This window comes from Bombina bombina, chromosome 7, assembly GCF_027579735.1.
Source record: "Bombina bombina isolate aBomBom1 chromosome 7, aBomBom1.pri, whole genome shotgun sequence".
NCBI lineage: Eukaryota > Metazoa > Chordata > Amphibia > Anura > Bombinatoridae > Bombina > Bombina bombina.
In genome coordinates, this window is record NC_069505.1 from 444,382,915 (window position 1) to 444,455,003 (window position 72,089).

The following is a 72,089-nucleotide window of genomic DNA, read 5'->3' on the forward strand; positions in this document are numbered from 1 at the left end:
AGTATCAAATTTGTAAAATTTGGAAAAAAAGTGTGAAGGGACAACCAAGTCGCAGCCTTACAAATCTGTTCAACAGATGCATCGTTTTTAAAGGCCCATGTGGAAGCCACAGCCCTAGTAGAATGAGCCGTAATTCTTTCAGGAGGCTGCTGTCCAGCAGTCTCATATGCCAGGCGGATGATACTCCTCAGCCAAAAACAAAGAGAGGTAGCCGTAGCTTTCTGACCCCTACGCTTTCCAGAATAAACAATGAATAATGAAGAAGATTGACGGAAGTCCTTAGTTGCCCGTAAGTAAAACTGTAGGGCACGGACCACATCCAAATTATGCAAAATACGCGCCTTCTTAGAAGAAGGGTTAGGACATAAGGAAGGAACAACAATTTCCTGATTAATATTCTTATTTGAAACAACCTTAGGAAGAAATCCAGGTTTGGTACGCAACACCACCTTATCAGAATGAAAAATGATGCAAGGCGAATCACACTGTAAAGCTGAAAGCTCAGAAACTCTTCGAGCAGAAGAAATAGCAACCAAAAACAGAACTTTCCAAGATAATAATTTAATATCTATGGAATGCATGGGTTCAAATGGAACCCCTTGAAGAACACAAAGAACTAAATTCAAACTCCAGGGAGGAGTAATTGGTCTGAAGACAGGCTTAATTCTGGTTAGAGCCTGACAAAATGACTGAACATCTGGTACATCTGCCAAACGTTTGTGAAACAATTGACAACGCAGAAATTTGTCCCTTTAAAGGAACTCGCTGATAAGACTTTCTCCAATCCTTCTTGGAGAAAAGACAGAATCCTAACCTTACTCCATGAGTAACCTTTGGATTCACACCAATAAAGATATTTACGCCATACCTGAAGATAGATTTTTCTAGTGACAGGCTTTTTGGCCTGTATTAAAGTACTGATAACCGAATCAGAAAATCCTTGCTTCGATAAAATCAAGCATTCAATCTCCACGCAGTCAGCTGCAGAGAAATTAGATTTGGATGTTGGAAAGGACCTTGAATGAGAAGGTCCTGTCTCAAAGGAAAGTTTCCACGGTAGCAGAGAGGACATGTCCACTAGATCCGCATACCAAGTTCTGCGTGACCATGCAGGCGCTATCAGGATTACTGAAGCTCTCTCCTGTTTGATTCGAGCAATCACGCGTGGAAGAAGAGGAAACTGTGGAAACACATAAGCTAGGCTGGACAACCAAGGCACTGCCAAGGCATATATTAGTTCGGCCTGTGGATACCTCAACCTGGATCCGTATCTTGGAAGCTTGGCGTTCTGTCGAGATGCCATCAGATCCAATTCCGGTCTGCCCCATCGGAGAATCAATGAGGCAAATCCCTCCGGGTGAAGTTCCCACTCCCCCGGATAAAAAGTCTGTCGACTTAGAAAATCCGCTTCCCAGTTCTCTACTCCTGGGATGTAGATTGCTGACAGATGACAAAAGTGGGCCTCCGCCCAACGGATTATCTTGGATACTTCTCTCATCGCTAAGGAGCTCCTTGTTCCCCCTTGATGATGGATATAAGCCACAGTCGTGATGTTGTCCGACTGGAATCTGATGAATCTGGCCGAAGCCAACTGAGGCCACGCTTGAAGCGCATTGAATATTGCCCTCAGTTCCAGAATACAGTCCAAACACCCTGAGCCTTCAGGGAATTCCAGACCGCACCCCAGAAGGCTGGCGTCAGTTGTCACCATTACCCACATGGGTCTGCGGAAACAAGTCCCCTGGGACAGATGTTCCGGCAACAACCACCAAAGAAGAGAGTCTCTGGTCTCTTTATGCAAATTTGTCTCCTCAGATAAATCTGGATCGTCCCCATTCCACTGTCCGAGCATGCACAGCTGCAGTGGCCTGAGATGAAAGCGAGCAAACGGAATGATGTCCATTGCCACAACCATTAATCCAATTACTTCCATACACTGAGCCACTGATGGCCGAGGAATGGACTGAAGTGCTCGGCAAGTATTTAGAATCTTTGATTTTCTGACCTCCGTCAGAAAAATTTTCATGGTTACAGAGTCTATCAGAGTTCCCAAGAAAGGAACCCTTGTCTGTGGAACAAGTGAACTTTTCTCTAGGTTCACCTTCCAACCGTGAGTTCTCAGGAAAGACAACACTGTGTCCGTGTAAGACTTTGTCAGTTGAAATGTTGACGCCTGGATCAGAATATCATCCAGATAAGGCGCCACTGCTATGCCTCACGGTCTGAGAGCCGCCAAAAGAGACCCTAGAACTTTTGTGAAGATTCTGGGTGCTGTGGCCAACCGGAAGGGAAGAGCCACAAACTGATAATATTTGTCCAAGAAGGAAAACCTTAGAAACCGATGATGATCCTTGTGGATAGGAATATGAAGGTAAGCATCCTTTAAGTCCACGGTAGTCATATATTGACCCTCCTGGATCATTGGTAAAATTGTTCGTATAGTCTCCATCTTGAATGATGGGACTCTGAGAAACTTGTTTAGACCCTTGAGGTCTAAGATGGGTCGGAAAGTTCCCTCTTTTTTGGGAACCACGAATAGATTTGAGTAGAACCCCTGTCCCTGTTCCAATTCTGGAACGGGACAAATTACTCCCATGGTAAAAAGGTCTTTTAAACAGCGTAAGAACGCCTCTCTTTTTATCTGGTTTGCAGATAATTTTGAAAGATGAAATCTCCCTCTTGGAAGAAAGTCCTTGAATTCCAATTGATAACCGTGGGTCACTATTTCTAGTGCCCAGGGGTCCTGAACATCTCTTGCCCAAGCCTGAGCAAAGAACAAGAGTCTGCCCCCTACTAGATCCGGTCCCGGATCGGGGGCTGCCCCTTCATGCTGTCTTAGTAGCAGCAGCAGGCTTTTTAGATTGTTTACCTTTATTCCAGTTCTGGTTAGGGAGGAAGAAAGAAGAAAGAACCTCCTTTAAAGTTCCGAAAGGAACAAAAATTAATTTTGTTTACCCCTCATGTTAACAGACTTATCCTGAGGTAGGGCATGGCCTTTACCCCCTGTAATGTCAGAAATGATTTCCTTCAATTCAGGCCCAAAAAGGGTCTTACCTTTAAAAGGAATAGCTAAAAGTTTAGTTTTTGATGACACATCAGCAGACCAAGATTTGAGCCACAACGCTCTACGTGCTAAAATAGCAAATCCTGCATTTTTCGCCGCTAATTTAGCAATTTGAAAAGCGCATCAGTAATAACAGAATTAGCTAGCTTAAGAGCCTTAATTCTATCCAAAATGTCATCTAACGGGGTCTCAACCTTAAGAGACTCTTCTAGAGCCTCAAACCAAAAAGCTGCTGCAGTAGTTACTGGAACAATGCAAGCCGTAGGTTGTAAAAAAGAAAACCCTGATTAATAAATAATTTCTTTAGAAGACCCTCTAATTTTTTTATCCATAGGGTCTTTGAAAGCACAACTGTCCTCAATGGGTATAGTTGTACGCTTAGCCAGGGTAGATATTGCTCCCTCTACCTTAAGGACCGATTGCCACGAGTCCCGAATGGCATCTGATATGGGAAACATTTTCTTAAAGTTAGGAGGGGGAGAAAACGGTATACCTGGTCTATCCCATTCCTTTTTTATAATTTCCGAAATTCTCTTAGGAACCGGAAAAACATCAGTGTAAGTAGGTACTTCTAAATATTTATCCATCTTACACAATTTCTCTGGTGGTATTACAATAGGGTCACAATCATCCAGAGTCGCTAAAACCTCCCGAAGTAACAGGCGGAGGTGTTCAAGCTTAAAAATTTAAAGGACATAGTGTCTGAATCCATCTGTGGTAATACATTTCCCGAGTCTGAAATTTCTCCCTCAGACAGCAATTCCCTGACCCCCAACTCAGAACACTGTGAGGGTACATCGGAAATAGCTAATAAAGCATCAGAGGATTCAGTATTTACATTAATACCTGACCTACTGCGTTTACCCTGCAACACTGGTAATTTAGATAATACCTCTGTAAGGGTAGTTGACATAACTGCAGCCATTTCCTGCAGAGGGAAGGAATTAGACGCACTAGATGTACTTGGCGTCGCTTGTGTGGGTGTTAAAGGTTGTGACACTTGGGGAGAATTGGATGGCATATCCTGATTTTCTTCAAACTGAGAATCATCCTTAGACACACTATCTTTACTTAGAATATGCTCTTTACAGTGTAAGGCCCTTTCAGTACAAGAGGTACACAATGTAAGAGGGGGTTCCACAATGGCATCTAAACACATAGAACACAGATTCCTCAATGTCAGACATGCTGAACAGCCCAATAAAAACCAACAGTCGTTTAAACACTTTAATAAATGCTTTAAACCGTTTTCAAAAAACATGTACTGTGCCTTTAAAAAATTAAAAAGTGAACAATTTTTTCAAAAGTGCGTAAAAACGTTAATTTGTCTTCAAAATTAACACAATCCTAAATAAGGCTTCCAAAAAGTATTGCCCCCTAAGTATTAGGGAAAGATTAACTGCTAAACAGTATTTATAGCCATATATAATAAGTCGGCACAAAAATACCCTCTGCACCCAGGGTACTTCTAGAAGATTCGACAACAATCCAGAGAGGAAAGAACTCTGTTCAAGCTCCACCGGAGCTAAAGCCTGCTGCCTCCTAGACAGAAAACTGAGCGCGTGAAAATAAGCCCCGCCCATCAGGACCGATGACCGAGTAGGCCCAAACAACCACATGGAGGAGCAGTTAAGCAAACTAGCCATGTGGAATGATTACCCCAAATAACATGCAACGGTCATAATGTAAAACACCACCGTAAATATATAAATCCCCAGTGTCTTATAATGAAAATTGCAGCACATAGCCCTCATTATAAACCTTGCCCAAAATGTCAACAGAAAAAAAATAAAAAATATGAACAGGTTTCAGTAACACCCCCTTGCAAATAGGTCCACTGCTTACCCCTTTCCCTAAAAGGGAATACATTTTCAGCCATTTTCTGACATACCAAGTCTCTTCAGAATAAAAAGGCTGCACATACCTCAAATGCTGCAGACAGCATGAAACGGTCTCCACACTGAAGATGTCTCCTGTAACCTTCAGATCTGTGGTAACCAACATGGATCTTAGTTACAGCTGCTAAGATCATCAACCTCAGGGCAGAATTCTTCTTCCAAACCCCCCTGAGGAAAATAGTACTCACCGGTACCATTAAAAATAAAAAACTTCTTGATTGAAGAAACACTAACACCTCACTTTACCTCTTCCTAGTATAACACAGGCAAAGAGAATGACTGGAGGTGGAGGGGAAGGGAGGAGCTATATATACAGCTCTGCTGTGGTGCTCTTTGCCACTTCCTGTTAGCAGGAGGAGAATATCCCACAAGGATGAAATCCGTGGACTTGTATCTTGTAGAAGAAATAAAAGGATTCTCACTGTTCTGACCTCCGTCAGGTAGATTTTCATTGAAAGGAAATAGTAAACTACACTTGCAGTTGGAACAAGGTAGCTCTATTCCAGCTCCACTTCCATTCGTGGAACGAAGAAGACAACAAGAACTCCGAATGAGATCTTTCTTGTAGAAAAATGTCGTCTGAATCATAAGGACACCCAGGAGGTACGCCACTGCAATTCCCGGAACCGAATTGTGGTCCAGAAAAAAAATAAATAAAAAAAAACTCTGGGAGCTGTGGCAAAGCCATTGTTTAACCACAAACAGAAAAAGCTTGGCCGAAAAGGCAAAACTCAGATTCTGAGAAGATCCCCTTGAAAGGGAACCTGAAGAAACACATCCTTTAGGTCTAAGGATGATAAAACCTGCCCCTCTTATAGTCTCCATCTTGAAGGACGGTATAAATATAGTCTGCTTAAGTATGCAAGCTATCACCACAAGCACATTCCGGATGAGAAAACAGCAGCTTGCCTGGGTTCCAATCCACAACAACTGCTTCAGAAGCAGAGTAGCTAACCACTATGCCCTTGGGAAAAAAAAAAAAAACCCTGTTCCTAAACTAGAACAATCACTCCCCGAGAGGGAGATCCTGAACAAATTTCTAGAACACCTCCCCAGGCTACAGCTAATCCTGAGAGGTGGAACCTGCTCCTGGGAGGAAGGGTTTGAATATCAACCAGAAACCCTGGAAACTAAATCTATGGCCCCTTAGGAATCTAGTGCATCCCGTATCCAGGGATGAGAAAAATTGAGATATACTACTTTCCACAGGATTCAATCCTGGCACAGAAGTAAACCCTACCTGCTGAATGAGAATTAGCTGCGGGTTTCTTTAATTACTTCCCCCTGATCCAGACTAAGTAGGTATCCAAGAAGACTTGAACTGCTCCTGTTTGGTTGACAAAGGGGAAGAGCCACAGAATAAAAAGGATTGGCCTGACAGCCTTTCTGACCTGAATCTCCACATGGAGTCCTCCAGATCGGATCAAACAAGGCGGCACACCAAACGAATGTTGCCTTTGCTCATAAGAACTTCAACCTTAAAAGAGCATCCATCCTTTTATGAATCAAATATCTCTTAACCAGAATAGCAATCTTAATAAAAACCACATCAGACTATGTGTGTGAAAGCTGAGCAAAAGCTCTGTACTGGATTAGAACCTGTGTCTCCTTGTTCTAAGATTAGTAACCTTTAAGCACCGTGCGCCATAATATTTAAACAAAACAGCTTCTGACAGACAGGAGATGGGGACAAAGGACTCCTTGCCCATACCTGAGAAAAGTCCCCTAGCACGATACGAGAACAGGAAAAATTTTCACAGACGAATCCTAGTTTATAAAAAAGTAACTAGATTCTTGAAGACTGACAATGACAGGGAGTCTGTGTCTACCAGGTGGCTACCCCACCCAAATAATACTCAAAAGATATTCAGGCTTGAATCTGAAGGTAACTACTTCAGCATAAAAAGGAATTAAACTGTCCGAATCGGAGATTTAACCCTCGGATACTACCGACTATCCCCCTTATCAAACTATAAGGAGGGCAATAAGTGTAGCAAGCAGATCAGAAACCTGATTCATCAGCTGTCCTCTTGCGATTTCCCTTTAAGATAGGAAAAGCAGATAATGCCACAGATACCAGAAGACACCCGGGCAGACCAATCTGCAAGCAATTAACTCCTCCAGGAGATTGAAAGGAACCGCAGGGCACTGCATGAGACGCCATAAAAAGGCTTGGGACGTTTGAGGAGAAAACTGTGGCGAAGCCCAAACAGCATCATCCAGGGAGACATGAGGCTAAAAATAACTTTTATATATAAAATGACACTCGCTTTAAGAGTAAAGAGAATGTGTGTGTGTGTGTGTGTGGAGATCTCTGTTCCATTTTTTAACAAAAGAAATTGGACTTATGGAAATATTTCCTTTAGTGAAGAAAATTCAACCTAAACCAAGGTCTAAGAATGTGCAACTTCTGAAACAAGCTAAATTCTGCCCAATCCCACTGCAAGTATAAGTATTTCGACATTGGGATGTTTATATACACGGGTTGGAATAAAAAGTATAAATTTTCCCCAAGCTCTGATAAACATAAGTCTAACAAGCCCCACAGAGGATTATGAGAAAACTCTCTATATAATCCTTGCCGATCGAAAAACTACAGAGGTAGAGACTGATTAAGAGAACTACAATATTTGCTAGACTCTGTCTCACAGAACTAGCTTTCTAAGTCCTCAGAGCCATACAGGATAGTAACGCCACTCTGTACTCAGTCGGAGAACGAGGCGGGGTTATCACAACTGCATTAAGAATTAAAGATGGCACTTCTCCGTACTCGAGAAAAGTAGGCGGGGACACGAAAACATGGAGATGAAGTGCGCAAACATCGCACTTCATCCTACCGCACCATCTTAAACACTAACTACAGCCTAAAAGTCAATAAGCAGTACATAGAGCCTTTCCGCTCCTAATAAGACCCTAAAAACTAAGAGTAAAATGTGCCTCTCGTATCCTCAACGAGAAAAAACATAAGTGCACGGTCCCTGTTAAGACCCTATCACAGCTATGCAGTCCAAAAGAAATGGCGCAGTACTTGTTACTCCCCTGACCTAGTCAATTTAGACCATTCGGACATTAAAAAGGGGGGGCTGTCTAAATAAAGAACTAAAATGTAGATCTGAGCCTCAATTAGGTTAACCCCTTCCTCTGCTATGAAGGGGATTAACCCCCAAGTCCCCACGTCTCCTGTGCCTGCATACTGCTCTAAGCATCCATAAGGATTTGTCCCACTAAAAGCAGAGGGTCCATAACCCCTTCAGTGCCAGCCTCCTAGCCCGAGAAGACAGAAGGCACTTACCTGCATTCTAGCCGGCCGGCAGTCAGACGACTCGCAAAGTATGAGAGGATGCCGCTCCTCAGAGGCCTGTGTAAAAGAGAAAGACAGTAAACTTACTCAGGCTTTCGATACCAGGGCAGCAACATGTTAGGAAAAACGCAGCAAAGCCCACTTTACAAGTTCCTAACTGCTCTAAAGCTACCACAGCCCTGCTGAAGAGACTAACGTAGAGTACAGCTAGACCCAAATTGTGATTAATGGCCAGAGCAATCTTACCCAGACTTCAAAATAAAAAAAATCTTGATTGAAGAAATTCATCAGGATACCTAATAACTTCACCTCTTCCTTGCACTAGAGGCAAAGAGAATGACTGGGGGTTGTGGGAAGGGAAGTGATACTTAACAGCTTTGCTGTGGTGCTCTTTGCCTCCTCCTGCTGGCCAACAGTGATATTCCCAACAGTAATTGATGATGATCCGTGGACTCACCGTGTCATTAGAAAGAAAAACAAAAATTTATGCTTATCTGAATGTATTTTTTTCTGGATATGGCGAGTCCACGGATCATCGTAATTACTGTTGGGAATGTCCCTCCTGGCCAGCAGAAGGAGGCAAAGAGCACCACAGCAAAGCTGTTAAAATATCACTTCCCTACCCACATACCCCAGTCATTCGACCAAAGGGAAAGGAAGGAACATAAAGTTGCAGAGGTGCCTGAGGTCTGTAGAAAAATACAGGGCCGGCCGTGGACTCACCGTGTCAAGAAAGAAATTCATCAGGTAAGCATAAATTTTGTTTTCTTTCTAATGACACGGTGAGTCCACGGATCATCTATTTACTATTGGGAATCAATACCCAAGCTAGAGTACACAGATAAGGGAGGGACAAGACAGGGAACCTAAACAGAAGGCACCACTGCTTGAAGAAAATGTCTCCCAAAAGAAGCCTCAGCCAAGGCAAAAGTATTGAACTTGTAAAATTTAGAAAAAGTATGTAGAGAGGACCAAGTCCATGAACCAACAAAGACATATAATCCAGCTCCATCCACAGTATGAGAGTGAATATATGTATAAAGCAATGGGTGAAAGCAATCAAAAGCGTCAAACAAGAAGCAGCAGCAGAAGTCAACCTCCTAGTGTATCGTGACAGCCCAGCCCATTTCATAAAGGCATTCCAGAAGCTGCTTTGAATACAAAAGAACTTGCATTAGTACATCGTCTCTTTTAACAAGCTCAGCTCCCCAGGTCTCCTAGCACTAGTGACACTTTTGTATCGAAACCTTTACTCTGATCTTAGCCAAACCACAGTGAGAACCGAATAACAAAATGTATGATTACCTGATAAATTATTTTTTTTCCTGGCACGGAGAGTCCATGAATCCCATTCCAATTACTAGTGGGGAAATTTAACTCCTGGCAACACCCTAGCAAAGGTTATAGAGGTGCCTGAAGTTTAGAAAAAATTACAAACAAAAATAGTAAGCCGTCTAGAATTTAGATAGGGGCGGGTTGTGGACTCTCCATGCCAGGAAAGAAAATAATTTATCATCAGGTAAGAATAAATTTTGTTTTCTTTCCAATGGCATGGAGAGTCCACAATATTTTTTAAACATTGGAAATAAAAAAAATAAAGTTATATTCACTTTAAAGGGACAGTCTACACCAGAATTTTTATTGTTTTAAAAGATAGATAATCCCTTTATTACCCATTTCCCAGTTTTGCATAACCAACACAGTTATAATAATATACTTTTAACCTCTGTGTTTATCTTGTATCTAAGCCTCTGCAAACTGCCCCTTTTTCCAGTTCTTTTGACAGACTTGCAGTCTAGCCAATCAGTGCCTGCTCCCAGATAACTTCTCGTGCACGAGCACAGTGTTATCTATATGAAATATGTGAACTATCACCCTCTAGTGGTGAAAAACTGTTAAAATGAAATCTGAAAGAGGTGGGCTTCAAGGTCTAAGAAATTAGCATATGAACCTCCTAGGTTAAGCTTTCAACTAAGAATACCAAGAGAACAAAGCAAAATTGGTGATAAAAGTAAATTGGAAAATTGTTTAAAATTACATGCTCTATCTGAATCATTAAAGTTTATTTTGGCCTAGACTGTCCCTTTAATTTAAAAAATAATATATATTTTTTTTAAAAGAAATCCTTGGAAGATATGTGAATTACATATCTACAATTTTTTTTAATGTAATTACTCGATAATTTTTTTTGGAAATAGAGTTCTTTGTTTCTCTAAAAGTTCTTTTTTAGGTGGTCTTGGTGTTGATGCTATATTGGGAGGCATAGTAGGATTTTTGGAAACCCAATCATGGCCAATTGTACCTTCAACAAGATCAAGTACATAGGTATTCATTTCAGAAATATGACTCATGTCCATCTCCTCATACACTGGTCTTAGAAGCCACTCCTTCTTACTTTTAGGGTAATAAAAATTAAACCTCAATTGTCCAAAACAACCACTTTTTTCATTGGGATATTTGATTCTAGCTTGTACTCTGGATGAGTTCTTGTTATGAGCTATTGCAGCCAATTTTGTTCGTGCATCCATGGCATCCATTTTAAAATGCACTCTTTTGGGTCTATATTTTATAACAAAGCTATGGAACGCTTCCAAAGATCCGGTGTGGCAAAAAAAAAACGTTGAGTAGATGGTAGCAGCACTTCTAACATGGACTTGAGTGAAAAAAAAACAAAAAACACAGGTAGCGAAACTCGTCAACGCCGATTGCCTATGGAGCTGTTAATGAGTCTGGATGGTTTCGCAGAAAGACTCTCCCTGCATCTCCAGACTCTAACTTTCATCAATGCTCACACTGAGAGGCTGACAAGACTACTTAAAACTCCAGTCCCACATCGAAGGGCAGATACCCTTCCTAAGGAACTACGCCGAAATCTTCTGACACTACTCTGTCCTCCTCCTGTGACGAAAGGCAAAGAATAACTGGGGGATGGGGGAAGTGGGGGGGGAGGTATTTAAGACTTTGGCTGGGGTGTCTTTACCTCCTCCTGGTGGCCAGGTGTTGTATTTCCCACAAGTAATGAATGCAGCTGTGGACTGTAGCTGTGTATTAAGAAGGAAATGTTGATAGGGCACCAGGAGAACATTCCTAATCAAACCCTGGACACAGGGCCCCTTCCCACGACCAACAAGATTTCTCCCCTATTACTGGTGCACAAAAGCAAATCAGAAGATAATGAAACTTGTTGCTTTATTTCAGGATTTATAAAAATAACAGTTTAAGTGCTAAATGTCACAGCTCCACCTCCAATTAAGGCCTCAGGACTTCTGCAGACCCATAATTCTGAAAGTAAAGGAAGACATCTTCTCGTAAACCAGGAACATGAGAGCAGCAGTGAGGATAGTCTGCAGCAGCTTCGCCTCGAGGCCTTTGTACAAGCCCAGGAACCCCAGGCGCCTGCAGAGAGAGAGGAGAGGCCTTAGTGACACTATCCAGCGAGCAGGGCCCCAGCACCCACTCTTGTACACTGACCTTACTCTCTGCTGCAGGAGGTACACAACGTTACGCACACTGGCAAATCGCTTCTTCTCCACGCTCACATTTACTTTACTAAACTGTGAGAACAAAATGACAGCAAGAGGTTAATTCAGGATTCCTGAAAGTAACCCGATCCCCATGTGCTCAACCCAACACACGCACGCTCAGCCCTATATGCATTCCCACATGCTCAACCCCACACACGCACGCTCAGCCCCTATATGCATTCCCACGTGCTCAACCCCACACGCACGCTCAGCCCCTATATGCATTCCCACGTGCTCAACCCCACATGCACGCTCAGCCCCTATATGCATTCCCACGTGCTCAACCCCACACACACGCTCAGCCCCTATATGCATTCCCACATGCTCAACCCCACACACACACGCTCAGCCCCTATATGCATTCCCACGTGCTCAACCCCATACACAAGCTCAGCCCCTATATGCATTCCCACGTGCTCAACCCAACACACGCACACTCAGCCCCTATATGCATTCCCACGTGCTCAACCCAACACACGCACACTCAGCCCCTATATGCATTCCCACGTGCTCAACCCCACACAAAACGTTCAGCCCCTATATGCATTCCCACATGCTCAACCCCACACACACACACTCTCAGCCCCTATATGCATTCCCACGTGCTCAACCCCATACACAAGCTCAGCCCCTAAATGCATACGCTTGTGCTTAACACATGCACGCTCAGCCCCTATATGCATACCAACATGCTTAACCTGACACATGCACACCAAGCCCCTTTATGCATACCCACGTGCTCAAACCAACACACACATGCTCAGCATGATTGGTGAAACTATGTGCTGTTACGCAGCACAAAAAACCTGGCAAATTATAAAGATGTATAAAATGAATATAACAGAATCTGCTGTGAGTTATTATAGCCTGCTATGCAAGAGACAGTGTGTATGGGTAAGTAAACAAAAGGACGACATTAAGCCACACCCCCACGGGATCAGTGGTACCCACCACACCAACCCTCGTCTACATACGTAACCATGATACGATTGGGCAATCTCACAACTGCAACACAAGTTGTAGTTCCCCTCACTATTTAATGTAAACACTTCTAGAGCCAACAAATAGGAATTCCTAAGGGCTAAATAGTGTCACAACGTACACACACACACACACACACACACACAGTGTGCAAAAACCTTTTGTATTGCAGCCCTAATTACTGATATATACTGTGCATATAACATTTGTGTGTGCAGACCTTACGTAATGCAGCATTAATTACTGATATATACTGTGCATATATAAACATTTATTGTGTGCGCAGACCTAAAGTAATGTAGCACTTAATTACTGATATATACTGTGCATATATAAAACATGTACTGTGTGTGCAGACCTTATGTAATGCAGCATTAATTACCAATATATACTGTGCATATATAAACATTTATTGTGTGTACAGACCTTATGTAATGCGACATATAATTACTGATATATATATATATATATATCTAACATGTACTGTATGTGCAGACCAGCATTAATTACTGATATATACTGTGCATATATAAACATTTGTGTGCGCATACCTTATGTAATACAGCATTAATTACTGATATATACTGTACACACACATAAACAAACAAACATTTGTGTGTACAGACCTTATGGAATGCGGGACTTAATTACCGATATATACTGTGCAGATGTTTTGAAATGCCGTGCTCATGTCTTATTTCCAGGTCAGATTAACTATTTCCAAGATGGGGCTGTTCAGTAGTTCAGTCACCCAGTAAACTCTGGCACCACATCCCTGTCACTGCTATAAAAGTTGTCTATTGGTGCAGAATATTGTGCAAAACCTCTAGGAACAAGTAGCGATCTCAGATACTGCAGAATACACAGCTCTAATCAAATTTAAATAGGGAGGGCACATGGAGACGGCAAAAAGCCAGGGTTATTATACTGCAGATCTAAGTAACCAACATCTACTTACCACAAGATTAGATACCTAGCAAAGGCAAGTAGGGCCCACACACTATACACAGACACCCACACTATACACACAGCTATAAGCTGCAGCACTCACCCTTAGTATGGACTGAACCGTCTGTAGTGGATACGTTAAGGTTGTGGCAATAGCTTTGGCAATAGCACCGATCACAAAGATCTCCAGGGCAGAGAGCTAATGGGACAAAAAGAGACAGATGATAGGTTGGTAGTGACAAGCCCTGCCCAATAAAAGGAACAGAACACAAGCCCAGCTGCTGGTCATTTTCCCAGGCCATTCACCAGAAGACAGCTCCTCAATTTTATTGCAAGCCAGGAGGCGAGAATTTTGCTTTACATCTCTAGCAGTAAAGATACATAACATTTAAACAAAGTAAAAAGCCCTCAGCCAATAGGGGCACAGCAACCATAATACAGTATAAGTCAATCACTTCCTCTTTCTTTACTGCTCTCCGGCAGAGAAGGTGATAGGAATAAAAGCACTAGATAATTTGCTATAGAGATAAAAGTTTGACAAATAAATCACTCCCCACTCATTCACTGAGAGTGGATTTCTTTTTCCTTTCTATTTTTTCTAACAACTTATTTGCCGATTTATCAAATTTCTTTATAACATATAGCTCAGATACGGTTTTTCTACCGTTTTCTCTTATCACTTCTCTTACCTTTGTAATACTGCTGTCTAATACTAATACCTGTAATTTAATATACGCTGCAAACACATGGGCCGGCATTTATTTTGTCCTGCTTTGCACGAGGGGCCATCTTTCTTGTGGCTTCTTCTCCTAACCCGGCCGCCATCATGGATCACGCAACGTCTTTTGCGCCGTGCCACGTGACCACGGCCATTTTGTTTTCTCCATTTTCTGAGATTACACCTGTTTTGCAATCCGATGTAATCCTCTCTTTTATTGCCTAATTTATTTCATTTTCCGATCTTTATATACTTAACACAAGTGTATCATTGGATATTTTGCAAGTATTTACTGCTTTACTATATTTTTTTTAAATCAAAGTTTTTTTATTGAGGCAATATCAAAAATACAAAACGTCAAACAGTATACAATCAGCAGCTTGTTATAGAACATAACATATGTTATTAATAAGACATTGGCTGTAAATGCGAAGTACAACTTTTACATTCTGAATTTACCTCTTTTCTATTTCGTTTCCTATGTCATAACAAAGATAATAATGAAAGAATGAAAGAATTTAAACAACCCTGGTAAATTATACTTCCTATAGGGTGATACGTTTATTATGATAGAGGTGTATTTATTTTTGAAGGATTGACAAATTATAGGGAATCAAAACAAGTTGCTCCTATTAAATACATGTGAACAGGGGGCAGAAAGCCTCATCTTCATGGGAAACAAAAGACTAAGAGCAACTTATGACAAAATAATGTTTGTAGCGGATTAATACCGCTTATTTATCCACCTAATATAAGAGTGGATTATAGCTATGAGAGCGGGGGGGACGGAGTTATAGATTCAATTAGAGTTTACAAACTTTCCAAGCTGTCATCATTATAGCTGAACTCTATATATACTCTTACGTAGAGACCTTTTCAAATATCCTGGGTTTTTGTGTATAATACGGGTCAGATTACATTCTGGAACAATTATTCTCATAGCAAAGTATCAGGATGTATGTAACATGAAATATGAGGTAGATAATATGAAACATAGTATAAAACGAGATATAAAGGGCTTCTAGAGGGGCTCCTCTCCTGGGGAGGTGCCATCTACCGGCACCAGGGGAAAAGGGAGTAGGGGTATGACCCGTAGGCAACAAGTACCGACGGGAAAGGGAGGAGAGGAGTCTCTTCTGTATTAGTTACGTATAATGCCAATTCCACTGGTCCGGCCGCAACCAGCAGAACAAGCCTAGATTGGTATACCAAACCCTTCTAAGTAAACATACATTATCCATGTATACTGCTACATCCTGACTCACAATTAGGGTGTCTAAAGCAAACTTACCAACTTAGAATGTTTAGAAAGTATAACCTTGACAAATGTCAATGATATACTAAGGTTACCTATCTGGAGCAAGCTTATGTTATGGAATAGTAGCCCTATTGAAGTGCATTTAAATGTAATCTTTAAATTAGGCTTATTGGGCATATTATGCTGACTCCCTGCGTAGGTTCTACATGACTTTAGTAAGCTGCAACTCTGCTAGTTAAAGTATGCAAGGTGTGCATCAGAGTCTAGTACATAACCCTTATTCCACTGTTAGAAGAGAGACTCATATAGGGGTGAAGTAAGAACGTAAAGCAATTGTTTACCATATGGATTTGTGCGTATATACAGAGTATCTATTCTGCCATTAAGATAAGCATGTGAGACACATATAACATGCATATGGCTCAAATGCATGAAAATTGCACCTATCTTTCAATTCTGACTATACAATGCAGATAAATTTACCTCAGCTTATCTATGTGCTAATGTAATATCTGTAAACGTTAAACCTGATCTATAAGGGATAGAAACTCCTGATATTACAATAATAAAATAAATGAATCTCAACCTTAGTTCATGAGACTGAAACATATCAAAAGAACAAACTATTTTCAATAAATCTTTAAATGGGGCTTATTAGGCATACTATGCTGACTCCCTGCGTAGGTGCTACATGACTTTAGTGAGCTGCAACTCTGCTAGTTAAAGTATGCAAGGTGTGCATCAGAGTCTAGTACATAACCCTTACTCAAGAGAGAATACTGTGCTGTATACACATACCAATAAAACATTGTAAACATAAAGATAGAAATAGCATGGTATATGATACAGTAGACAGTATAGAAAAGCATTCCCCACTTAGCTAACAAACCAGTGTGTTTAGGGCAAGGGGTATATCTGTCGTGAATCTCAACCAGCATAAACATACTTGTCAGTAAGACACTCTTAAAATAGGTGGAAACATTAGGTTAGAAACATATTAAAAGTTCAATCAGAAGCAAAGGGATTACTAATCCAGAAGTGACACAACCATACCAGTAATTCAAATATGGGTAACATGGATAACAGGATATATGTATAAAAACATATGTACCAACTCGCTCATGTAGCTAGTTTGTAGGGAAAATTATAATTATTTACAGCCCACATCACAATAAACAGTATATATGTTTGAATATGACCCCTCCCATACTTTACTTAGCTTGGAAACTATGTTAGATCTGTATTTTGTGAAAAGGGATATATATAGTATCAACAATAAGAACAGTGCAAATTTATGTATCATAAACCTTCTGACAGTAGTTAGAAAAATTGCAAATATATAGCAAATATAGTTAAACTTCCTAAGCGAATAAACCCTAGAATAGTACCACTAGTTTCTTCCTTGTAATATCTGATATTCTAAACTGTGAGGTACTGCTTGTAAGGTGTGTAATAGGGGGAGATACTAAACAGGGACTAGAAATGCAGAGGGAAAACCATAAAAAAAAAAAAATTATAGAATCATGCAAGTTCAAAGTTCAGTATTACTCCTAACTAGGGGAGAGAGCCAAAAATAGAATAATTTGAAGGTAGGTAGACCCTTAATCTCAGGCCCTTAAGCCATCATTTGGGAGATCTATCGTGTGTGAGTCAGAGTCTGAGCATGGTGCCGATATCTCCAAGACATTAGAACCAGGTTAACCCACACCAGATCTAGCTGTAAGTGTAGAAAATTGAGGGAAAATATCTCTCAGAGACCATGGGAATAGCGGTGGGATTGTATAGGGCTTCAGGCCTCCAAAATTAGCAACAGCGACCATCAATGTTAAATAAGCATCCGGCTGCTGTATTGTCCCAAATGTGCAAGCTGCTTCTGCTCTCACTAGCGCCTCTGTAATGCCGGTAGTAGAAGAGGTCTCTTCAAGCCCTTCCAGCTTCGTTTTGTGGGCTACGCTAGGCTCAGGCTCCCTCCACTGTGTGTACTGAGAGTTCAAAATGCCAGCAGTCTGGGAACAACAACGGGGCTCTACCACAGCTCCCCGGGCAGCAAAGGCATCAGTACTGGGATCGAGCACAGGAGGAAAAGGTGAGTCAGTTCTGTCATGTAGAGCATCGATGCAAGCCGCGTGATGCCAGTCCAGCCGAGCAGACAGTTCCTCTAATAGCAAAGTGATGTACTCCATCTGCGTTACAGTCCTAAAAGTAATCTATTGCGCTAAAGTAGGCCGCCGTTTCCTCTAAATATTGTGACGTCTTCTGCAGTAATCGGGGTTTTTGCGCTATCACCCGGTCATTAATCCTGAGCCAGCACCGCTCAGGAAATATGTCACTCCTGTTGAGTAATGATTTGCAGGTCTGCGATATCCTTAGAGCATATGGGGGTCCAAATAAAACTGTGGTAATCGTTATCCGCCCTCCGCCATCTTAGATTTGCTTTCCCTGTAGGACACGGTCTAGCAATAGAAGGGTGGCAGGAGGGACGAAGCTATTAGAATTCTTGCTAATCATAATTCTATTGATGTCCCGGTTGCATCTTTAAGACAATCTGCGCCCTTAATTACAGGCTTATAGTTTCTAAATTCTATTATTTGCGGGAGCTCTGTAGAGATGCGTCCATTCTCTCTGCTAGTTAGCTCCGCCCCCCCGCTTTACTATATTTTAATGCAGGTGGTATGTATGTAAGTAAAACAAGGAAAGTAGAACCGTTGCTGTATTAGGTTCCCAGGTTTTGGAAGAGACCTTGACGTGGAACCTGGGCTTGTCCCATTTGGCCAAATGCGGTAACGGACTCTTACAGTTTCTTTCAAACTTAGCTGAGAGCTTGTGAGCAAGTGCTAGACTTTTTTGTATGGAATGAATGAATGCACACACACACACCTTTCTGGAATTGCTTATACAAGTGAAAACCACTTCTGAACAATGTATCCTATAATGTGAAAAGCTAATAAAGATATTGATTAATGATATTGTCATACATTGCGGTACTCTGGCGAGCTCTGCTGCAGGCTATTATTGATACGATATTTATTATTATTACAATCCTTAAACAATCAGATTTATTATGTCTGATTCAGAACAACTAGGACATACAGTCCATGATTTCAGCGTCAGTGGGGGGAAACATGTCAGCCCTGGTTAACAACCTCCTACAAGAGTCTTTAGACTGACCACTTTAAAAAGAAAACTAAAAAGGATGCAAAATCTAGAGAGCAATCCCACCTCCAGTGATACCTCTGCTGAGGGACCATCAAAAAATGTACCCGCTCCCTTAGATACGGAGTATTACCCAGACGACTATTTGTCCGATGAAACTGATCATGATCCATCTAATGAGCCTATAGTCACTCCTGAAGACCCAGATATTTTAGAAAATACCATTATGAATCCACTAGGTCAGCCCATGTTTGATCCAGATAATTTGAGACATCCCAGATCCTCTGAATGGTCTTCCCGCCCCAAATATATCCAAATTCTTACAACATTGGTTGCGTAAACCCCTGACTAACTCAGCCAGGAATAAATTACGGGCAGAATATCCTCACCCCATCCTCTCCAACAAAGAAGCCCATAACCCAGAATTTGACCCTACAATTGTCACTTTCCTGACTCTAAGTGGTCGGGACCCCAGAAGGGGAATTAACAAATGATTAAAATCTACTCAAGATAAACTTCTGGACTTGGTAGGCCCGCTGACCCAGATCCTTCAATTAGCAGACAATGCTATAATGTCTCTCATTAGACCCCCTCCGGATCAGAGTGGACGCAAAGAACAATATATGTCTTCTGGGAAATACAAACGTATCTTTGTCTATAGAGCGCCGCAGAGCGGACCTTTCTTGCCTAGACTCTAAATTAGTAGAAATGGCCTGCTCGGAAGGTGGTTCCACAGCAAAAGGATTATTTGATGAATCATTCATCAGGAAACTCAGCGGATATGTGTCAACTCTCACGACTCTTGATAGAGCCCAATCTAATGTACGGAGGGTCCTGTATGCCCAAAGGTTTTCTTTTGCCAGGGCTGGCAGGTTCAGGGGGCACCTGCCCAGCCGTGCTAAACTTCAGAGGCTCCTTCCAGCAGACGGCACCACAGATTAGACCTCTTCCCTACCAGTGGTAGAAGTTTCAGGAGCAGGGGTACCCCTCGCCAACTACAAACATCCCCAGCAGGACCCAATCAAGGTGAGCAATACTTTACCCCTTGTTTTCCACAAAAAATTGTTTATCAACATGGTCCCTAGTCACGTCAGACCCATGAGTACTTTAGACAGTCCAGGGTTTCCATCTAGAATTCGTACAATTCACCTCCCAACCCATTACTCCAACCCCCATACCTTTCCCGTCTCAAATGCAACGTCTAATAGATTTAGAACTTTCACAACTTTGGCAAAAAGACACTATGGAGGAGACCCACTCAAAAGGTTTCCTCAGCAACATGTTCTTTGTAAAGAAGAAAGATGGGGCAGCCCATCCAGTCAAACCTAAAGAAACTCAATTGATTCCTAGTCTACAGACATTTCAAGATGGGGGCATCTATCTTCTCAGAGACATTCCCAAATAAATAATTGGATGGTTCGTTTAGATCTAAAAGATGCCTACCTAACAGTCCCCATGCACCAGTCCTTTCGCCACTACTTTCAGTTCCTATGGCAAGGACGCACCCTGGTGCTTCAAAGATCATGAGGCCAGTCGCAGCTTTCCTCAGTTCCAGGGGAATTCGCCTAATTGCATATCTAGACGATATTCTCATTCTAGCTCAGGACAAATCCATCCTCTTACAACACCTGTCCACTACAGCCTCTCTCCTACAAAACCTGGGTTTCGCCATAAATTTAGAAAAATCCTGTACCTCTCCTTCCCAGCCTATGGAATTCCTAGGCTTTTTCGTGAATTCCCTTTTAGCCTCTCTGGCTTTCCCAGAGACAAAGTCAAAAAAAGATTTGCAAAGAGCTCAGCTCCACATTAAAGAAGTCCCACATTTCCCTCCGGCAATTAGCCAGGATAATTGGTCTGCTCTCAGTCTCAATTCAGGCGATCTTCCAGGGGCCTCTTTACTATCAAGCTATGCAAAGACTCAAACACTCATCTTGCTCTAAATCCTCTTACCCTCAAGTCCATCGCCCTGACCCAAGAGGTCAAAACAAGAAATGTCTTAGTGGCTTCACAATATGAAAGCATGGAATGGCAGGGCTATTTCCGGATTCCTACCAGACTACATAATAGAATCAGATGCCAGCCTTCTGGGCTGGGGAGCTTCTTGGGACTTCCAAACTACAGGAGGCAGATGGACCCCGGAGGAATCCTTACATATCAATACGCAAATTCTTTGATGAACTGCTGTGTCCTTCTCTGTATGGACAATATATCAGCGGTTCAATATATCAATCGCCTTGGAGGCACCAGATCACAGACCCTGTCTTCCTTAGCAAAACAGTTCTACCAATTCTGCTTCGATCACAGGATATCTGTGATAGCAGAATACTTACCGGGCCAGTCCAACGTTGTAACGGATTGGTTTTCATGTTATTGGAGAGATGTGAGCGACTGGCACCTGCTCAAATCGGTTTTCCTTTACATCCAATCCCTCTGGACCTCTTTGCTTCCAGGACCAACACACAGATTCCAGCTTATTTCAGTTGGCTCCCAGATCCAGGTGAGATAGCTTCGGATGCTTTCCTCCAGACCTGGCCCCAGAAGGGAGGCTATGCCTTTCCCCATTTCTCCACGATTCCCAGGGTCATTCTGCACACACGCAGGCTCCAAATCCAATTAGTCCTGATCACTCCTTGGGGACCGCCTCAAGCTTGGTTTCTAGACCTGCTAGAACTCTGTCCTTCCTCTCTGGCCGTATCTTCTTACAGATACTCAGGGATCTCCCCATCCCCTAATTCTCAACAACAGCCTCCAGCTGCTAGCCTGGATGATTTCCAGGGTTCCTGGGACTCTTTAGGTCTTTCTATCCCTGCTCGAGAACTTCTGCTGGACTCTTGGGCTCCAGGAACTAGAAGATCTTACCTGGCAGCCTGGTCAGTATGGCTTCATTGGAGTATGGCTTCATTCGTGTATGGCAGAACGTACTGATCCCTAAACAGCTCCTGTTACCCTAGTAGAAAACTTTCTTGCTCACCGCTATGAACAGGGCAAAGCGTATCAATCCATTAATCTTTACAGATTGGCCATCTCTGCAACTCACTATCCGGTGGATGGTTTTCCTTTAGGTCAACACCACCTCATCTGCCGCATTATGCGGGGGATCAGGGTAAAGATCCCTATAAAAACCAAATATAAATACCTTTAGGATGTATCCATGATTTTCTCTCCATTTAGATCCTGGCCTCAGAATACTCAACTCTCTCTTAAACAATTATCAGCCAAATTGGCTGTCCTCCTCGGTCTCCTTTCGCAGTGTGTCGGATGTGTAGGCTTTGGATAGAGATGGATTTACTTTCTCCCCAGAAGGGGTTCTTTTTTCTATCCACAGGAGTACAAAGACCTTTTCCTCTGAACTAACCTATCCCTATTTAGAGGAAGAGCCTCACTTATGTGTAGCAGCGTGCCTGAAAGACTATTTATCCTGAACAGCTTCTTTGGCTGTCTCTGGTCCCCTCTTAATCTCTTATGTGCATCCTTTCAGACCAGTCTAGGCTCCTACCATAGCGAGATGGGTTAAATGGATTATGTCTTTAGTCCTAGTTCCTTCATCCTTTGGAGCTCACTCCCGTAGGGGAGCTTCAGCATCTAAAACTTTCCTTTTGGGTTGCTCTCTTCAAGACCTCTCAACTGCGGCTGATTGCTCCTCAGACTCTTTTTTCCGCAAATTTTACTTTAAGCCTATTTCACATGCAGCTCTGACTTTGTTAGATGTGTAGCTTTAAAAAGGCAAAATAGGAGCCTCCTCTCTAATAAAATTGTGACTATTGTGTCACCAAGGCTAACATAAGCCTCATTACTGAGAAACTTAGGGCAGCTGTACAAGACCCACCAGCCTGTGCCTAAGTGAGACAACAACCTAGAACTAGACGACTTTGTCAGTGGAAAAAAAAAAAAAAAAAAAAAAGCTGGTTTTGGATTAGAAAGAGGCCGTATATCGGCTGAAACACCGGTTACTGGTTTTTCCTTCTCTCACTGAACCCTCACAGCCGCTAACCAGGGACATGGGGTGAAAGGGGTTTATTTGCTATTTAGTATCTCGATATAACAGCAGCTTTCAATGGGAAGTTACATATTGATTTGGTGCACTGTGTATCAATATATGTTGTATTTTTCACTTTTTATGCCATACACATTAATGTTAACACTTTATATTTTCACCTTTATTATTTAGTTTCTTTATATCATCTGCCAACGTTTGACTTGCCTGCAAAGCTTTATTCCTTCGCCTCAATAATAAAAAAAATAAAATAAAACACATTACTTTAGCCTATTGTCCTCAAGAAACATGCCCGTTCAAATGTTCTGAGCCTGCAGGAAGAGCAGATCTAGTTGTCTAACACAGCCCAAAATTTAGGAACTGTCATTTTCCTTTACCAATATAAGCTTAAAAAGGTGCAATTTCCAATGCATTAAACACTATGCGGCCGGTCATTACATGGGACAGCATACCAAACACAGGGTTAATCTCTGCTGCAGAGCTGGGGCATCTGGTTACACTTACCGAGGGAACATGAGCTGAGGCGGGGCATCTGGTTACACTTACCGAGGGAACATGAGCTGAGGCGGGGCATCTGGTTACACTTACCGAGGGAACATGAGCTGAGGCGGGGCATCTGGTTACACTTACCGAGGGAACATGAGCTGAGGCGGGGCATCTGGTTACACTTACCGAGGGAACATGAGCTGAGGCGGGGCAACTGGTTACACTTACCGAGGGAACATGAGCTGAGGCGGGGCAACTGGTTACACTTACCGAGGGAACATGAGCTGAGGCGGGGCAACTGGTTACACTTACCGAGGGAACATGAGCTGAGGCAACTGGTTACACTTACCGAGGGAACATGAGCTGAGGCAACTGGTTACACTTACCGAGGGAACATGAGCTGAGGCAACTGGTTACACTTACCGAGGGAACATGAGCTGAGCCAACTGGTTACACTTACCGAGGGAACATGAGCTGAGCATCTGGTTACACTTACAGAGGGAACATGAGCTGAGCATCTGGTTACACTTACCGAGGGAACATGAGCTGAGGCGGGGCAACTGGTTACACTTACCGAGGGAACATGAGCTGGGGCAACTGGTTACACTTACCGAGGGAACATGAGCTGAGGCAGGGCATCTGGTTACACTTACAGAGGGAACATGAGCTGAGCATCTGGTTACACTTACAGAGGGAACATGAGCTGAGCATCTGGTTACACTTACAGAGGGAACATGAGCTGAGCATCTGGTTACACTTACAGAGGGAACATGAGCTGAGCATCTGGTTACACTTACAGAGGGAACATGAGCTGAGCATCTGGTTACACTTACAGAGGGAACATGAGCTGAGCATCTGGTTACACTTACAGAGGGAACATGAGCTGAGCATCTGGTTACACTTACAGAGGGAACATGAGCTGAGCATCTGGTTACACTTACAGAGGGAACATGAGCTGAGCATCTGGTTACACTTACAGAGGGAACATGAGCTGAGCATCTGGTTACACTTACAGAGGGAACATGATCTGAGCTGTCTTTGCACAAGATAGAGAGGATGAGCTCACCTCAGTCTGCCCTCTCAGGAGGTGTCGTTTTAACCCTTCGTAGAACATGAACTGGATGGCTGGGTTGAAGACAAGCAGCAGGGATGGGAAGGTGCCATTCCAAAATGCCATGAGCCCCTCTTCACGTAGGATTTTACGAAACGCGTCTACAGAGGAAAAATTATCATCCCCTGGTTAACCCCCTCTCATCCATGGTCTTTACAGGTAGTACATAACATTCCAATTAACCGATTCTTACCCCCTATTCCGGTGTACGTGGTTGGCACAATGTCCTCATTTCTAAACTTGGCCCCCTGTAATTTCAGCCGGGTGTTCACAACCCACAGAGGTGTCGTTAGCAGAACGTTTACAACCCCTAAAAGAAACAAATACCACAACCAGCAATGTGGCGAGTCATTCACACGTTTAGAATGATTTTCTCTCTAAATAAAACAGCAAATACAACTTGTGCTGCACTTAATGAATTGTGTACATAATTACACACGTCTATACAGCACATATGCAGTGCACACACACAGGTGACAAAACCGCTATATTGGGTCAGCGACTGCTATTTTTATGTACCAGTTATGCAGCAGCAGCTACTTTCAACCTCATCAACACAACTTGAGCCCCTCAATATGCTTCTATCCCTAGCCCATAAGTTTAGATCTGTCTAAAGCTCGACTGCTAAACCCAGCACCATGTAATGCAGCTCACTAGGGGCAAGTGGCACACTGTTGCGCCAAGCTAAAAGGGGTATAGTGCGGCTCTGTTGGAAGCGACGCGCGTATTACAAGTTGAAAGTAAACGTGTTCACTTGTGCACAATTTAATTTGTGTGTAAGGATAGCGCAACTTAAGATCTCTGGTTAACTGTTACATGAGACAAAAGTTGCACAAAAACATCAAAAATACATTTCACAGTACAGTTACTCATAATAAAAAACAAACAAAAAAACATTGCATAAAAAGTAATAAGGGCTCAAAGATATGAGGTCTTAGTTATATAGAAGTGCAATGGGCCTGTGACAGACCCTTCTGTCAGGACTGAAGGAGTTAACTGTGTTTAGCTTTAAGAATCTAATTTCTAAAGACAGGTTTTCTGGCCTCAGCTATTGTGTGCTATAATTACATTTAAGTAATAAACAGGCCATTGTTTAATCACCCTCAGAGAGCAGACGCTAGGTGATAAGACAAGCCAAATGTGTTTAAGTTGTTATCTGCCTAAGTAAAGTATTTAAGTAATGTAATTCTACTGTTTCATAAAAGGGCGTCTTCCCCTTTTTATCTAAATGTACAAGAGTCTTTCAACCCCCCCATCTGGGGTCAAACCTGTATAAATACTAGGCATCTAGCCTTTAATAAATGTCATTCTGTTTAAACCTGAAAACTGGCTGGTTTGTGAATTGCTGATTTCCTATGCAGGACATTGTTCATCTGGGGTTAACCCTTGGTACACTGTTGGTACCGTAACAATTGGTGGCAAGCGACGGAATGAACCTTATCGCCCAGAAGAGCAACTACACAAGCCAGTAACCTCAGGAAGAGGGGGATTATTACAATACTGACTAAGATGGAAAGAGTACCAGGGACAGAAGGAACCAATAGGCCCAGCATAGCAGACAGAACCCCTGAAGAAGCAAGCTTTGATCGGGCGGTTAAAATAAGACTGGCATATTATGGCCCCAACCCATCTGCGGAAATTATCGACCGGGTCATAGCAGCTGTGGAGGCCAACCTACTTCGCCAAAGCGGCGCTGCAGCAGCCCAAGTCACAGCAACCCCAGTGGAAAAGGGAAAAGTAAATTTTGCAGCTTTTAAAAACTTCCTGGAAACAGAAGGAGAGATTGATGGGTACCTTGCGGATTTTGAGAGGCAATGTGCACTACACAAGGTACCCGCAGAGGACTGGGTCACGATATTATCCGGAAAATTATCCGGCCGGGCCAGTGAGGCTTTTCGGGCCATTCCAGATGAGGAAGTCGGGGATTATAATACTGTAAAAGAGGCTCTGCTCTCCAGGTATGCGGTTACACCGGAGGCGGTTCAGAGGCACTGTTAAATTGGCTGGTGATTCCTACCTTGAGTGGGCATGTAAGGTGCACCGCACAGCAGCTCACTGGATAGCGGGGTGCCAAGCCGTATCTGGGGAAGAGGTGCTGCAGCTATTTCTGTTGGAACATTGCTTCGACAAGTTACCCGCAGGAGTTCGAGAGTGGGTTCGGGACCGTAAACCCTCCACCCTGCATGAAGCGGCTCGCTTGGCAGATGAGTATACGGATGCCCGCAAGCTGGACACTGCTACCACTAAGCCCCCTGCCAGAGTAGAGTACAGACCCCCAGTCACCCCAGCACCTGCCAGTTACCAACCCCCAGCGCACCGCTATACCACACGGTCTCGGGCTACGAACTACCCTCAGAGAGCCCGGTTCAATTCGCGGGGCTACTCACAACCGATTCGGTGCTTTAGATGTAAGCAACTAGGGCACAAAAGACCCGAGTGTCCCCTAAACGCAGCGAACCAAGCGCAGTCCTGGAGAAGACCCGCCGGCGGAATCCCACGTAATCCTCAGCCTGCGGCCCGCTACGTAGAGGCGCAAGAATGCTGGAGTATCCTACATGAGGCAGACCTTGTGCAAGCTGCCCACCGGAATAACCGGCAACTGGTTAAAGTGAATGGGAAGAAGGTCAGTGGTCTATGGGATACTGGTGCTACCATGACCTTGCTTCAAAAGAACTTGGTGTCTGAGAAACAGTACACTGGAGACACTGTGGCTGTGAGGGTAGCAGGGGGCGATGTGTTCAGCCTACCTGTTGCCAGGGTACATTTGGATTGGGGAGTGGGCGTTAGACCTGTGAATGTGGGGGTCAAGAAGGACTTACCTGCTGATGTTCTTCTTGGAAATGACTTGGCCCCCCTTGTTTCTGCCTACGCTCCTATGGGTCCCGCTGATGTTAACCCTGTGACTACCCGTGCCCAGATCCGTGCAGCAGAGACTGACCCACCTGCTGCTAAGCCCCAGGACGCTGAGCTCAGTAAATCTCTATCCGCTATTGATACGTGGAAGTCCCGTTACAATGCGCTGATGAAGGAGAAGAGTCACGTAGAGGATGAAATGGTCACGTTAACTAATCATGTAACAGTGCTAGCAGGAGAGAAGAGGAGTGCAGAGGAAAAAGCACGTTTAGAACAGGAATCTCTGCTAGACAGGCTGCACCGACAGACTGCAGAAAACACCAGCTTGAGAGTGGAACATGAAACATTAAAGACAAACTTAGTGACACTGGAGGAGAAGCTGACCCTGGCTCATAGTGAGGTGCAGCAACTCAAGGGCACCCTATGTCAGTATGAAGGGATTGTGGATACCTATAAAGAGCAGGTACAGAAAACTCGTAAAGAAGCTGATGAGATTTTGAAGGACTGTTTAGCCCTAGTCTGGGCACTGAGGAAGTTGAACCCTTGTTTGTATGGACAGGAATTCTCTCTCATAACGGGAATACAAATGGATTGTCCCAGCAAACTGACATGCCTACCACCCCTTAGTCCGGTCATCCCCAGGTTGACCCGCAAAAGGGTCAAGCCGGGTCTGCCGGAGTGTTCCACAAGGGGGGAGCTATGTGACAGACCCTTCTGTCAGGACTGAAGGAGTTAACTGTGTTTAGCTTTAAGAATCTAATTTCTAAAGACAGGTTTTCTGGCCTCAGCTATTGTGTGCTATAATTACATTTAAGTAATAAACAGGCCATTGTTTAATCACCCTCAGAGAGCAGACGCTAGGTGATAAGACAAGCCAAATGTGTTTAAGTTGTTATCTGCCTAAGTAAAGTATTTAAGTAATGTAATTCTACTGTTTCATAAAAGGGCGTCTTCCCCTTTTTATCTAAATGTACAAGAGTCTTTCAACCCCCCCATCTGGGGTCAAACCTGTATAAATACTAGGCATCTAGCCTTTAATAAATGTCATTCTGTTTAAACCTGAAAACTGGCTGGTTTGTGAATTGCTGATTTCCTATGCAAGACATTGTTCATCTGGGGTTAACCCTTGGTACACTGTTGGTACCGTAACAGGGCCCTTTGCAGTTAAGTAGCTGAAAACATGTAAAACCCATATTTATGGAATATTCATATTTAATAAAGGTTTTAACTATGCATTTACTATAAATATTTCACATTCCAATGTTCTGCACATAGCAGAATGTGTTCTAAAGAGGATATATAGATAGACAAAAAAACATTATATATGTAGAAATATGTATTTATGAATAAAAAGAACATTCTGCTATGTGAAAATATTAATATTTTATGTCAGGTTTAGTGCACTTGAGAAGACGTGATCTGATTTCTGGGTAAGTACGGATTTTTTTTTTTTTCCTTCTTTTTTTGCGCTCCATTAAAGTCTATGGGGCCTATTTATGAAATGTCGGACCAACATGATCCGATCATGTACAACAGACATCGCTGAATGCGCCGAGCAATACGCTCTCCGCATTCAGCATTGCACCAGCTGCTCTTGTGAATGGCTGGTGCAACGCCGCCCCCTGCAGATTCTCGGCCAATCGGCCGCTAGCAGGGGGTGTCAATCAATCAGATCGTAGTCGATCAGGTTGATGTCACGCGATCTGTCCGCCTCCTCAAAGCAGGCGGACAGATTATGGAGCAGCGGTCTTTAGACTGCTGCTTCATAACTGGTGTTTCTGGCGAGTCTGAAGGCTCGCCAGAAACACGGGCACTCAAGCTCCATATGGAGCTTGATAAATAGGCCCCTATGAGGGAATAAGTTAACATGGTTGTGATATCCAAACTTAGGTTTTTCTTATTTTTTTTTTTGTGCGCGTCGGATTAGTGCTCGTGCAAAAACGTTTTACTTTCAACTTGTACTAGGCGGGGTACCCAACGTCCACAAAAAGCTTACTTCTAGCCGAGTTAAAGCCTGAGTGCAAACTACTGCTCTACTCGTAATCGAGCCCTAGATTAGTACAATCAGATAAAGAAGATACAAGGGAAACCACCTCCGGAATCGACCCCTCACAGAGCAGCCTACGGCAAAATAAACTGCAGCCGCTGGATGGTAAATACTCTTCTCACGTATTAACATTTGTGCCAAACTGATCATCCGTTCAGTATAGCTACGTAGCTATTTATATTGCGTAACCGTGAGAAATATTTACCTGCAACAAAACCAATGCTCAGATCTTTTCCTGTGCTTGAAGCCTTCCCCCTCAGCCAAACAGCCTTCAAGCTATTAAATGTGTAGAAATAGACAAAGTTTGACAAGCAAAGACTAGAGATGACTGGAAACCAACCTCGGTACGGCGCCAAGCTGAAAATAAGGGGAATTTATTAATATTGTCAAACTCGCCATAATATGTTGTTGCAAAGAAGCTGCTTCACAATTTAGAGATGACCCACAGCATTACTGGACATCTCTCTGCATCACTACACAAAACTTTCAGACACATCACCTTTTCCTGACCCCTAGACCAGACAGTACCGCACATCACCGTCGACAGACACACCGACTTCTCCTGTCCCCTAGATCAGACAGTACCGCACATCACCGTCGACAGACACACCGCCTTCTCCTGTCCCCTATATCAGACAGTACCGCACATCACCGTCGACAGACACACCGCCTTCTCCTGTCCCCCAGATTAGACAGTACCGCACATCACCGTCGACAGACACACCGCCTTCTCCTGTCCCCTAGATCAGACAGTACCGCACATCACCGTCACCAGACACACCACCTTCTCCTGACCCCTAGACAGTACCGCACACCACCTTCTCCTGACCCCTAGACCAGACAGTACCGCACATCACCTTCCCCTAACCCGTAGACCAGACAGTACCGCACATCACCTTCCCCTAACCCCTAGACCAGACAGTACCCCACATCACCTTCCCCTAACCCCTAGACCAGACAGTACCCCACATCACCTTCCCCTAACCCCTAGACCAGACAGTACCGCACATCACCTTCCCCTAACCCCTAGACCAGACAGTACCGCACATCACCTTCCCCTAACCCCTAGACCAGACAGTACCGCACATCACCTTCCCCTAACCCCTAGACCAGACAGTACCGCACATCACCTTCCCCTAACCCCTAGACCAGACAGTACCGCACATCACCTTCCCCTAACCCCTAGACCAGACAGTACCGCACATCACCTTCCCCTAACCCCTAGACCAGACAGTACCACACATCACCTTCCCCTAACCCCTAGACCAGACAGTACAGCACATCACCTACCCCTAGACCAGACAGTACAGCACATCACCTACCCCTAGACCAGACAGTACAGCACATCACCTTCCCCTAACCCCTAGACCAGACAGTACAGCACATCACCTTCCCCTAACCCCTAGACCAGACAGTACCGCACATCACCGTCACACCACCTTCTCCTGACCCCTAGACCAGACAGTACCGCACATCACCGGCACCAGACACACCGCCTTCTCCTGACCCCTAGACCTGACAGTACCGCACATCACGGTCACCAGACACACCACCTTCTCCTGACCCATAGACCGTACCGCACATCACCTTCTCCTGACCCCTAGACCAGACAGTACCGCACATCACCTTCCGCTAACCCCTAGACCAGACAGTACAGCGCATCACCGTCAGACATCAACTTTTCCTGACCCCTAGACCAGACAGTACTGTACATAACCGGCACCAGACACACCGCCTTCTCCTGACCCCTAGACCAGACAGTGCTGCACATCACCGGCACCAGACACACCACCTTCTCCTGACCCTTAGACCAGACAGTACCGCACATCACCGGCACCAGACACACCACCTTCTCCTGACCCATAGACCAGACAGTACTGTACATTACCGGCACCAGACACACCACCTTATCCTGAGCACCAGCCAGGACAGTGTGTGCACCACCCTCATTCAGAAGAGCCTTCTACAGAATTCTCCATGTAACTAACTGTAACTTACATTCCTTCGTCCTTGATAATTTCCATTAGTACAGCTGGTGTGGAACGTGATTTCCTCTTCTCATCCACTGAAATAAACAAAGCAATCTCAGCAGTTCCATTACTGATAAGCCTCCAACAATAAAAGATGTTTTTACCTATTAGACTGTTGAGAGAATAAAGATAAGACCTTATATATATATTCATGGACAAATACTTGCTCTCTCATTACGCCTCTAATACAGGGTAGTAGCAGACTAAGATAAAAGGGATTAGACTGGGCCCAATAACAACTGAACACAAATGAAAGTAGAAAAGCAACTTCCTTTATCGCACACAAATTCGCATTTGAACAAAAAACTGCTTTATTCTTAAGAGTGGTACGGCCATAAAATGCTAAACCATTAAAGCCTCAGTGTCTGCTTATTGTACAGAACAGAAGCATACAGCCATCATCCAACAACGTGTTACCTTGTAATCGTAGTCGAGCTGTATCCAGGGGGAAGAATAGAGTCATTGCAGTCACACTGCCCTAAACAAGAAAGCAAGATAGTTTTCTCATAAGCCCCTGTGCCTTCTGCATCAAACAGTCTAGTAGTTTGTATGCAAAGTGGTGCAGATGAGTGAGAGTGAATGAATATATATATACCCAGAGGCAGAACTTTTTTTCACTTTCTGCAATGAGATTTTTGCAATGAGATTTTTTTAGTGAAAATTTTTCTGCAGGTTATTTTTAAATATAATTTAACTTTAAATTAGGCATTTACACTAAAGCACCAGTTCAAATGCAGTGTGTTGGTCAACTGGAGAATAACGCAATTTTAAAAGTTTTATAATATATTACAGGAGTTGAATATTGGATTGCAAATTAGCTGCAGACAAACATATCAATTGTAAAATATCTCTTGAATAAATTTGTTTCCTTTTCTCTTAGTCTAACATAGAAATGCAGTAATAAAAAAGATGCATTGCTCATAAGAATGTCTTACATTCAGAAAAAAACAGCTTTGCAAACTGGGAAAGGCTAGGGGCAGGTTTGAAAAAATAAATCTGAGAACCATTCAACAATCTACTGCTATGCAGCACTACTGCATATTTGACTGTTCACTTCAAACAGCACTTTTCTGTGGATGCTCTGTGTTAAGGAAAACTTACACAGTGCAGCCAGAGCAAAGCTCTGTTTGAAGAGAACAGCCTGATGTGAAGCAGCGATGCAAAGTTAAAGCAGTAACATTTCCTGCATGTGTCCTGTTCTTTCTGCAGAAATGCTGCATTTTCTGCCTTGGGATAGATATACACATACATACACAGAGGAGGGGGGGAGACTTTAGTCACACACACACACACAGGAGGGAGGGGGGGAGACTTTAGTCACACACAGGAGGGAGGGGGGGAGACTTTAGTCACACACAGGAGGGAGGGGGGGGGAGACTTTAGTCACACACAGGAGGGAGGGGGGGGGAGACTTTAGTCACACACACAAGAGGGAGGGGGGGGGGAGACTTTAGTCACACACACACACACAGGAGGGAGGGGGGGGAGACTTTAGTCACACACACACACAGGAGGGAGGGGGGGGAGACTTTAGTCACACACACAAGAGGGAGGGGGGGGAGACTTTAGTCACACACACAAGAGGGAGGGGGGGGAGACTTTAGTCACACACACACACAGGAGGGAGGGGGGGGAGACTTTAGTCACACACACACACAGGAGGGAGGGGGGGGGAGACTTTAGTCACACACACAAGAGGGAGGGGGGGGAGACTTTAGTCACACACACAAGAGGGAGGGGGGGGAGACTTTAGTCACACACACAAGAGGGAGGGGGGGGAGACTTTAGTCACACACACAAGAGGGAGGGGGGGGGAGACTTTAGTCACACACACAAGAGGGAGGGGGGGGGAGACTTTAGTCACACACACAAGAGGGAGGGAGGGGGGGGAGACTTTAGTCACACACACACACAGGAGGGAGGGGGGGGAGACTTTAGTCACACACACACACAGGAGGGAGGGGGGGGGAGACTTTAGTCACACACACACACACAGGAGGGGGGGGGGAGACTTTAGTCACACACACAAGAGGGAGGGGGGGGAGACTTTAGTCACACACACACACAGGAGGGAGGGGGGGGAGACTTTAGTCACACACACACACAGGAGGGAGGGGGGGGAGACTTTAGTCACACACACAGGAGGGAGGGGGGGGAGACTTTAGTCACACACACACACAGGAGGGAGGGGGGGGAGACTTTAGTCACACACACACAGGAGGGAGGGGGGGGAGACTTTAGTCACACACACACACAGGAGGGAGGGGGGGGAGACTTTAGTCACACACACACAGGAGGGAGGGGGGGGGAGACTTTAGTCACACACACACAGGAGGGAGGGGGGGGAGACTTTAGTCACACACACACAGGAGGGAGGGGGGGGAGACTTTAGTCACACACACGAGGGAGGGGGGGGAGACTTTAGTCACACACACACACAGGAGGGAGGGGGGGGAGACTTTAGTCACACACACACACAGGAGGGAGGGGGGGGGAGACTTTAGTCACACACACACACAGGAGGGAGGGGGGGGGGAGACTTTAGTCACACACACACACAGGAGGGAGGGGGGGGGGAGACTTTAGTCACACACACACAGGAGGGAGGGGGGGGAGACTTTAGTCACACACACACACACACAGGAGGGAGGGGGGGGAGACTTTAGTCACACACACACACGAGGGGGGGGAGACTTTAGTCACACACACACGAGGGAGGGGGGGGGAGACTTTAGTCACACACACACACGAGGGAGGGGGGGGAGACTTTAGTCACACACAGGAGGGAGGGGGGGGGAGACTTTAGTCACACACAGGAGGGAGGGGGGGGAGACTTTAGTCACACACACGAGGGAGGGGGGGGAGACTTTAGTCACACACACGAGGGAGGGGGGGGAGACTTTAGTCACACACACGAGGGAGGGGGGGGAGACTTTAGTCACACACACGAGGGAGGGGGGGAGACTTTAGTCACACACACACACAGGAGGGAGGGGGGGGAGACTTTAGTCACACACACACACACAGGAGGGAGGGGGGGGGAGACTTTAGTCACACACACACACAGGAGGGAGGGGGGGGAGACTTTAGTCACACACACACACAGGAGGGAGGGGGGGGAGACTTTAGTCACACACACACACAGGAGGGAGGGGGGGGGGAGACTTTAGTCACACACACACACAGGAGGGAGGGGGGGGGGAGACTTTAGTCACACACAGGAGGGAGGGGGGGGGAGACTTTAGTCACACACACGAGGGAGGGGGGGGAGACTTTAGTCACACACACGAGGGAGGGGGGGGAGACTTTAGTCACACACACACACAGGAGGGAGGGGGGGGGAGACTTTAGTCACACACAGGAGGGAGGGGGGGGAGACTTTAGTCACACACACGGAGGGAGGGGGGGGAGACTTTAGTCACACACACGAGGGGGGGGGGAGACTTTAGTCACACACACGAGGGGGGGGGGGGAGACTTTAGTCACACACACGAGGGAGGGGGGGGAGACTTTAGTCACACACACGAGGGAGGGGGGGGGAGACTTTAGTCACACACAGGAGGGAGGGGGGGGAGACTTTAGTCACACACACACACAGGAGGGAGGGGGGGGAGACTTTAGTCACACACACACACAGGAGGGAGGGGGGGGAGACTTTAGTCACACACACACACAGGAGGGAGGGGGGGGAGACTTTAGTCACACACACAAGAGGGAGGGGGGGGAGACTTTAGTCACACACACAAGAGGGAGGGAGGGGGGGAGACTTTAGTCACACACACACACAGGAGGGAGGGGGGGGAGACTTTAGTCACACACACACAGGAGGGAGGGGGGGGAGACTTTAGTCACACACACACACAGGAGGGAGGGGGGGGAGACTTTAGTCACACACACACACGAGGGAGGGGGGGGAGACTTTAGTCACACACACACACGAGGGAGGGGGGGGAGACTTTAGTCACACACACACACACGAGGGAGGGGGGGGAGACTTTAGTCACACACACAAGAGGGAGGGGGGGGAGACTTTAGTCACACACACACACAGGAGGGAGGGGGGGGAGACTTTAGTCACACACACACACAGGAGGGGGGGGGGGAGACTTTAGTCACACACACACACGAGGGAGGGGGGGGAGACTTTAGTCACACACACACACGAGGGAGGGGGGGGAGACTTTAGTCACACACACACACACGAGGGAGGGGGGGGGAGACTTTAGTCACACACAGGAGGGAGGGGGGGGGAGACTTTAGTCACACACAGGAGGGAGGGGGGGGAGACTTTAGTCACACACAGGAGGGAGGGGGGGGAGACTTTAGTCACACACAGGAGGGAGGGGGGGGAGACTTTAGTCACACACACGAGGGAGGGGGGGGAGACTTTAGTCACACACACGAGGGAGGGGGGGGAGACTTTAGTCACACACACGAGGGAGGGGGGGGAGACTTTAGTCACACACACGAGGGAGGGGGGGGAGACTTTAGTCACACACACGAGGGAGGGGGGGGAGACTTTAGTCACACACACGAGGGAGGGGGGGGAGACTTTAGTCACACACACGAGGGAGGGGGGGGAGACTTTAGTCACACACACGAGGGAGGGGGGGGAGACTTTAGTCACACACACGAGGGAGGGGGGGGAGACTTTAGTCACACACACGAGGGAGGGGGGGGAGACTTTAGTCACACACACGAGGGAGGGGGGGGAGACTTTAGTCACACACACACACAGGAGGGAGGGGGGGGAGACTTTAGTCACACACACACACACAGGAGGGAGGGGGGGGAGACTTTAGTCACACACACGAGGGAGGGGGGGGAGACTTTAGTCACACACACGAGGGAGGGGGGGGGAGACTTTAGTCACACACACGAGGGAGGGGGGGGGAGACTTTAGTCACACACACGAGGGAGGGGGGGGAGACTTTAGTCACACACACGAGGGAGGGGGGGGAGACTTTAGTCACACACACGAGGGAGGGGGGGGGAGACTTTAGTCACACACACAGGGGGGAGGGGGGGGGGAGACTTTAGTCACACACCACACGGAGGGAGGGGGGGGAGGACTTTAGTCCACACACACACGAGGGAGGGGGGGGAGACTTTAGTCACACACACGAGGGAGGGGGGGGGAGACTTTAGTCACACACACGAGGGAGGGGGGGGAGACTTTAGTCACACACACGAGGGAGGGGGGGGAGACTTTAGTCACACACACGAGGGAGGGGGGGGAGACTTTAGTCACACACACGAGGGAGGGGGGGGGAGACTTTAGTCACACACACGAGGGAGGGGGGGGGGGACTTTAGTCACACCACACGAAGGGAGGGGGGGGAGACTTTAGTCACACACACGAGGGAGGGGGGGGAGACTTTAGTCACACACACGAGGGAGGGGGGGGAGACTTTAGTCACACACACGAGGGAGGGGGGGGAGACTTTAGTCACACACACGAGGGAGGGGGAGGGGACTTTAGTCACACACACGAGGGAGGGGGGGGAGACTTTAGTCACACACACGAGGGAGGGGGGGGGAGACTTTAGTCACACACACGAGGGAGGGGGGGGAGACTTTAGTCACACACACACACACGAGGGAGGGGGGGGAGACTTTAGTCACACACACGAGGGAGGGGGGGGAGACTTTAGTCACACACACGAGGGAGGGGGGGGAGACTTTAGTCACACACACGAGGGAGGGGGGGGAGACTTTAGTCACACACACGAGGGAGGGGGGGGAGACTTTAGTAAAAAAACACGAGGGAGGGGGGGGAGACTTTAGTCACACACACGAGGGAGGGGGGGGAGACTTTAGTCACACACACGAGGGAGGGGGGGGAGACTTTAGTCACACACACGAGGGAGGGGGGGGAGACTTTAGTCACACACACGAGGGAGGGGGGGGAGACTTTAGTCACACACACGAGGGAGGGGGGGGAGACTTTAGTCACACACACGAGGGAGGGGGGGGAGACTTTAGTCACACACACGAGGGAGGGGGGGGAGACTTTAGTCACACACACGAGGGAGGGGGGGGAGACTTTAGTCACACACACGAGGGAGGGGGGGGAGACTTTAGTCACACACACACGAGGGAGGGGGGGGAGACTTTAGTCACACACACACACACGAGGGAGGGGGGGGAGACTTTAGTCACACACACAAGAGGGAGGGGGGGGAGACTTTAGTCACACACACACACAGGAGGGAGGGGGGGGAGACTTTAGTCACACACACACACACACACAGGAGGGAGGGGGGGGAGACTTTAGTCACACACACACACAGGAGGGAGGGGGGGGAGACTTTAGTCACACACACAGGAGGGAGGGGGGGGAGACTTTAGTCACACACACACACAGGAGGGAGGGGGGGGAGACTTTAGTCACACACACACACAGGAGGGAGGGGGGGGAGACTTTAGTCACACACGAGGGAGGGAGGGGGGGAGACTTTAGTCACACACACACACAGGAGGGAGGGGGGGGAGACTTTAGTCACACACACACACACAGGAGGGAGGGGGGGGGAGACTTTAGTCACACACACACACACAGGAGGGGGGGGGAGACTTTAGTCACACACACACACAGGAGGGAGGGGAGACTTTAGTCACACACACACACACACGGGAGGGGGGGGAGACTTTAGTCACACACACACACGAGGGAGGGGGGGGAGACTTTAGTCACACACACACACACGAGGGAGGGGGGGGAGACTTTAGTCACACACAGGAGGGAGGGGGGGGAGACTTTAGTCACACACACGAGGGAGGGGGGGGAGACTTTAGTCACACACACGAGGGAGGGGGGGGAGACTTTAGTCACACACACGAGGGAGGGGGGGGAGACTTTAGTCACACACACACACAGGAGGGAGGGGGGGGAGACTTTAGTCACACACACACACAGGAGGGAGGGGGGGGAGACTTTAGTCACACACACACACAGGAGGGAGGGGGGGGGAGACTTTAGTCACACACACACAGGAGGGAGGGGGGGGAGACTTTAGTCACACACACACAGGAGGGAGGGGGGGGAGACTTTAGTCACACACACACACACAGGAGGGAGGGGGGGGAGACTTTAGTCACACACAGGAGGGAGGGGGGGGGAGACTTTAGTCACACACACACAGGAGGGAGGGGGGGGGAGACTTTAGTCACACACACACACAGGAGGGAGGGGGGGGAGACTTTAGTCACACACACACACACAGGAGGGAGGGGGGGGGAGACTTTAGTCACACACACACACACAGGAGGGAGGGGGGGAGACTTTAGTCACACACACACACAGGAGGGAGGGGGGGAGACTTTAGTCACACACACAGGAGGGAGGGGGGGAGACTTTAGTCACACACACAGGAGGGAGGGGGGGAGACTTTAGTCACACACACAGGAGGGAGGGGGGGAGACTTTAGTCACACACACAGGAGGGAGGGGGGGAGACTTTAGTCACACACACAGGAGGGAGGGGGGGAGACTTTAGTCACACACACACAGGAGGGAGGGGGGGAGACTTTAGTCACACACACACAGGAGGGAGGGGGGGAGACTTTAGTCACACACACAGGAGGGAGGGGGGGAGACTTTAGTCACACACACAGGAGGGAGGGGGGGAGACTTTAGTCACACACACAGGAGGGAGGGGGGGAGACTTTAGTCACACACACAGGAGGGAGGGGGGGAGACTTTAGTCACACACACACAGGAGGGAGGGGGGGAGACTTTAGTCACACACACACACAGGAGGGAGGGGGGGAGACTTTAGTCACACACACACACAGGAGGGAGGGGGGGAGACTTTAGTCACACACACACACACACAGGAGGGAGGGGGGGAGACTTTAGTCACACACACACACAGGAGGGAGGGGGGGAGACTTTAGTCACACACACACACAGGAGGGAGGGGGGGAGACTTTAGTCACACACAGGAGGGAGGGGGGGAGACTTTAGTCACACACACACACAGGAGGGAGGGGGGGGGAGACTTTAGTCACACACACACACGAGGGAGGGGGGGAGACTTTAGTCACACACACGAGGGAGGGGGGGGAGACTTTAGTCACACACACGAGGGAGGGGGGGGAGACTTTAGTCACACACACAAGAGGGAGGGGGGGGAGACTTTAGTCACACACACAAGAGGGAGGGGGGGGAGACTTTAGTCACACACACACACAGGAGGGAGGGGGGGGGAGACTTTAGTCACACACACACACAGGAGGGAGGGGGGGGGAGACTTTAGTCACACACACACACAGGAGGGAGGGGGGGGAGACTTTAGTCACACACACACACAGGAGGGAGGGGGGGGAGACTTTAGTCACACACACACACAGGAGGGAGGGGGGGAGACTTTAGTCACACACACACACACACAGGAGGGAGGGGGGGAGACTTTAGTCACACACAGGAGGGAGGGGGGGAGACTTTAGTCACACACAGGAGGGAGGGGGGGAAGACTTTAGTCACACACACACAGGAGGGAGGGGGGGAGACTTTAGTCACACACACACAGGAGGGAGGGGGGGAGACTTTAGTCACACACACACAGGAGGGAGGGGGGGAGACTTTAGTCACACACACACACACAGGAGGGAGGGGGGGAGACTTTAGTCACACACAGGAGGGAGGGGGGGGAAGACTTTAGTCACACACAGGAGGGAGGGGGGGGAAGACTTTAGTCACACACAGGAGGGAGGGGGGGGGGGAGACTTTAGTCACACACAGGAGGGAGGGGGGGAAGACTTTAGTCACACACAGGAGGGAGGGGGGGAGACTTTAGTCACACACAGGAGGGAGGGGGGGAGACTTTAGTCACACACAGGAGGGAGGGGGGAGACTTTAGTCACACACAGGAGGGAGGGGGGAGACTTTAGTCACACACAGGAGGGAGGGGGGGAGACTTTAGTCACACACAGGAGGGAGGGGGGGAGACTTTAGTCACACTGGGGGTCTCACACTCACCACAGCCCCGGACACGGCGTGCACGAGGTTCCCATAAGAAAACACGGCACCCATGATCCTCTCCATCTGCTGTACGTCCCTCAGCTTCTCCATCACCGGTTTATAAGCTATGTACAGAAGCACTTCCGCATATCTGCGTTTCAAGCCTCCCCCTGAAATACCAACCTCATAGTCCTCCAATATAACACGCACTTCCGCGTCTCACGCCTCGTTTTCATTTCTTTCTCACCTGACTTTTACACTTCAGTCAGTGCCTCGAGAAGCAGCATCAGGTGTGTCTTGTTACGTGCACGCGTCGCCCCTGTAACCCCTAACTCCCCAGGCACCTGCCCCTGTAACCCCTAACTCCCCAGGCACCTGCCCCTGTAACCCCTAACTCCCCAGGCACCTGCCCCTGTAACCCCTAACTCCCCAGGCACCTGCCCCTGTAACTCCTAACTCCCCAGGCACCTGCTGCTGACGCTCCTGTAACCCCTAACTCCCCAGGCACCTGCTGCTGACGCTCCTGTAATCCCTAACTCACCAGGCACCTGCTGCTGACGCTCCTGTAATCCCTAACTCACCAGGCACCCGCTGCTGACGCTCCTGTAACTCCTAACTCCCCAGGCACTTGCTGCTGACGCTCCTGTAATCCCTAACTCACCAGGCACCTGCTGCTGACGCTCCTGTAACCCCTAACTCCCCAGGCACCTGCTGCTGACGCTCCTGTAACTCCTAACTCCCCAGGCACTTGCTGCTGACGCTCCTGTAATCCCTAACTCACCAGGCACCTGCTGCTGACGCTCCTGTAACCCCTAACTCCCCAGGCACCTGCTGCTGACGCTCCTGTAATCCCTAACTCCCAAGGCACCTGCCCCCGTAACCCCTAACTCCACAGGCACCTGCTACTGGCGCCTCTGTAACCCCTAACTCCCCAGGCACCTGCTCCTGTAACCCCTAACTCCCCAGGCACCTTCCCCTGTAACCCCTAACTCCCCAGTCACATGACCCTGTAACCCCAACTCCCCAGGCACACGACCCTGTAACTACTAACTCCCCAGGCACCTGCCCCAGGACCGTCTTTAACACAGGGCAAAAGGGGCAGCTGCCCAGGGCCCAGTCTCTGTTGAGGGGCCCTAGACTGCTGATGTGACATGGGGAACACACACATTCAGTCCTAATACTGTCACAGTCAAAAGTACTCTGCTTATATTAAAAAAAAAAAAAAAAAAAAAAAAAAAAAAAAAAAAACTGTGCCAGACCATGTGCTGTTTTAGATGTGCACTGTGCAGCACTGAATGCAAAGCCCTAACTCTGCATCCAGCCATTCCCATTGCATCAGAAAAGGTCCTACTGGGGTTACCAATGTTACCAGGTAACTGCTCTGGTGGTGGGGATTGTTTCTGGGTAGGGCTGACTGTAGGCGCATGCTGCAGAAAGCTGGAGTGGCAGGCATGTGAGGATTTGAGCATCTGTGCAGCTGCATACACTGCTCTCTTCAGTCTTGAGGCTGTGTGACTCATCTCACACTGTATCCATTCAGCCTTGGGCAGACAGCATCCAGTCTGCTGGTCCCCTTAGCCCTGCTCTTTCTGCTGTGACCCTAAGATCAACTAACTGAAGTTTATCAGGGGAACAGTGCTTTGTAGAAAGGTGTCAGTGAAGAATAAGTGAGTGCACACACGCCCCTCCCCATGCAGCATTGTCTAGTGCAGGGTGAGAGGGAACTTGTTCGTAGCAAAGAAGTGACATGTGCTGCTGTGGCATATGTATAGTGTCATGCTGATACTTCACACATTAATGTAAGGTTTATTGTTATAGTTTTTGTTTTCTCTCTGTCTCAAATTTTACAGCTTCCCATAGTAGTTCTGCTGTTCCAGTCAGTAAACTTATATTTGTCTGCACCTCCATGCTTCCTCCTCAGTCTTTACCTTGCTTTGCTACTGTTGGCTGCCCTAAATCTCTTTAACCAGCTAACCTCACACCAGAATCACATTCAAAAGAATATTAAATGAATCCACAGTGGAGGAATTTATATATTTATTTACTTATTAATACTGCTTACATCCAGTTTCACATTGCAATTTATTTCATTTTTCTTAAAATGATTAGCCCAGCAGTGGATGAGCCACTGCTGGGCTAATAATTTAAAAAAATTATAAAATAAATTGATTTAGGTATTTTTTTGGGATGTTGGGGTGGAGAGCGAAATTACATGGGGTGGGGCCCCAAGAAAGTTTTTGCCCTGGGTCCAGTCAATATTAAAGACGGCCCTGACCTGCCCCTGTAACCCCTAACTCCCCAGGCACCTGCTGCTGACGCCCCTGTAACCCCTAACTCCCCAGGCACCTGCTGCTGACGCTCCTGTAACCCCTAACTCCCCAGGCACCTGCTGCTGACGCTCCTTAACCCCTAACTCCCCAGGCACCTGCCCCTGTAACCCCTAACTCCCCAGGCACCTGCCCCTGTAACCCCTAACTCCCCAGGCACCTGCCCCTGTAACCCCTAACTCCCCAGGCACCTGCCCCTGTAACCCCTAACTCCCCAGGCACCTGCCCCTGACGCCCCTGTAACCCCTAACTCCCCAGGCACCTGCCCCTGTAACCCCTAACTCCCCAGGCACCTGCCCCTGTAACCCCTAACTCCCCAGACACCTGCCCCTGTAACCCCTAACTCCCCAGGCACCTGCCCCTGTAACCCCTAACTCCCCAGGCACCTGCCCCTATAACCCCTAACTCCCCAGGCACATGTTGCTGACGCTCCTGTAACCCCTAACTCCCCAGGCACCTGCCCCTGTAACCCCTAACTCCCCAGGCACCTGCCCCTGTAACCCCTAACTCCCCAGGCACCTGCAGCTGACGCCCCTGTAACCCCTAACTCCCCAGGCACCTGCTGCTGGCGTCCCTGTAACCCCTAACTCCCCAGGCACCTGCCCCTGTAACCCCTAACTCCCCAGGCATCTGCCCCTGTAACCCCTAACTCCCCAGGCACCTGCTGCTGACGCCCCTGTAACCCCTAACTCCCCAGGCACCTGCTGCTGGCGTCCCTGTAACCCCTAACTCCCCAGGCACCTGCTGCTGACGCCCCTGTAACCCCTAACTCCCCAGGCACCTGCCCCTGTAACCCCTAACTCCCCAGGCACCTGCTGCTGACGCACCTGTAACCCCTAACTCCCCAGGCTCCTGCCCCTGTAACCCCTAACTCCCCAGGCACCTGCTGCTGACTCCCCTGTAACCCCTAACTCCCCAGGCACCTGCTTCTGGCGTCCCTGTAACCCCTAACTCCCCAGGCACCTGCTGCTGGCGTCCCTGTAACCCCTAACTCCCCAGGCACCTGCTGCTGGCGCCCCTGTAACCCCTAACTCCCCAGGCACCTGCCCCTGTAACCCCTAACTCCCCAGGCACCTGCTGTTGACGCACCTTTAACCCCTAACTCCCCAGGCACCTGCCCCTGTAACCCCTAACTCCGCAGGCACTTGCTGCTGACACCCCTGTAACCCCTAACTCCCCAGGCACCTGCTGCTGATGCCCCTGTAACCCCTAACTCCCCAGGCACCTGCCCCTGTAACCCCTAACTCCACAGGCACCTGCCCCTGTAACCCCTAACTCCCCAGGCATCTGCCCCTGTAACCCCAAACTCCCCAGGCACCTGCTGCTGACGCCCCTGTAACCCCAAACTCCCCAGGCACCTGCTGCTGACGCCCCTGTAACCCCAAACTCCCCAGGCACCTGCTGCTGACGCCCCTGTAACCCCTAACTCCCTAGGCACCTGCTGCTGGCACCCCAGGTAACCCCTAACACCCCAGGCAACCCCTAACACCCCAGGTAACCCCTAAAACCTGCTGCTGGTGCCCCTGTAACCCCTAACACCCCAGACCCCATGTAATGTTACTGAAGACCCCTCTCCTCAGATTGGCTGAATGATGTTGTGATATGGGTAGGCGCTGGTGGAATTCTTACATGTGTCTCTCTGCTTCTCAGCTTTTAGCTGCATGTGTTGAGGAGACTGAGCTGCTGGGAAACCATAGAAAAGAGCGTCTGAGCATCACCTTTACTGTGTATAGCGATACCTCACATATGTAACATGATGTCCGTCATCGTATTCCTGGGGCACAAGAGATCTGAGTGATAGATAGTAAAGAAGAGTTTGCTCAGGAACAATCTTACTGCTCTTTCGGCCATGTCGCTAAGATTTGGGCAGCACCTTATCAAGCCCTCTGTCATCTTCTTGAAGACGGAACTTTCCTTTGCTCTTGTAAACAGAAAGCCAGTGGTTCCGGGCCATGTATTAGTTTGTCCTCTCAGACCAGCATTGCGTTTTACAGACCTGAGACCCGAGGAGGTGGGTGACCTCTTCATCGCAGCCCAGAGAGTGGCCAGGGTAGTGGAGTCTCATTTTGGTGGTACGTCACTTACCATATCTCTGCAGGACGGGCCAGAGGCTGGGCAGACTGTACCTCATGTGCATGTGCACATCCTGCCCAGAAAAGCAGGAGACTTTAAGAGGAATGATGAGATATATGAGGTCTTGCAAAACCATGACAAGGGAGGACAGGAGAACCCAGACCAGTGGAGATCTGAAGAAGAGATGGCAAGTGAGGCAGAAGCTCTCAGACTTTACTTCTGAACCTCTCTCTACGGAGCTGCTAGATTACAATGCATGCACCCTCATTGGCTATAATGGAAAATACAATGCATGCACCCTCATTGGCTATAATGGAAAATACAATGCATGCACCCTCATTGGCTGTAATGGAAAATACAATGCATGCACCCTCATTGGCTGTAATGGAAAATACAATGCATGCACCCTCATTGGCTGTAATGGAAAATACAATGCATGCACCCTCATTGGCTGTAATGGAAAATACAATGCATGCACCCTCATTGGCTGTAATGGAAAATACAATGTAGCACTGAGGATAGCTGGATTTCAGTTTGAAGTTTCTGTGTATAGATAGAAATAAAGATAGTGTGTTGGAGCTCACAGTGTTTTCCGTATAACATTATAAGATCACATCTGTGTCCTCCAATAGGTTCCAGCTTCTCACAAAACCTCATAGCTCTTCTACAAGTTAAATATACTAGAAGAAGCTGTACAGGCAGCCAGGTTTTACCTTAAAGGGACATGAAACTAGTGATGCACCGAAATGGAAATTCTGAACCGAATCCGAAAATCCGGGAGGCACTTGGCCGAAAACCGAAACTGATACCGAAAATGTATTTTTTCAAATTATTTTCAAATTTTTTTTTTTTCTTTTTTTGCATAATTAGAGCCAATAAAAAAAGCCCACACTTTTATTGAAAGTAACACACTAAAATTGGACAAAAATATCTTAAAACAATAATATGCTACACAATAATTTTACCAAGAAAAAAAAAAAAATGCCAAAATGTTTCTGCAACAAAAAATTTGGTGCATCCCTACTTAAACAATTATAAATATCAATATACTGTATTATTCTTCATTTAGTTCTATGTAACAGAATCATATTTAACAGGTTTTTTTTTTTACCAATTATCCAAATAAAGTATAGTCCTAGAAAACTCATTATATGCAGAACAGTAAGTCAAGTAATAAACTTTAACAGCAGCTCTAGGCTAGCATCAAATTTGAAACATGCTAAACAATAATTTTACCGAAAATAACAGGCAAAAAAAACGAAATAGCCAAAAATGCCATTTTCGGCCGAAACTTTCTGCGGCCGAAATTTCGGTGCATCCCTACATGAAACCCAAATAGTACATCTCATGATTAAGATAGGGAACATCAAATGACCTATTACCAAATGTGTGTTGCTCTCATGTTATTCTTTGTTGAAGAAATATTTAGTTGGGTAACGTGCAGGAAATAGTGCTGCCATCTACTGTTCTTGCTAATGTATAACACTGTGGCAAAACTGCTGCAGGAATATTTAGACTTCAGTATACATCTGACACTTTGGGGCTTGGTAAGGAGGATGAAAATCAGCACAATGTAATGAAAAAAAATAAGCAAAACTAAACATTATATACAAAAACACCCCCACCTGGACTAGATGAATGGATAATCCACAAAACACTTATGCAGAGAAAACTCTAGTGTACAAGATTCCTCTAAAGGGGCCGTTAACAGCTTGTAATTACAAACATTTATAGAACACTATAAAAAAAAAAAACATATTTAACCCCCGTAAAGGGAGGGTATAATAGCTTGGTCCTGCGCTATTATAAAAAAACAAAACCCGTAACAACCGGCGACATACATGGTATGCCGTGGTCATTAAGAGGTTAAATCAAAGTGTTTGCTGCACTTGTTTTTGAATAGCCAAACTCCATGCACTATTACCTTTATTTTGAGGAACCAATTGGTGCTAGAGACTGCAAATAAGGTTAGGCCCCAGATATACTGGAAAAGAGGACTGAACAGGCGCAGCCCGACTCAAGTGAAATAAAATTTAATGTGGCGTAAGTACGCAAAATACAAATGGCTACTTACATATAGATAATAAAACAAATCAAGCATTAAAAGGGTTAAAACCCAATGCAGTATAAAATTGGTGTCTGTTCCAATTCAAAAAGGATGAATCCTACATGTCAGATCTACCTCAGCCGTTGTGGAAACCAAGTGTAGAAAGGAGTGCTGGAGATTCCTTCTGATTATTTGCAATAAACTGCCGAGTGTGAGTCTCTACGCGTTTCGTATGAGAACGCTCAGACTTTTTCAAGAGTGAATTCATTAGTGGCTCTAACCGGCTTTTTAAAGAGCCAATGGGAAGTTGGTGTTAGTATAACCAATCAAATGAGCGTATACATCTAACACATGTTGCATTTGTAACATATAGAAGTCCGCATTTAGAAAATGATAAAAACAGTATCAAAATGAAAATACATGCTTTACATAAATGCAGTAAAAAAGAATAATCTGAGTATGACAACCTAACAAATGTGCATATACATCCAACATAAGTGACGCTTATGAACAATAAAAACAGTGTTAGTGTTGACATGCAGGATTTATATACAAACAAACAATACCCAAGATATTCACATCCTATTGTGATTGTCAGCATGTGTTTTTTTATGTGTATACAGGGAGTGCAGAATTATTAGGCAAGTTGTATTTTTGAGGATTAATTTTATTATTGAACAACAACCATGTTCTCAATGAACCCAAAAAACTCATTAATATCAAAGCTGCATAGTTTTGGAAGTAGTTTTTAGTTTGTTTTTAGTTATAGCTATTTTAGGGGGATAGCTGTGTGTGCAGGTAACTATTACTGTGCATAATTATTAGGCAACTTAACAAAAAACAAATATATACCCATTTCAATTATTTATTTTTACCAGTGAAACCAATATAACATCTCAACATTCACAAATATACATTTCTGACATTCAAAAACAAAACAAAAACAAATCAGTGACCAATATAGCCACCTTTCTTTGCAAGGACACTCAAAAGCCTGCCATCCATGGATTCTGTCAGTGTTTTGATCTGTTCACCATCAACATTGCGTGCAGCAGCAACCACAGCCTCCCAGACACTGTTCAGAGAGGTGTACTGTTTTCCCTCCTTGTAAATCTCACATTTGATGATGGACCACAGGTTCTCAATGGGGTTCAGATCAGGTGAACAAGGAGGCCATGTCATTAGATTTTCTTCTTTTATACCCTTTCTTGCCAGCCACGCTGTGGAGTACTTGGACGCGTGTGATGGAGCATTGTCCTGCATGAGAATCATGTTTTTCTTGAAGGATGCAGACTTCTTCCTGTACCACTGCTTGAAGAAGGTGTCTTCCAGAAACTGGCAGTAGGACTGGGAGTTGAGCTTGACTCCATCCTCAACCCGAAAATGCCCCACAAGCTCATCTTTGATACCAGCCCAAACCAGTACTCCACCTCCACCTTGCTGGCGTCTGAGTTGGACTGGAGCTCTCTGCCCTTTACCAATCCAGCCACGGGCCCATCCATCTGGCCCATCAAGACTCACTCTCATTTCATCAGTCCATAAAACCTTAGAAAAATCAGTCTTGAGATATTTCTTGGCCCAGTCTTGACGTTTCAGCTTGTGTGTCTTGTTCAGTGGTGGTCGTCTTTCAGCCTTTCTTACCTTGGCCATGTCTCTGAGTATTGCACACCTTGTGCTTTTGGGCACTCCAGTGATGTTGCAGCTCTGAAATATGGCCAAACTGGTGGCAAGTGGCATCTTGGCAGCTGCACGCTTGACTTTTCTCAGTTCATGGGTAGTTATTTTGCGCCTTGGTTTTTCCACACGCTTCTTGCGACCCTGTTGACTATTTTGAATGAAACGCTTGATTGTTTGATGATCACGCTTCAGAAGCTTTGCAATTTTAAGAGTGCTGCATCCCTCTGCAAGATATCTCACTATTTTTGACTTTTCTGAGCCTGTCAAGTCCTTCTTTTGACCCATTTTGCCAAAGGAAAGGAAGTTGCCTAATACTTATGCACACCTGATATAGGGTGTTGATGTCATTAGACCACACCCCTTCTCATTACAGAGATGCACATCACCTAATATGCTTAATTGGTAGTAGGCTTTCGAGCCTATACAGCTTGGAGTAAGACAACATGCATAAAGAGGATGATGTGGTCAAAATACTCATTTGCCTAATAATTCTGCACTCCCTGTATAGATGGAAACATACCTATTGGTGCCTAAGGTCTTATACTACAAGTATTGGAATTTCCTACTGGATTCACATAAAAGCTTGTAGGTCCAATTCCATATTTAAACCTAAAGGATGCATTGAGTCCAATTGGTAGATCCAAAAGGACCTTCTGCACCTTAAAGGTAATAATCTATTTGGATATTTGTTGGGAGGTATCCAATCTATAACTTTAATTTTCAAACTTTTGGGGTCTGAATTATTAAATAATCTAAAATGTTCAGGGACATTGTGTGTTTTTAAACCCGTCTTGATATTATTTACATGTTCATTTAGTCTAGTGCGGATGTTCTACCTACATAGATCATAGATCATTCTGCAACTGCAGCTTAAGAGATATACTGCATAAGTAGTACCACAGTTGCATTTGAATTTCATATTGAACGTTTTTGTCCCCCCCAGAGTTCATAAAGGTATTATTCCTATCTACATATTTACACATTCCACACCTTGATACTCCACATGTATATGTACCTGGCTTTTGTTCCAGCCAGTGAGTGGCTGTGGTTACTTTTTGTTGTTGTAGTGGATCCCGTAGCTTAGTGGGTGCTAATGTTTTTGAAATCTCTATTCTTCCTAAACTTCACTAGTGGTTTGTCAGGTAGAGTGCTTCCTAGAATGGGATCTGCTTTTAGTACTCCCCAATGTCTCTCTAGGATATTTTGAATCTCTTTTGAAACCTGATTGTGAGTTGTTGTGAATCTAATGTTGTTATTATTACCAGTATTAGTAGTAATGGGTTTTCTCATTTTTTGGGGGGTTCAAGAAGTGTTTTTCTATTCATATTCTGGACCCTGTCCTTAGCAGATTTAATAATAGATTCATCATAACCTTTTTCTAGAAATCTGGCATCCAAAATGGCTGCTTCACTGATGTAATTAATTTCCCTGGTGCAATTTCTCTTGATTCTTTGGTATTGTCCTAGGGGAATATTAGTTTTCCACCTAGACAAGTGACCACTTTTGGCGTTCAGGAAACCATTTTTATCTGTAGGTTTCCGATAGTTCTTAACAGCCACTTTTTTGTTATCATCGACAAAAAGCACCAGGTCAAGGAATTCAACTTGTTTGTTGTCCATGTTGGACACAAATTTGAGATTGAGGTTATTTAAGTTAATATGATTGATAAACTCTCTACTAATGATTTATGTACCTTTCCAGATGATGATTACATCATCTATATATCTGTAGTAACAAACAAGATTATTGATGTATAAATTGTTAGACCAAATGTATTTTCCTCGAAACTGTAAATATAAAGGTTAGCGTACGATGGGGCAAATGTGGTCCCCATCGCCGTTCCTTGTCTGTTTGTAAAATTGTTTGTCAAAAATGAAATAATTATGTGATAAAATAAATCTAATACCTGCTAGAATGAATTCTAAATGGGATTGAGATAGAGATCTTTACTGAGTATTTTGTCTATTGCTTGGATCCCTGGTTCATGTGGAATGCATGTGACTCAATGCATCCTTTAGGTTTAAATATGGAATTGGACCTACAAGCTTTTATGTGAATACAGTAGGAAATTCCAATACTTGTAGTATGAGACCTTAGGCACCAATAGGTATGTTTCCATCTCTATACACATACAACAACACTCGCTGAAAATCACAATAGGATGTAAATATATTGGGTATTGTTTGTTTGTTTATAAAGCCTGTATATCAACACTAACACTGTTTTTATTGTTCATAAGCGTCACTTATGTTGGATGTATATGCACATTTGTTAGGTTGTCATACTCGAATTATTCTTTTTTACTGCATTTATGTAAAGCATGTATTTTCATTTTGATACTGTTTTTATCATTTTCTAAATGCGGACTTCTATATGTTACAAATGCAACATGTGTTAGATGTATACGCACATTTGATTGGTTATACTAACACTAACTTCCCATTGGCTCTTCGTCTGAGCGTTCTCAGACGAAACTCGTAGAGACTCTCACACTCAGCAGTTTATTGCAAATAATCAGAAGGAATCTCCAGCACTCCTTTCTACACTTGGTTTCCACAACGGCTGAGGTAGATCTGACATGTAGGATTCATCCTTTTTTCATTGGAACAGACACCGATTTTATACTGCATTGGGTTTGAACCCTTTTAATGCTTGATTTGTTTTATTATCTTGTAAGTAGCCATTTGTATTTTGCGCACTTACGCCACATTAAATTTTATTTCACTTGAATCGGGCTGTGCCTGTTCTGTCCTCTTTTCCAGTGTATCCTTTCTCTGATGTGATAGGAGAATACCCATCAACGTCACGGGCTGCAAACGACTACACGACCATACGGAGGAGAGATCTGTGAGACTCATACAACTAGTGTCTACACTCCCACTTCCATTCCATCTCAAAGGAGTAACCGGCTTTTCATCTCTTCTGCTCTAAAGCAACATTATTTCCAGGATTGTCAGCGCCAAATACCGGTATCAGTAGCTTGTTTTAGGCCCCAGATATGTTAGTATAGAGTGCTTCGCTTTGCAGTTGTTTGCTGATAAAGCCAATCAGGAACATGTATGTAACAGGATTAAACTTGAAGTCAGCAGATGCATTTTCCAGCTCTAAGTGTTAGAAAACACATTTTCTCATAACTAAATGACATGAAAAAGGAACAAAATAAATGACTAACTAAACATCTACTGTGTAAAAGTATTATGAAATGTATTGATTAAAAGACAAAGTAATACGACATGAGTATTATAACCTTTATCACATCTGTGTCGCTTGTTAACAAAGCTGTAAGGAAAAGTCACCTGTATAAGTACAAAAAAAAATACAAATCAATCAGCAAAGTGGTTTGTCCTGTTAGTTGTATGATCGGCCCGTTCTTCTCGACGCTATTAGAGTTCTGAGGGGCAAATAGTAAAGCTGGTATCATACGCCAGTCGTTAGATTGCTACTGTGCCATACAAACAAATGTAAAATTCTACTGTTCATGACAATTATCCTGAAATACAAATTGTAAACACTTCACATAATACAGTAATCTGTTCTGTCATATCCATCCAGATAACCAGATTAATGATCAAGTTACAGCTCTACTTAAACTAAAGACAGAATATCAATATAATCTATTGGTACCTTATTAATTAAAAAAAATGAATTATTTTTTGCAGAGGGCACAGCCTATGAGATATAGATAGCTTAGGGTACTATATTACAGAGGTCAGTACAGGTAACAAGCACAGCCTATGAGGTACAGATAGCTTAGGGTACTATATTACAGAGGTCAGTACAGGTAACAAGCACAGCCTATGAGGTACAGATAGCTTAGGGTACTATAGTACAGTTGACAAGCACAGCCTATGAGGTACAGATAGCATAGGGTACTATAGTACAGAGGTCAGTACAGGTGACAAGCACAGCCTATGAGGTACAGATAGCTTAGGGTACTATATTACAGAGGTCAGTACAGGTGACAAGCACAGCCTATGAGGTACAGATAGCTTAGGGTACTATATTACAGAGGTCAGTACAGGTAACAAGCCCAGCCTATGAGGTACAGATAGCTTAGGGTACTATAGTACAGTTGACAAGCACAGCCTATGAGGTACAGATAGCTTAGGGTACTATAGTACAGAGGTCAGTACAGGTGACAAGCACAGCCTATGAGGTACAGATAGCTTAGGGTACTATATTACAGAGGTCAGTACAGGTGACAAGCACAGCCTATGAGGTACAGATAGCCTAGGGTACTATATTACAGAGGTCAGTACAGGTAACAAGCACAGCCTATGAGGTACAGATAGCTTACGGTACTATATTACAGAGGTCAGTACAGGTAACAAGCACAGCCTATGAGGTACAGATAGCTTAGGGTACTATAGTACAGTTGACAAGCACAGCCTATGAGGTACAGATAGCTTAGGGTACTATATTACAGAGGTCAGTACAGGTGACAAGCACAGCCTATGAGGTACAGATAGCTTAGGTTACTATATTACATGGGTCAGTACAGGTGACAAGCACAGCCTATGAGGTACAGATAGCTTAGGGTACTATATTACAGAGGTCAGTACAGATGACAAGCACAGCCTATGAGGTACAGATAGCTTAGGGTACTATATTACATGGGTCAGTACAGGTGACAAGCACAGCCTAAGAGATACATATAGCTTAGGGTACTATAGTACAGAGGTCAGTACAGGTGACAAGCACAGCCTATGAGATACAGATAGCTTAGGGTAATATAGTACAGAGGTCAGTACAGGTAACAAGCACAGCCTAAGAGATACAGATAGCTTAGGGTACTATAGTACATGGGTCAGTACATGTAACAAGCACAGCCTATGAGGTACAGATAGCTTAGGGTACATGTGACAAGCACAGCCTATGAGGTACAGATAGCTTAGGGTACTATATTACATGGGTCAGTACAGGTGACAAGCACAGCCTATGAGGTACAGATAGCTTAGGGTACTATATTACATGGGTCAGTACAGATGACAAGCACAGCCTATGAGGTACAGATAGCTTAGGGTACTATATTACAGAGGTCAGTACAGATGACAAGCACAGCCTATGAGGTACAGATAGCTTAGGGTACTATATTACAGAGGTCAGTACAGGTAACAAGCACAGCCTATGAGATACAGATAGCTTAGGGTACTATAGTACAGAGGTCAGTACAGGTAACAAGCCCAGCCTAAGAGATACAGATAGCTTAGGGTACTATAGTACATGGGTCAGTACATGTAACAAGCACAGCCTATGAGGTACAGATAGCTTAGGGTACTATATTACAGGGGTCAGTACATGTGACAAGCACAGCCTATGAGGTACAGATAGCTTAGGGTACTATATTACAGAGGTCAGTACAGGTGACAAGCACAGCCTATGAGGTACAGATAGCTTAGGGTACTATATTACATGGGTCAGTACAGGTGACAAGCACAGCCTATGAGGTAGAGATAGCTTAGGGTACTATATTACAGAGGTCAGTACAGGTGACAAGCACAGCCTATGAGGTACAGATAGCTTAGGGTACTATATTACATGGGTCAGTACAGGTGACAAGCACAGCCTATGAGGTACAGATAGCTTAGGGTACTATATTACAGAGGTCAGTACAGATGACAAGCACAGCCTATGAGGTACAGATAGCTTAGGGTACTATAGTACAGAGGTCAGTACAGGTGACAAGCACAGTCTATGAGAGCTTAGGGTACTATAGTACAGAGGTCAGTACAGGTAACAAGCACAGCCTAAGAGATACAGATAGCTTAGGGTACTATAGTACATGGGTCAGTACATGTAACAAGCACAGCCTATGAGGTACAGATAGCTTAGGGTACTATAGTACAGAGGTCAGTACTGGTGACAAGCACAGCCTATGAGGTACAGATAGCTTAGGGTACTATAGTACAAGGATCAGTATAGGTAACAAGCACAGCCTATGAGGTACAGATAGCTTAGGGTACTATAGTACAGAGGTCAGTACATGTGACAAGCACAGCCTATGAGGTACAGATAGCTTAGGGTACTATAGTACAAGGTCAGTACATGTGACAAGCACAGCCTATGAGGTACAGATAGCTTAGGGTACTATAGTACAGAGGTCAGTACTGGTGACAAGCACAGCCTATGAGGTACAGATAGCTTAGGGTACTATAGTACAAGGGTCAGTATAGGTAACAAGCACAGCCTATGAGGTACAGATAGCTTAGGGTACTATAGTACAGGGTCAGTACATGTGACAAGCACAGCCTATTAGTTACAGATAGCTTAGGGCACTATAGTACAGAGGTCAGTACAGGTGACAAGCACAGCCTATGAGGTACAGATAGCTTAGGGTACTATAGTACAGAGGTCAGTACAGGTGACAAGCACAGCCTATGAGGTACAGATAGCTTAGGATACTATAGTACAGGGGTCAGTACACACAGCCTATGAGATACAGATAGCTTAGGGTACTATAGTACAGAGGTCAGTATAGGTAACAAGCACAGCCTATGAGATACAGATAGCTTAGGGTACTATAGTACAGGGGTCATTATAGGTAACAAGCACAGCCTATGAGGTACAGATAGCCTAGGTTACTATGGTACAGGGGTCAGTATAGGTAACAAGCACAGCCTGTGAGGTACAGATAGCTTAGGGTACTATATTACAGAGGTCAGTACAGGTAACAAGCACAGCCTATGAGGTACAGATAGCTTAGGGTACTATAGTACAGTTGACAAGCACAGCCTATGAGGTACAGATAGCTTAGGGTACTATATTACAGGGGTCAGTACATGTGACAAGCACAGCCTATGAGGTACAGATAGCTTAGGGTACTATATTACAGAGGTCAGTACAGGTGACAAGCACAGCCTATGAGGTACAGATAGCTTAGGGTACTATATTACAGAGGTCAGTACAGGTGACAAGCACAGCCTATGAGGTACAGATAGCTTAGGGTACTATATTACATGGGTCAGTACAGGTGACAAGCACAGCCTATGAGGTACAGATAGCTTAGGGTACTATATTACAGAGGTCAGTACAGATGACAAGCACAGCCTATGAGATATAGATAGCTTAGGGTACTATATTACAGAGGTCAGTACAGGTAACAAGCACAGCCTATGAGATACAGATAGCTTAGGGTACTATAGTACAGAGGTCAGTACAGGTGACAAGCACAGCCTATGAGGTACAGATAGCTTAGGGTACTATAGTACAGAGGTCAGTACTGGTGACAAGCACAGCCTATGAGGTACAGATAGCTTAGGGTACTATAGTACAAGGATCAGTATAGGTAACAAGCACAGCCTATGAGGTACAGATAGCGTAGGGTACTATAGTACAGAGGTCAGTACATGTGACAAGCACAGCCTATGAGGTACAGATAGCTTAGGGTACTATAGTACAGGGTCAGTACATGTGACAAGCACAGCCTATGAGGTACAGATAGCTTAGGGTACTATAGTACATGGGTCAGTACAGGTGACAAGCACAGCCTATGAGGTACAGATAGCTTAGGGTACTATAGTACAGAGGTCAGTACTGGTGACAAGCACAGCCTATGAGGTACAGATAGCATAGGGTACTATAGTACAAGGGTCAGTATAGGTAACAAGCACAGCCTATGAGGTACAGATAGCTTAGGGTACTATAGTACAGAGGTCAGTACATGTGACAAGCACAGCCTATGAGGTACAGATAGCTTAGGGTACTATAGTACAGGGTCAGTACATGTGACAAGCACAGCCTATGAGGTACAGATAGCTTAGGGTACTATATTACATGGGTCAGTACAGGTGACAAGCACAGCCTATGAGGTACAGATAGCTTAGGGTACTATATTACAGAGGTCAATACAGGTGACAAGCACAGCCTATGAGGTACAGATAGCTTAGGGTACTATATTACATGGGTCAGTACAGGTGACAAGCACAGCCTATGAGGTACAGATAGCTTAGGGTACTATATTAAAGAGGTCAGTACAGATGACAAGCACAGCCTATGAGATATAGATAGCTTAGGGTACTATATTACAGAAGTCAGTACAGGTAACAAGCACAGCCTATGAGATACAGATAGCTTAGGGTACTATGGTACAGAGGTCAGTACAGGTGACAAGCACAGCCTATGAGATACAGATAGCTTAGGGTAATATAGTACAGAGGTCAGTACAGGTAACAAGCACAGCCTAAGAGATACAGATAGCTTAGGGTACTATAGTACATGGGTCAATACATGTAACAAGCACAGCCTATGAGGTACAGATAGCTTAGGGTACTATATTACAGGGGTCAGTACATGTGACAAGCACAGCCTATGAGGTACAGATAGCTTAGGGTACTATATTACAGAGGTCAGTACAGGTGACAAGCACAGCCTATGAGGTACAGATAGCTTAGGGTACTATATTACATGGGTCAGTACAGGTGACAAGCACAGCCTATGAGGTACAGATAGCTTAGGGTACTATATTACAGAGGTCAGTACAGGTGACAAGCACAGCCTATGAGGTACAGATAGCTTAGGGTACTATATTACATGGGTCAGTACAGGTGACAAGCACAGCCTATGAGGTACAGATAGCTTAGGGTACTATATTACAGAGGTCAGTACAGATGACAAGCACAGCCTAAGAGATACAGATAGCTTAGGGTACTATAGTACATGGGTCAGTACATGTAACAAGCACAGCCTATGAGGTACAGATAGCTTAGGGTACTATAGTACAGAGGTCAGTACTGGTGACAAGCACAGCCTATGAGGTACAGATAGCTTAGGGTACTATAGTACAAGGATCAGTATAGGTAACAAGCACAGCCTATGAGGTACAGATAGCTTAGGGTACTATAGTACAGAGGTCAGTACATGTGACAAGAACAGCCTATGAGGTACAGATAGCTTAGGGTACTATAGTACAGGGTCAGTACATGTGACAAGCACAGCCTATGAGGTACAGATAGCTTAGGGTACTATAGTACATGGGTCAGTACAGGTGACAAGCACAGCCTATGAGGTACAGATAGCTTAGGGTACTATAGTACAGAGGTCAGTACTGGTGACAAGCACAGCCTATGAGGTACAGATAGCTTAGGGTACTATAGTACAAGGATCAGTATAGGTAACAAGCACAGCCTATGAGGTACAGATAGCTTAGGGTACTATAGTACAGAGGTCAGTACATGTGACAAGCACAGCCTATGAGGTACAGATAGCTTAGGGTACTATAGTACAGGGTCAGTACATGTGACAAGCACAGCCTATGAGGTACAGATAGCTTAGGGTACTATAGTACATGGGTCAGTACAGGTGACAAGCACAGCCTATGAGGTACAGATAGCTTAGGGTACTATAGTACAGAGGTCAGTACTGGTGACAAGCACAGCCTATGAGGTACAGATAGCTTAGGGTACTATAGTACAAGGGTCAGTATAGGTAACAAGCACAGCCTATGAGGTACAGATAGCTTAGGGTACTATAGTACAGAGGTCAGTACATGTGACAAGCACAGCCTATGAGGTACAGATAGCTTAGGGTACTATAGTACAGGGTCAGTACATGTGTCAAGCAAAGCCTATTAGGTACAGATAGCTTAGAGTACTATAGTACAGAGGTCAGTACAGGTGACAAGCACAGCCTATGAGGTACAGATAGCTTAGGGTACTATAGTACAGAGGTCAGTACAGGTGACAAGCACAGCCTATGAGGTACAGATAGCTTAGAATACTATAGTACAGGGGTCAGTACACACAGCCTATGAGATACAGATAGCTTAGGGTACTATAGTACAGAGGTCAGTATAGGTAACAAGCACAGCCTATGAGATACAGATAGCTTAGGGTACTATAGTACAGGGGTCATTATAGGTAACAAGCACAGCCTATGAGGTACAGATAGCTTAGGGTACTATAGTACAGAGGTCAGTATAGGTAACAAGCACAGCCTATGAGATACAGATAGCTTAGGGTACTATAGTACAGAGGTCAGTATAGGTAACAAGCACAGCCTATGAGATACAGATAGCTTAGGGTACTATAGTACAGGGGTCATTATAGGTAACAAGCACAGCCTATGAGGTACAGATAGCTTAGGGTACTATAGTACAGGGGTCAGTATAGGTAACAAGCACAGCCTATGAGGTACAGATAGCTTAGGGTACTATATTACAGAGGTCAGTACAGGTAACAAGCACAGCCTATTAGGTACAGATAGCTTAGGGTACTATAGTACAGTTGACAAGCACAGCCTATGAGGTACAGATAGCTTAGGGTACTATATTACAGGGGTCAGTGCATGTGACAAGCACAGCCTATGAGGTACAGATAGCTTAGGGTACTATATTACAGAGGTCAGTACAGGTGACAAGCACAGCCTATGAGGTACAGATAGCTTAGGGTACTATATTACATGGGTCAGTACAGGTGACAAGCACAGCCTATGAGGTACAGATAGCTTAGGGTACTATATTACAGAGGTCAGTACAAGTGACAAGCACAGCCTATGAGGTACAGATAGCTTAGGGTACTATATTACATGGGTCAGTACATGTGACAAGCACAGCCTATGAGGTACAGATAGCTTAGGGTACTATATTACAGAGGTCAGTACAGATGACAAGCACAGCCTATGAGATATAGATAGCTTAGGGTACTATATTACAGAGGTCAGTACAGGTAACAAGCACAGCCTATGAGATACAGATAGCTTAGGGTACTATAGTACAGAGGTCAGTACAGGTAACAAGCACAGCCTAAGAGATACAGATAGCTTAGGGTACTATAGTACATGGGTCAGTACATGTAACAAGCACAGCCTATGAGGTACAGATAGCTTAGGGTACTATAGTACATGGGTCAGTACAGGTGACAAGCACAGCCTATGAGGTACAGATAGCTTAGGGTACTATAGTACAGAGGTCAGTACTGGTGACAAGCACAGCCTATGAGGTACAGATAGCTTAGGGTACTATAGTACAAGGGTCAGTATAGGTAACAAGCACAGCCTATGAGGTACAGATAGCTTAGGGTACTATAGTACAGAGGTCAGTACATGTGACAAGCACAGCCTATGAGGTACAGATAGCTTAGGGTACTATAGTACAGGGTCAGTACATGTGACAAGGCCTATTGTGGGCCTCGTCAGTGAGGTGCAGCCATATCCCTCTAGGCACACTGAGCAACGGGTCCACGTCTGGATTCCCGCATCACACTTAGGGAGACTTCCCAAAATGTCATAATTTGCATAAATAAAAAGAGAGAAGCGCTCAACCTGGAAACGAACAATAGCATAATAGCTTGTTCTATGGCTAGTTACCACCCAAGAAGCAGCCTCTTTTTGCTCAACATGTGCCTTTCACAGAGAAAAACTTTCCTGAAGCATATCAGTCTGATCCTGACTTCACAGTACAGTCCAGCCCCGAAATACCAGGCAATCCTTCTCTGAACGAGAGAAACAGCAAAATCCCAGACGTACGTTTCGGCCTATTGTGGGCCTCGTCAGTGAGGTGCAGCCATATCCCTCTAGGCACACTGAGCAACGGGTCCACGTCTGGATTCCCGCATCACACTTAGGGAGACTTCCCAAAATGTCATAATTTGCATAAATAAAAAGAGAGAAGCGCTCAACCTGGAAACGAACAATAGCATAATAGCTTGTTCTATGGCTAGTTACCACCCAAGAAGCAGCCTCTTTTTGCTCAACATGTGCCTTTCACAGAGAAAAACTTTCCTGAAGCATATCAGTCTGATCCTGACTTCACAGTACAGTCCAGCCCCGAAATACCAGGCAATCCTTCTCTGAACGAGAGAAACAGCAAAACCCCAGACGTACGTTTCGGCCTATTGTGGGCCTCGTCAGTGAGGTGCAGCCATATCCCTCTAGGCACACTGAGCAACGGGTCCACGTCTGGATTCCCGCATCACACTTAGGGAGACTTCCCAAAATGTCATAATTTGCATAAATATAAAGAGAGAAGCGCTCAACCTGGAAACGAACAATAGCCTAATAGCTTGTTCTATGGCTAGTACTGTACTGACTGTACTGTGAAGTCAGGATCAGGCTGATATGCTACAGGAAAGTTCTTCTCTGTGAAAGGCACATATTGAGCAAAAAGAGGCTGCTTCTAGGGTGGTAACTAGCCATAGAACAAGCTATAATGCTATTGTTCGTTCCCAGGTTGAGCGCTTCTCTCTTTTTATTTATACTATATTACATGGGTCAGTACATGTGACAAGCACAGCCTATGAGGTACAGATAGCTTAGGGTACTATATTACAGAGGTCAGTACAGATGACAAGCACAGCCTATGAGATATAGATAGCTTAGGGTACTATATTACAGAGGTCAGTACAGGTAACAAGCACAGCCTATGAGATACAGATAGCTTAGGGTACTATAGTACAGAGGTCAGTACAGGTAACAAGCACAGCCTACGAGATACAGATAGCTTAGGGTACTATAGTACATGGGTCAGTACATGTAACAAGCACAGCCTATGAGGTACAGATAGCTTAGGGTACTATAGTACATGGGTCAGTACAGGTGACAAGCACAGCCTATGAGGGACAGATAGCTTAGGGTACTATAGTACAGAGGTCAGTACTGGTGACAAGCACAGCCTATGAGGTACAGATAGCTTAGGGTACTATAGTACAAGGATCAGTATAGGTAACAAGCACAGCCTATGAGGTACAGATAGCTTAGGGTACTATAGTACAGAGGTCAGTACATGTGACAAGCACAGCCTATGAGGTACAGATAGCTTAGGGTACTATAGTACAGGGTCAGTACATGTGACAAGCACAGCCTATGAGGTACAGATAGCTTAGGGTACTATAGTACATGGGTCAGTACAGGTGACAAGCACAGCCTATGAGGTACAGATAGCTTAGGGTACTATAGTACAGAGGTCAGTACTGGTGACAAGCACAGCCTATGAGGTACAGATAGCTTAGGGTACTATAGTACAAGGGTCAGTATAGGTAACAAGCACAGCCTATGAGGTACAGATAGCTTAGGGTACTATAGTACAGAGGTCAGTACATGTGACAAGCACAGCCTATGAGGTACAGATAGCTTAAGGTACTATAGTACAGGGTCAGTACATGTGACAAGCACAGCCTATTAGGTACAGATAGCTTAGGGTACTATAGTACAGAGGTCAGTACAGGTGACAAGCACAGCCTATGAGGTACAGATAGCTTAGGGTACTATAGTACAGAGGTCAGTACAGGTGACAAGCACAGCCTATGAGGTACAGATAGCTTAGGATACTATAGTACAGGGGTCAGTACACACAGCCTATGAGATACAGATAGCTTAGGGTACTATAGTACAGAGGTCAGTACATGTGACAAGCACAGCCTATGAGGTACAGATAGCTTAGGGTACTATAGTACAGGGTCAGTACATGTGACAAGCACAGCCTATTAGGTACAGATAGCTTAGGGTACTATAGTACAGAGGTCAGTATAGGTGACAAGCACAGCCTATGAGGTACAGATAGCTTAGGGTACTATAGTACAGAGGTCAGTACAGGTGACAAGCACAGCCTATGAGGTACAGATAGCTTAGGATACTATAGTACAGGGGTCAGTACACACAGCCTATGAGATACAGATAGCTTAGGGTACTATAGTACAGAGGTCAGTATAGGCAACAAGCACAGCCTATAAGATACAGATAGCTTAGGGTACTATAGTACAGGGGTCATTATAGGTAACAAGCACAGCCTATGAGGTACAGATAGCTTAGGGTACTATGGTACAGGGGTCAGTATAGGTAACAAGCACAGCCTATGAGGTACAGATAGCTTAGGGTACTATGGTACAGAGGTCAGTACAGGTGACAAGCACAGCCTATGAGGTACAGATAGCTTTGGGTACTATAGTACAGGGGTCAGTACACACAGCCTATGAGGTACAGATAGCTTAGGGTACTATAGTACAGAGGTCAGTACAGGTGACAAGCACAGCCTATGAGGTACAGATAGCTGATAATGAGGAGTTACTGTCCCTGTGTAAGCTACTGACCAGAGATGCCATTTTCTTTCCAACTGCATGGAGAGTCCACAAAATCAAATCCGATTACTATTTAGAATTCAACTCTTGGCCACCAGGAGGAGGCAAAGAACTCCCCAGCAAAGCTATAAGTATCCCTCCCACTTTCCATAATCCCCAGTCATTCTTTGGTTTTGTACATAATGGAGGTGTGCAAAGATGGTGTCTGAAAAAAATAATCCTTTAATGGGTAGTTTCCCTGCAAGCAAGGATTGGGGTAATGCGGTGTCTACGTAATCTTCTTGAGTAAGAGTTGTGGCTGCTGTTGGAGGTCAGTAGGGCAGTCCTTGTTTCTCCTCCAACAATCTATGCTAACCCCCATATGGAAAACCAGGGTTGGGTACTCTGCTTTTCTTTTGTTCCAGGTCCCTGTCAGAAGTTTTACGGTTCTTTCAGACTTCGGATCTGTGACTGCCCCACAGATACAGCTCCAGGTAAGTGCCGTCTCTCCTTAGGTTAGAAGGCTCCAGCACAGGAGGGTTCATTTCCTCTCGTTATCAGTAGGACTTGTTTAAATAATATCTTTATTGTGGGAGATGGATGCAGGGCACTAATTTGAAAATGATGGCAGGAATTTGTATTTCTACTACATTTTGTCTTGACAGAGGATGTCAGTGAGAGATATTGCACAGTAGAGGTTTTCTGGCATAATCATTAGGGTAAATGTGTGCACGTTACAGAAAAGGGCTGTGTGTAGTGCTGATTAGACGTCAGTAGTTATGTAACACATAGCGGTGTTTAGTGCGGCGCATATTTGTGCACTTTTTCCTTTGTGTCAAAGTTCCTAGATGCGGTATAAAGTTCGATTCATTTTGATGAATCGGTCCATTTCGGACAGTTCGTTTAACTGAACCGAGTCATCCGTTCACTCTCTGGCACGTAATGCGCGTGAGCCAGAGCTGCAGATTCTCCTGTTACAGACGCTCTGGGGATCCGATTCCTGACTCGTGAATCACTGTCTGACAATGCAAACAGCACAGTACATAGAATAGAGTATGCTGCGTGTTGTGTGGGTCTTACACATCCTGTAGCATACTCTGTTCTATGTACTATGTTGTATTTGCTTAGTATTTGCTCAAATTCTTATGCACTGTATCAAAAAAAATAATAATTAATATATAGGTATTAACTGAAACTGAGGGTTCAAGTTGAAATGTGTAGTGTCCATTTGAACCTTAAAGGTATTATAATACATATAGATGATATTAACTATTATCATAGAGCTCCAGAGCACTATTTGGGGTTAATTTAGGGGCAGTTAGGCTTAACAGAGGTCCATAGGGTTAAGTTATGGGGAGGAGTATATATGGTAAGAGACAATAAGGGTTAATGTAAGGTGCAGTTAGGGGGTAAATGCAGGGATCTGTTGAGAACGGCTGTGAGTGTGGTATACTGTTACTTTAAGAAAAGACACTCTGGAGCTGGGAGAGAACTCTATGATCAGCAGCCATCTTCTTTATGTTAGTTTTCTCAGTTAGTTCAGTTAGTGTTGTTGCTTACCTCTGAGCTGAATACAGACCTACTCTGTGTACTTACTATCAGTAGTGCTTATTCATACTGCTAAATACCCACACAAGAAACATGACAGAATACAGACCTGCTCTGTGTACTTACTATTAAGTAGTGCTTATTCATACTGCTAAATACCCACACAAGAAACATGACAGAATACAGACCTGCTCTGTGTACCTACTATCAGTAGTACTTATTCCTACTGCTAAATACCCACAGAAGAAACATGACAGAATGCAGACCTGCTCTGTGTACTTACTATCAAGTAGTGCTGATTCCTACTGCTAAATACCCACACTAGAAACATGACAGAATACAGACCCGCTCTGTGTACTTACTATCAAGTAGTGCTCATTACTACTGCTAAATACCCACACAAGAAACATGAAAGAATACAGACCTGCTCTGTGTACCTACTATCAAGTAGTGCTTATTCCTACTGCTAAATACACACACTAGACACATGACAGAATAAAGACCTGCTCTGTGTACCTACTATCAAGTAGTGCTTAATCCTACTGCTAAATACCACACAACAAACATGACAGAATACAGACCTGCTCTGTGTACCTACTATCAAGTAGTGCTTATTCCTACTGCTAAATACTCACACAAGAAACATGACAGAATACAGACCTACTCTGTGTACCTACTATCAGTAGTGCTTATTCCTACTGCTAAATACCCACACTAGAAACATGACAGAATTCAGACCTGCTCTGTGTACCTACTATCAAGTAGTGCTTATTCCTACTGCTAAATACCCACACAAGAAACATGACCGAAAACAGACCTGCTTTGTGTACCTACTATCAAGTAGTGCTTATTCCTACTGGTAAATACCCACATGACAGAATACAGACCTGCTCTGTGTACCTACTATCAGTAGTGCTTATTCCTACTGCTAAATACCCACACAACAAACATGACAGAATACAGACCTGCTCTGTGTACTTACTATCAAGTAGTGCTTATTCCTAATGCTAAATACCCACACAAGTAACATGACAGAATACAGACCTGCTCTGTGTACTTACTATCAAGTAGTGCTTATTCCTACTGCTAAATACACACACTAGACACATGACAGAATAAAGACCTGCTCTGTGTACCTGCTATCAAGTAGTGCTTAATCCTACTGCTAAATACCACACAAGAAACATGACAGAATACAGACCTGCTCTGTGTACCTACTATCAAGAAGTGCTTATTCCTACTGCTAAATACCCACACAACAAACATGACAGAATACAGACCTGCTCTGTGTACCTACTATCAAGTAGTGCTTATTCCTACTGCTAAATACTCACACAAGAAACATGACAGAATACAGACCTACTCTGTGTACCTACTATCAGTAGTGCTTATTCCTACTGCTAAATACCCACACTAGAAACATGACAGAATTCAGACCTGCTCTGTGTACCTACTATCAAGTAGTGCTTATTCCTACTGCTAAATACCCACACAAGAAACATGACCGAAAACAGACCTGCTTTGTGTACCTACTATCAAGTAGTGCTTATTCCTACAGGTAAATACCCACATGACAGAATACAGACCTGCTCTGTGTACCTACTATCAGTAGTGCTTATTCCTACTGCTAAATACCCACACAACAAACATGACAGAATACAGACCTGCTCTGTGTACTTACTATCAAGTAGTGCTTATTCCTAATGCTAAATACCCACACAAGTAACATGACAGAATACAGACCTGCTCTGTGTACTTACTATCAAGTAGTGCTTATTCCTACTGCTAAATACCCACACAACAAACATGACAGAATACAGACCTGCTCTGTGTACTTACTATCAAGTAGTGCTTATTCCTAATGCTAAATACCCACACAAATAACATGACAGAATGCAGACCTGCTCTGTGTACTTACTATCAAGTAGTGCTTATTACTACTGCTAAATACCCACACAAAAAACATGACGGAATACAGACCTGCTCTGTGTACCTACTATCAAGTAGTGCTTATTCCTACTGCTAAATACCCACACAAGAAACATGACAGAATACAGACCTGCTCTGTTTACTTACTATCAAGTAGTGCTTATTACTACTGCTAAATACCCACACAAGAAACATGACAGAATACAGACCTGCTCTGTGTACTTACTATCAAGTAGTGCTTATTCCTACTACTAAATACCCACACAATAAACATGACAGAATAAAGACCTTCTCTGTGTACCTACTATCAAGTAGTGCTTATTCATATTGTTAAATACCCACACAAGAAACATAACAGAATACAGACTTGCTCTGTGTACTTACTATCAGTAGTGCTTATTCCTACTGCTAAATACCCACACTAGAAACATGACAGAATACAGACCTGCTCTGTGTACCTACTATCAAGTAGTGCTTATTCCTACTGCTAAATACCCACACAAGAAACATGACAGAATACAGACCTGCTCTGTGTACCTACTATCAAGTAGTGCTTATTCCTACTGCTAAATACCCACACAATAAACATGACAGAATACAGACCTTCTCTGTGTACCTACTATCAGTAGTGCTTATTCTTACTGCTAAATACCCACACAAGAAACATGACAGAATACAGACCTGCTCTGTGTACCTACTATCAAGTAGTGCTTATTCCTACTGCTAAATACCCACACAAGAAACATGACAGAATACAGACCTGCTCTGTGTACCTACTATCAAGTAGTGCTTATTACTACTGCTAAATACCCACACAAGAAACATGACAGAATACAGACCTGCTCTGTGTACTTACTATCAAGTAGTGCTTATTCCTACTACTAAATACCCACACAATAAACATGACAGAATAAAGACCTTCTCTGTGTACCTACTATCAAGTAGTGCTTATTCATATTGTTAAATACCCACACAAGAAACATAACAGAATACAGACTTGCTCTGTGTACTTACTATCAGTAGTGCTTATTCCTACTGCTAAATACACACACTAGAAACATGACAGAATACAGACCTGCTCTGTGTACCTACTATCAAGTAGTGCTTATTCCTACTGCTAAATACCCACACAAGAAACATGACAGAATACAGACCTGCTCTGTTTACCTACTATCAAGTAGTGCTTATTCCTACTGCTAAATACCCACACAATAAACATGACAGAATACAGACCTTCTCTGTGTACCTACTATCAGTAGTGCTTATTCTTACTGCTAAATACCCACACAAGAAACATGACAGAATACAGACCTGCTCTGTGTACCTACTATCAAGTAGTGCTTATTCCTAATGCTAACTACCCACACAAGTAACATGACAGAATACAGACCTGCTCTGTGTAATTACTATCAAGTAGTGCTTATTCCTACTGCTAAATACCCACACAACAAACATGACAGAATACAGACCTGCTCTGTGTACTTACTATCAAGTAGTGCTTATTCCTAAGGCTAAATACCCACACAAGTAACATGACAGAATACAGACCTGCTCTGTGTACTTACCATCAAGTAGTGCTTATTACTACTGCTAAATACCCACACAAGAAACATGATGGAATACAGACCTGCTCTGTGTACCTACTATCAAGTAGTGCTTATTCCTACTGCTAAATACCCACACATGAAACATGACAGAATACAGACCTGCTCGGTGTACGTACTAGCAAGTAGTGCTTATTCCTACTGCTAAATACCCACACAAGAAACATGACAGAATACAGACCTGCTCTGTGTATTTACTATCAAGTAGTAGTTATTCCTTCTGCTAAATACCCACACAATAAACATGACAGAATACAGACCTGCTCTGTGTACCTACTATCAGTAGTGCTTATTCTTACTGCTAAATACCCAAATAAGAAACATGACAGAATACAGAAATGATCTGTGTACTTACTATCAAGTAGTGCTTATTCCTACTGCTAAATACCCACACAAGAAACATGACAGAATACAGACCTGCTCTGTGTACCTACTATCAAGTAGTGCTTATTCCTACTGCTAAATACCCACACAATATACATGACAGAATACAGACCTGCTCTGTGTACCTACTATCAAGTAGTGCTTATTCCTACTGCTAAATACCCACACAACAAACATGACAGAATACAGACCTGCTCTGTGTACCTACTATCAAGTAGTGCTTATTCCTACTGCTAAATACCCACACAAGAAACATGACAGAATACAGACCTGCTCTGTGTACCTACTATCAAGTAGTGCTTATTCATACTGCTAATTACCCACACAATAAACATGACAGAATACAGACCTTCTCTGTGTACCTACTATCAAGTAGAGCTTTTTCATATTGTTAAATACCCACACAAGAAACATGACAGAATACAGACCTGCTCTGTGTACCTACTATCAAGTAGTGCTTATTCCTACTACTAAATACCCACACAAGTAACATGACAGAATACAGACCTGCTCTGTGTACCTACTATCAGTAGTGCTTATTCTTACTGCTAAATAACCACAGAAGAAACATGACAGAATACAGACCTGCTCTGTGTATCTACTCTCAAGTAGTGCTTATTACTACTGCTAAATACCCACACAAGTAACATGACAGAATACAGACCTGCTCTGTGTACCTACTATCAGTAGTGCTTATTGTTACTGCTAAATAACCACAGAAAAACATGACAGAATACAGACCTGCTCTGTGTACCTACTATCAAGTAGTGCATATTACTACTGCTAAATACCCACACAAGAAACATGACAGAATACAGACCTGCTCTGTGTACCTACTATCAAGTAGTGCATATTACTACTGCTAAATACCCACACAAGAAACGTGACAGAATAGAGACCTGCTCTGTGTACCTAGTAACAAGTAGTGCTTATTACTACTGCTAAATACCCACAAAAACATAATTTATGTAAGAACTTACCTGATAAATTCATTTCTTTCATATTAGCAAGAGTCCATGAGCTAGTGACGTATGGGATATACATTCCTACCAGGAGGGGCAAAGTTTCCCAAACCTTAAAATGCCTATAAATACACCCCTCACCACACCCACAATTCAGTTTAACGAATAGCCAAGAAGTGGGGTGATAAGGAAAAAAGTGCGAAAGCATATAAAATAAGGAATTGGAATAATTGTGCTTTATATAAAAAAATCAAAACCACCACAAAAAAGGGCGGGCCTCATGGACTCTTACTAATATGAAAGAAATGAATTTATCAGGTAAGTTCTTACATAAATTATGTTTTCTTTCATGTAATTAGCAAGAGTCCATGAGCTAGTGACGTATGGGATAATGATTACCCAAGATGTGGATCTTTCCACACAAGAGCCACTAGAGAGGGAGGGATAAAATAAAGACAGCCAATTCCTGCTGAAAATAATCCACACCCAGAATAAAATTTTAATGAAAAAACATAAGCAGAAGATTCAAACTGAAACCACTGCCTGAAGTACGTTTCTACCAAAAACTGCTTCAGAAGAAGAAAACACATCAAATGGTAGAATTTAGTAAAAGTATGCAAAGAGGACCAAGTTGCTGTTTTGCAAATCTGATCAACCGAAGCTTCATTCTTAAACGCCCAGGAAGTAGAAACTGACCTAGTAGAATGAGCTGTAATCCTTTGAGGCGGAGTGTTACCCGACTCAACATAGGCATGATGAAATAAAGATTTCATCCAAGATGCCAAAGAAATGGCAGAAGCTTTCTGGTCTTTTCTAGAACCGGAAAAGATGACAAATAGACTAGAAGTCTTTCGGAAAGACTTAGTAGCTTCAACATAATATTACAAAGCTCTAACAGCATCCAAAGAATGCAATGATTTCTCCTTAGAATTCATAGGATTAGGACATAATGAAGGAACCACAATTTCTCTACTAATGTTGTTAGAATTCACAACCTTAGGTAAAAAATTCAAAAGAAGTTCGCAGCACCGTCTTATCCTGATGCAAAATCAGAAAAGGAGACTCACAAAAAAGAGTAGATAATTCAGAGACTCTTCTGGCAGAAGAGATGGCCAAAAGAAACAAAACTTTCCAAGAAAGTAATATAACGACTAAAGAATGCATGGGTTCAAAAGGAGGAGCTTGAAGAGCCCCCAGAACCAAATTCAAACTCCAAGGAGGAGAAATTGACTTAATGACAAGTTTTATACGAACCAAAGGTTGTACAAAACAATGAATATCAGGAAGATTAGCAATCCTTCTGTGAAAAAGAACAGAAAGAGCAGAGATTTGTCTTTCAAGAAACTTGCGGACAAACCTTTATCTAAACCATCCTGAAGAAATATAAGTCTTCCAGACTCTATAATATATCTCTCTAGATACAGATTTACGAGCCTGTCACATAGTATCAATCACAGAGTCAGAGAAACCTCTTTGACCAAGAATCAAGCGTTCAAACTCCACACCTTAAAATTAAGGTTTTGAGATCCTGATGGAAAAAAGAACCTTGAGACAGAAAGACTGGTCTTAACGGAAGAGTCCACAGCTGGCAAGAGGCCATCCAGACAAGATCCGCATACCAAAACCTGTGAGACCATGCTGGAGCTACCAGCAGGACAAACGAGCATTCCTTTAGAATATTGGAAAATACCCTTGGAAGAAGAACTAGAGGCGGAAAGATATAGGCAGGATGACACTTGTAAGGAAGAGATAATGCATCCACTGCCTCCGCCCGAGGATCCCGGGATCCGGACAGATACCAGGGAAGTTTCTTGTTTAGATGAGAAGCCATCAGATCTATTTCTGGGAGTTCCCACATTTGAACAATCTGAGGAAATACCTCTGGGTGAAGACCATTCGCCCAGGTGCAACGTTTGGCGACTGAGATAATCCGCTTTCCAATTGTCCATACCTGGGATATGAACCGCAGAGATTAGACAGGAGCTGGATTCCGCCCAAACCAAAATTCGAGATACTTCTGTCATAGCCAGAGGACTGAGAGTCCCTCCTTGATGATTGATGTATGCCACAGTTGTGACATTGTCTATCTGAAAACAAATGAACAACTCTCTCTTCAGAAGAGGCCAAGACTGAAGAGCTCTGAAAATTGCACAGAGTTCCAAAATATTGATCGGAAATCTCACCTCCTGAGATTCCCAAACCCCTTGTGCCGTCAGATACCCCCACACAGCTCCCCAACCTGTAAGACTTGCATCTGTTGAGATTATAGTCCAGGTCGGAAGAACAAAGAAGCCCCCTGAACTAAACGATGGTGATCTGTCCACCATGTCAGAGAGTGTCGTAAAATCGGTTTAAAGATATTAATTGAGATATCTTTGAGTAATCCCTGCACCATTGGTTCAGCATACAGAGCTGAAGAGGTCGCATGTGAAAACGAGCAAAGGAGATCGCATCTGATGCGGCAGTCCTAAGACCTAAAATTTCCATGCATAAGGCTACCAAAGGGAATGATTGTGACTGAAGGTTTTGACAAGCTGATATCAATGTTAAACTTCTCTTGTCTGACAAGGACAGAGTCATAGACACTGAATCTATCTAGAAACCTAAAAAGGTTACCCTTGTCTGAGGAATCAATGAACTGATTGGTAAATTGATCCTCCAACCATGAACTTGAAGAAACAACACAAGTCGATTCGTATGAGATTCTTCGAAAATGAGAAGACTGAGCAAGTACCCAGATATCGTCCAATAAGGAAATACCAAAACCCTGTTCTCTGATTACAGAAAGAAGGGCACCGAGAACCTTTGAAAAAATTCTTGGAACTGAGGCTAGGCCAAACGGTAGAGCCACAAAACTGGTAATGCTTGTCTAAAAAGAGAATCTCAGACACTAAAAGTGATCTGGATGAATCGGAATATGCAGATACACATCCTGTAAATCTATTGTAGACATATAATGCCCTTGCTAAACAAAAGGCAGGATAGTCCTACAGTAACCATCTTGAATGTTGGTATCCTTACATAACGATTCAATATTGATAGATCCGGAACTGGTCTGAAGGAATTGACCTTCTTTGGTACAATGAAGAGATAAAATAAAACCCCATCCCCTGTTCCAGAACTGGAACTGGCATAATTACTCCAGCCAACTCTAGATCTGAAACACATTTCAGAAAGGCTGAGCCTTTGCTGTGTTAACTGGGACACGGGAAAGAAAAAAATC

At 44.7% G+C, this 72,089-nt stretch overlaps 2 protein-coding genes across 3 annotated transcripts; one reads left to right on the forward strand and one right to left on the reverse strand.

The window, feature by feature from the left end:
- Window positions 1–11,435: 11,435 nt before the first annotated feature.
- On the reverse strand, window positions 11,436–40,607 carry SLC25A17 (solute carrier family 25 member 17). 2 transcript variants are annotated; one of them, XM_053721390.1, is made up of 9 exons: window positions 40,349–40,607; window positions 31,784–31,844; window positions 31,335–31,401; window positions 29,677–29,693; window positions 24,630–24,746; window positions 24,392–24,537; window positions 13,820–13,915; window positions 11,735–11,817; window positions 11,436–11,659 (listed from the first exon to the last, which is right to left on the reverse strand). In XM_053721390.1, exons 1-9 carry the CDS (start codon window positions 40,439–40,441, stop codon window positions 11,521–11,523), a joined length of 819 nt encoding a protein of 272 aa, XP_053577365.1. In that variant the 5' UTR covers window positions 40,442–40,607; the 3' UTR covers window positions 11,436–11,520. The 2 variants fall into 2 exon arrangements, with proteins under 2 accessions (XP_053577365.1, XP_053577364.1); XM_053721389.1 differs by having other exon boundaries at window positions 29,542–29,693; window positions 40,349–40,589.
- On the forward strand, window positions 40,436–45,313 carry FHIT (fragile histidine triad diadenosine triphosphatase). The gene is made up of 2 exons (XM_053721391.1): window positions 40,436–40,620; window positions 44,308–45,313. The coding sequence occupies exon 2, from the start codon at window positions 44,507–44,509 to the stop codon at window positions 44,951–44,953; it is 447 nt and encodes a 148-aa protein (XP_053577366.1). The 5' UTR covers window positions 40,436–40,620; window positions 44,308–44,506; the 3' UTR covers window positions 44,954–45,313.
- Window positions 45,314–72,089: the final 26,776 nt, after the last annotated feature.

Bases quoted from the DNA above. Each gene is read 5' to 3' on its own strand.
- SLC25A17 (XM_053721389.1), bottom strand. From the start codon at position 40,441: ATGGAGAAGCTGAGGGACGTACAGCAGATGGAGAGGATCATGGGTGCC. The intron at 31,402-31,783 runs GTAACACGTTGT...TGTTTATTTCAG, and splicing joins AGCTCGACTACGATTACAAG to TGGATGAGAAGAGGAAATCA. The intron at 11,660-11,734 runs GTCAGTGTACAA...CTCTCTCTGCAG, and splicing joins CTCCTGCAGCAGAGAGTAAG to GCGCCTGGGGTTCCTGGGCT.
- FHIT (XM_053721391.1), top strand. From the start codon at position 44,507: ATGTCGCTAAGATTTGGGCAGCACCTTATCAAGCCCTCTGTCATCTTC.